Source organism: Diadema setosum, chromosome 10 (genome assembly GCF_964275005.1).
Source record: "Diadema setosum chromosome 10, eeDiaSeto1, whole genome shotgun sequence".
NCBI lineage: Eukaryota > Metazoa > Echinodermata > Echinoidea > Diadematoida > Diadematidae > Diadema > Diadema setosum.
This window is the reverse complement of record NC_092694.1, coordinates 35555159-35627247: the sequence shown is the minus strand read 5'-3', so window position 1 is coordinate 35627247 and position 72089 is coordinate 35555159. Positions and strand designations below refer to the sequence as shown.

Below are 72089 nucleotides of genomic sequence, written 5' to 3'. Positions count from 1 at the left end.
ATCTAATTGACGGATGAAGTTAAGATGCATAATGCCATTTGTAACGTTCTTGAAGGTACAAGAAGATAACGTAATGTGTGAGGATCCTTTTCTACAGAGGAATGATGACGCAGCTAGAACAAAGTCTTGTTGTACTCTTACAATATAAGTTTAGTCCGTATAAGTAAAACAAAAATAAAAATGGGAACAAACATTTAAAATCATTCCTTTCTGTGTCCAAATAATCCTATGTTTCTCATGTCTTTTCGTTTTCATTTCCTCCCAAACAAGCAAGTTCACTTGGACGACAACAACAAAAGTATAGGGGTGTAACGCTACAACAGTTCAACAAGAAGATATTCATGAGCATGTGATGGTGATTTACATGACACTAATTAATTATCGTTCGTCAGAGCAAATAGTCCATCTTCATCGCGGTTAAAGGCATTATTTACCATTTGCAGATGAAACAAAAATTCAGCTTTAGTGCTTCAAAATCGTTCTAAAATGTGAATTATTCCACAGAGATTTTCTCTCATCGGTCACTCATCGGAAGCAAATTGTATTGCTTCCAGCCACCCACCGAAGTGTATCGGATCGATGTCAGACGAATCAGACTTGTGGTGGTCGACTATTAGCTTAGTGTGAGACATGCCGGGTGGTGATCCGATGAGGCAAGGTTGTCCGCTGAGGATCACCCGCGACATGTCTGACAATCACCTGCTAGTCGACCAACCAAGTCGGATTCATCGGACTGCTATCCGATACACTTCGGTGGGTGGCCGGAAGCAACAATCTTTGCTTCCGATGAATGACCGATGAGAAAGAAATCTCTGTGGAATGGGGGTATTAGAGACAGAGACAACCAATGTAAGAATGTTAATCAGTATAATCAAACAATAGTTAAAATAAAATTCTTTCTAGAATAAACCGTCTACAGTTAAGGTTTAGTGAGAAATATAGTGATATCTCCTTATCATTGCATTATAAAGCTTGCTTTTTAGTGGACCTCTCAATTCTTTTTTTTTTCAACTGAAACCTAACCTTGCATTATTTTTGCAAGTATGCATGCATTATATATATATATATATATATATATATATATATATATATATAACTTTATTTGTATTATTTGATATCATTTGCAAAGTTGTATGTATGCGTTTGTGATATAATTCCTAATTTATACTGTGTTGTGTTCTGTCGGAAACAGGAGAAGAATGAAAATAAATGAATTGAATTTAATTGAATTGAATTTTAGGGTTTATTGCATTTTTCTTTTGTATCGTAGGATGCTTTGTGATACAACTGACCTACACATATGCATGAAATAAATTATGATAACTAGAGCATTTTTTTTTCCTTTTTAAAGCACTGCTCCCAATGGTAAACAATACCTTTAAACTGTGAGATGGGGATATCATCAACATCCAGTGCTCCTTCTGTGTACCTATAAGAAATAGTTGTTGGACTGTGAATATCACACGGCATTAAAGAATGTATTTCAGGCAATTAAACAATCCTACCGTGACTTTATCACATACTCTTGAACTTAATCCAATACAATGGAGCCTATTTCACGCTGCTGAAATGAAGGAAATTCAAGACCCGACTTCCTGCTCTCGGACGTTGAAAGAAAACAGAGCAAAGCAAACAGAAACAAAGAAACAAAAACAAAAAAACACGCAAATTTGTGTCTTGTGTGTCTCTGTGTTTTGCTTGCGTTTGAATTACACACTTATCACGGTTATGTCCCACACATAGAGATATAATACTATCTCTTGCACACTTTCGACGGTCAGAGTATCATGTTTCATTACATATTTATTTTGTGATGGACGGTCTCTCAAATTATCATTATAGCCGATTTATAATTATGTATACACAACTGTAGCGACGTACGCAGTCGTGAATGATAAAATATTCAACGTTGCAGCTTTTGGCCCATTTTACGGTTTGTTCCACCTTTTAGTAGAGTGTTCATACACGTTGGGTTTAGCAAAACACGTATATACACAGACGACAGATGGCAGTACGCAATGGCGGACGAATAAATCAACCTGCCAACCAACATTAATCAGCCAAATCACTAAACACATCCGCATAAAATTATAACAGATGAGTTGCCATTCCCCAAATCATGTGCTGAGTAATATTTTCATCATAATTATGAGCAGCAAGTCAATCCTAAAAGAGATAAAGTCTACTACAAAAATACCATTATCCCACGCTGTAAAATCTAAGTTTGACAAAGCAAGAAAATAATGAAAACAGCAACACCAGAGTCTACTACGTGATGCACGATATCAACGTCATATACTGGAGTTTCTACCTTCTTACCAGAATAAATTACTTAAAGACTCAGGGTCAGTTTCAATCGTGATATCCTGTGGTATGGACAACAGATATCAATAAATTACAGGAACACGTCAGTTTCCGGAAGTGCCTATACAATGATCTTATCGTTATGTCAAGGATACAGCATGGGATAGGCAGGAAATGAATTACCGTGTGCCGCAAGAAAGCTGGTCAGGAGTTAAAGGGAATTGTTGAAAACATCGCGAGGAGAGAAGAAGTGATCGCGACGGCTCGCATAATCAGGGGACAGCGTTATGTCAGACAGACATTAACTCTTCATGTGCCATGGTTGAAACCCCCCTTGTGCCACATTATTCTGAGAAACTATCGGTTTCATGCTTTGAGAAAACATACTGTTTTTCACGTCTATGTAACTTCCATAGATTTCTGTTGATCTGGACAAATAGTGAGTAAAGATATAGAGAAAATGCCAAGCTTTGCTTTGATGTGTTATTGTATGACAAATCTATGGCTGTTTTTCTTTCACATGACCAGTAGCTACATTACTGCCAAGGCATGACTTTTGCACACAATACAGTGACAAAAACTTAGAAATTACTCTCAAATCCAGTAGAAAACACCTCTTGATAATCAATCATTACATAAAATGCAAGCTATATGTGTGAGGAACGGAAGCGCGAGAAACGCTTTCAGTACCGCGGCATTTGGCGATTTAGCGATCGGATTGGGCGGATTGGTGCGTTTGAGCAGAATATGCCAAGCTGGCACGCCGTCGGCTGAGTCGGACGTGCGAACGTGGCACAATGTTAAATTTACGACGTTTAATACGACGATCGCATTGGTCGTTCCCTTCTCTCCCCGGGTTATGATGGAAAACAAGCTTTAGATTACGCGGAGACTTAACTTATCCAAAGCAAAATGGCGCCCCCATAGGAACAGCGCATCCCTCCGTTGTGAATTGAACAGAAGTAAAAATAGCCCAGAACGAGTAGTGAAAACTCAAATGATGTGAGCTATAAATATATCAGATTTGATAAGCAATTTTGTGCATGCGCAAAACATGGCTTTTTTTTTCATGTTGTTTTTTTTTTTCCTCTATACGCTTGCGTTGCAAAAATCTAAAGCTACCTATTGAGAGGTTCTTGAAAGGGAATGGGAAAAAGACCAGAAGATGGTTTGTCCAGCTATTGGTAATCTCCGAGAAGGCACGTTGTACGAAGGAAAAAATAGAAATTCAAGAGGATGGCATTTGTGACAAAACAAAAACAAACAAGTAGATTTGGATACATTTTATTCACGATGTGAATGGTATCTTAGGTTTGTATAGTCCCGAAAGAGTTAACATGTAGGAGGACCTCAACGGTGAAAGCAGGACATTCACACGTACCCCAGGGCTTTCTGTGCCAGGGATTTTGGACAGTGCTGTGTATTTTAGGCTGTGGGGTTTTTGGTGCCAATCGGCACTCAAAGTACACAAAGTGTAAGGAAGAGAAAGGTTCTTAAGAAAAAGCATTCAAATATACACATAATAACAATTCAGTAATCTGTCTGAACTTACATTTACATTTCCGTTGATATTCAGTGCTATCATTGTTCGTTTGTTGCTGTTTTTATCTGTAGTACTCTCTGGTCTTGCTCGCATTTGACATCAATCAACCATGAACCTGATCATTATACATTATACAAACACCACAAAGTGCCGTATTCTAAGAATGCATGATCATCAGCATGGCCAATGTCAGTTCACGTGGAGTTACTGTTCCCTATGTTCGTGCTAATTATATTTCGACGTAACAGTGTTGGTAGCGCACGAAACACTTCCGGCTAGTTCAGTTCTTCGGCCATTTTGTTGCTTCCGTGATGCCTGGCACACTATATTCTAAATGAAGAAACCTTTCAAGAAATTCAACACGTTTCCTCCCAAGCAAGGACTAAAGATGGCGCCGTCGAACTTCGATGACAGTGCCCAGAATTGTCAAAACAATCGCCGTTCTCAAAGATCAAACGTCAGTGTGAACTCTACAATTCAAGGTCGAACAAAAAGAAGAAAAAACAAATCAAACCAACCTTAAGTCTTAAGTTCATCAACTGCTTTAATCACTGCATGTACGAATATCGGTAATTCTCATATAAGTCTGGCTGCGGAAAGTACGATGGGATGCGATTGGGCAAGTTTGAGTAGCGGTCGTTATCGTGTCCGCCTCGTGGCAGTTTCCTCGGGCAAAGTATGGCGGGGTCATCTGCGTCCCCGACCCCGGAAGTGATTAATGACTCGTAGTGGTTATCAGTGAGGTCGCTGGTGAGGAGGTCGGAGTAAACAAGGTGAATCTTTTTGTCTTCCTGCTCGTAGGTGGGGTTAGTGGCCAGCTCTGGCGATTGGTGAAGCGGACTGTCCTCGATGGCTCGCATTCTGGATCTGTCAAGATTGGTGTAATAGGAGACAATAATTACTACTGTAAAGCGAGGAATGTTCGCGTGCATGTTAATTTCGCGAATGCACGCGAGATTTCTTGTCTACACTATTATGCATTGAACGCCAGTAATTCGTAAAAATTTCTTGCCACGAAAAAGGCCGTCGGCTCCAATACGCGAAAATTTCGTGCCGCGAATATATCATGTTTTACAGTATCATTATCAGTGTAATAAGATTAAAAAAATACTACATCGGTGGTAATTGTGACTGTATGACCAAAGTGATGATAATAGTATTACAACTCATGAGTATCAATTTGAATGATGTTGGTATGGAATTAACATCAGCGTTTTGGTAATTTGATATCTTTATCAATAAATTTATTATTATCAACGCTGCTATTATATTTGTTGAAATAGTAGCGAAACAAACAGTTATTTTTTTTTTTTAATGTATCACCAGCGTATGTGTGTGTTAAACTCCACACGTATTTTTTTTTTTTCATTCTACACTTTTGTGGTGAATCTAGATATCATAGATATAGGTTGGTTTGGCATGTGCGTCACTAATACAATAATCATCTGTATGTGTAAGTATGCATTGCATATGTCAACATTATGGTTTGTATGTTTACATTTACGATGGGTCTTACTATTTTAAGCTTTCCCTTCTCTTTCCGTTGGTTTCCCCGATGAATGCCTTCCTCCTCCACCCCTCTTCACTCTAAAAACATCCGGGTCAGAACTGACCCGGAAAGGGTTCGTTGGGGTCACACTCCGTTGCGGGTCGGAAATGACAAGGAATGGGGTCAGATATGACCCCATTCAGAGTCATGAATTGGTTCAGGGTGACCCCTTTTCTGGTCTTCATGACCAAATTCCAAGTCATTTTTTTACCCGGAACGGTGTGTGACCCCAACGGACCCTTTCCGGTATGTTTTTAGAGTGTCCCCTTTCCAATTGGAGCTTCAATGATATTGTACCATGGAATACAGAACGAGTCAACGAGCAACATAATGTCCAATGCAGCTAGTCGACACGGCACTTCTTACCTTAATTTGAAATTCCAGACCAGAACAAAGGAGATGACGAGGATACCAACGAAGAATAGGCTTCCCATTATGACTGCAAGGTACTTCATTTCTTCACCTGTCACCGAAGCAAAAGCGCGAATTCGGAAACACAAACGTGAGATCCTAACATGAAGGAATGCCAATTACAGTTTCAGCAAGAATTGAGGCGAGGGATAAAACAAAGTGTCGTGTAGAACCATGTGTACAATATGGTTCCATGACATTTGCTCCTGTGACAATTGCTCCCATGGAATATCTGCACACTAATCCAAACACAATTTTCATCCACAAGTATAAGCAAAACCGTAGCCCTAATCCTCACATCAAACCAAACATTAAACCCTATCACAACGCTAATACTAACCCCAAGCCCATGGAGAAAATAAGACCGGAGCAATTGTAGCAGGAGAGAATTAATGTTGTGTCACAAAATTTACAGTTCAGCTGCCCTTCCCCATACCCCCATCCCCACCCCCTCTCGTCTCCACAGGCACTGATCCCAATACGTTTCTAACTGATGAGACGAAATGATAATCCCCGACATACATTGATGGTCATTCTGTTTGGTTTCTCCTCATTTCAATATCACTGTAACGTCACTACAAACATAATGTTCAATAAATATGAGATCAATTCATTCCGTACACATGGCTTCACCCGAGACACAGCGACACCGATAATATTTCCTTTATGTATTATGAAAGACATGAAAAGCATTATTACAATTCACAATCATTTTCGTATTTTCCCCTTTCTACTACACTATATACTTACTTGAATGGGCGTCAAAATTTGTCTCGTTCATTCGTTCAGTGAAGACGTGGGGAGATTTTGTTGTGTGTACTTTGGTTCTCTTTAAAACTGTCGCTGAGGGCGTTGTGGCTGTTGCATTCGATGATACAGTTTTCACGAATTTCAGTGAAGATGTCGACGATAATTCCGTGGACTTGCCCGGCGTCGTCGTTGTCGTCGTCCTTCTCGTTGTCTGTGATGATGCTGGTGTTGTGATGCTCGGTGATGATGCCTCGCCGGTAGGCATCGTCGTATTTACTGCATACGATAATATCATATAATATTAAGGACAAACGATCAGTAAGCGGCTAAAGAGTGTATATTTCATCTCTCTGTTTTATTCATATATCATTATGTGAAGAAAAAAACACACCACAAGATGTTGACATTAGGAAGGCGCATAGTAATGCACTGTGAATGATTTGCTTCACGAATTTTACACAGAAAATTTTGGTAGGATTTGGGAGGAGACATATGAAATTTTACGATGTCATCAGGGCCCTGCTGCATAAAAAGATGCAATCAAAATATTAGAAAATCGACAGTGAGTCGGGTATCGGCCGATCAAAATTGAATATTTGAAGATTGATGTTTGATTTTCCAACTTAAATTAATGTATATATATATATATATATATATATATATATATATATATATATATATATAATATTATTGTTACTACTACTACTACTACTACTACTGCTATCATAATTAATCTTATTAATCTTATTTCCAGCTTTTATGCAACAGGACCCACAACATATTGTTGTTGTTGTTTTAAAGAACGAAAGAAGAGAGAGAGAAAAATGGGGCCCTATACAAATAATTTGCCCCACACACTGCACTTAACATAAAACAAACATTATAAATCATAGAGAGATATAAACAAGAATATTAAATATATACCAAGTCTCCACGACGGAGCTCATATTGGCTCCACAAAGGAGCTCATTAAGTCTCCACGAGGGAGCTCATATTGTCTCCATAAAGGAGCTCATTACGTCTCCACGAAGGAGCTCATATTATGATATTGATAAATACCTCTATATTCTTCAAACAAACTCAAATAACTACACAATACACGCGCGCGTGTACCGCACACTAACTGATCCACGTGCACACACTCAAACACATAATATTATACATACACCTCCAACCACGCACACACATACCAATGTCATGGTTCAACCCAAAGTAATATACAGTATTTAAATAGAGCACACACACAATGATAGGTTTTACAAAATAGATAAGATTACTATAGCTGTTATCCACCACCTTCAAACAACATATTGGTTATTATCTATTTGCATTGCCGGTGAAAATGCAGGGGGAGAAAATAATATAGGCACAGACAGATCACAAAATATTACTCATACTTGCCAGATTTAATTAAAGAATCATACAAGCCCTAACAACCTGATGTCTTAAGACGCTGTATGATGCATGTAGTTTGTTTGTTAAGAATAGAGTAAATGCGAATCGATTGTTATGTTTCGAATTGCATACTAGTATTGGTCTGTTGTCCACCACCTTCAAACAAACAAACGAAAGAGAAACAAGCAAACAACGTATGATCTCCCATTCTTCCAATAAAAGGAAGAATGTATCAGATTTACAACTTGAAAAACAAAAGAAAAGAAAGTGAAATGAAAGATGCCTCACTTTTGTATACAGCAACTTTTCCGATCCCTCCGCATCGCTCGTTCGCGTAACCTGAACACGGATGTTGGCAGCCTGAATCCCAGTGCTGACCGTAACGCGCATACTGCGAACCTTCGCGTCCGCAATAGCACTCCTCCCCGTATTCCAAGCCGGCGTAGGAGTACCCCCTCTCTCGGCAGTAGTTGAGACATACTACGACGGACATGTTCGTGCTGCTGATGTAGACAGCATCGGGCAAGGCACGTGCGTACGTCTGGTCTCCATAGCAACCAAGATAACCGAGTTCTAAGTCAAATGATGGAAATGACAAGAAATGCTAAGCCTTCAAACTCTGGTTGCAATACATATGAATACACATTCAAAACCAAAGCGAAGGACCTTCAACAAAAGACGCTATATATTCCTTAGAGGTGACGGTATAGAGATCACTCTCTTACTTCCTCCTGCTTACATAAAAGGTTATAAAATCAAGAATAAGTTGTTTTCTCATATGAATAACATTTGGATATAACTTACCACTTCATCAAAGTTTATACACTGTGAAAAAACACATTATGATGATTCGAACAAACCTTTTTGTGAAAAAAAAATGAATTATTTCACTTTGCAACATTCATTCGGACGCTACAATTTTGGCAGGGCTTGTTATGCTAAGTATATAAAAAATGGAATCAAGGCAAACCAGTAGGTTAAAAAACAGTTAAAAGTCGACTTGCCGGAAATTATAAAAAAAAAAAAAAAAAAAAACAAACAAAAAACAAAAAACAAACAAACAAACAAACAAACAAACAAACAAACAAACAAACAAACGCCGTTATTTCTGACACATTCCTGATATTTGAAAGTGTGGGAAACTGCTTCAAATTGAGACCTGTTGGTTAAAGCACATTCTGACCACAGTTATAGATCACTGCACTATATTACGCCAATGGGTGTGTCACCTTTTGTTTTTACCATAACTTATCAATTTTCGGCTTAGAGAATTTGCTCATTGTCTGATTAGTTCCCTTTTTACCTTGTTATGGCACTTTCATATATGCCAGCGTTATAATCAACCAGTCTGCATGTAGCTATTCCTTCTATCCTATTCTTTGTACTATATAGGTACGGCTCTTCTATCATGTGGGACTAAGGTGTCATTTGTTACTTTTCCTTTCAAATCGGGTCGGTATAAATTGAAGAATAAAACGAATTAAGTCCATTTTTTTGGTCAATTTTGAGATATTCGGGATTTAAACTTGCTGGAAAATAATACGAAATATGGGATATTTTTATTTGTAATACCAAAGATATTCTTGTTATGCAACAAATGAGGTATTATTGGAAAGATTTTACTTTGCTCCATCTGATACTGGACTTATTTTAACATATTTTCTTCAAAAAGGCGCTTGACGTGCTGCGTGAGCAAATTCATGAATGATAAACTGTTTAAGCCTGCCTTCCTTCGAATAAAAAGCAAGTTTATGAGATATCAAACCCCTAAGCGCATTTTTTTTTTTCGATGAACACTGCAAACACGTAGCAAATACAAACAAACAAAACAAGAGAGACAAAGAGAGAGATTAGATAAAATTCATAAACGAGATGAGCCATTTTAACCACGGAAGCGAAAGCAAGCCTGCCGGAACACACCTGCTGGGCTGCAAATAGCGCGGGATCTAGGAAATGACAACATTATGACGTCACAGTTAAAGGTAAATCCGCTTCATATGCGAGGGTACTGACTTTTTGGGCCCCGTAATGACAAAACTGTAGACATATAACAGTGCACTGGGTAAATTCGCATCGTTTGAACACACACACACATACACATACACAATGGAACTTTAAGATCGTGGATAATGTAATTATGGTCCGTAATGTGATTATACGTGATGTGTTCTACACGCATCAATATTTAGCACACAGACAAAACGTGTCGGGCACTGTAACCCACAAGAGGTTAAGGAGGCTGATCTACAAGTCATTTTGCGTTTCTCATCTTTATGTCGTAGCAGATGATGTCATGCTTCCGTTTCTGTCTGATGAGATAATTGGGCGCACATTTTTATCTCTTTTCTTGGTTTCTCAGTTCCCTTATAGTTTAAGACACACACTACGCGCTAGCATGGGCCCGGGTATATCAGGATGCCAGCCCCTTGAATTACAGATTGCTTGTGCGGGCGTTTTGTGTGTCTGAAATGAAATTGGTCTCAAGAAATTAATCGTAGAGCAAGAGCAATGGTAGCTGTCTAATTACTCATAATGCATTTCAACCTCGTATATAATTATATATACAAAGAGACATGAGTAATAGGCGTTACACCTAATGGCGGAAGGAGCTCATTCTTACAACTGATATTATCAGAATTACTAGAATGCAAATATTTTCTAGCAGGCGTTCACTTGGACCTGAGACTCAACAACCCAAAGAATGAAGTAATTTGAGTGATGGACGCAAAATTGCATAATACAGAGTAAAAGTTCAATCTGCTTTGGGCACACTCATACTTAAAAAAGTTTGTCAGGGTTGTCAGGGAACACTGCTGTGAAACCTCGGAGTCCTCTTGCCCGCAGATTTGCGGCTCTAACATGTCTTTCATTTTTTCTCCCTTTTAGCTTACAAGTTTGTCAAAGTTGTAACTTGAGGATCACGGGCGATCGCTAATGGCCCGTTAACGATCGCCCCGTCACTGTACAGGCATGCTAACCTGGAAACATTAAACTGCACATTACTTGAATATTACTGGGATGAGACCATTATGAAGCAAATAATTTTCACACAACAATAGACATATAATGTACTCTTAAATGAATCCCACAAGGATTGGAACAATCATCTCCCAGCATTCCCACTGATTCCCACTGATCAGTTACTAGCCATCCCCTTTAAAGTGAAGTCATAATAAATATTAGTCTCGAGTCGTGACTACGCAGCGGTAGGATACAATCAAGCATGAAACATTATGAATTCATCTATTTAGAGTTAGATCTTTTTTCCCCTCCACCTCTTTCTTCTTTCTTTTTTTTTCATTTTTTTTTCTTGATCATTAAAGGACAAGTTCACCTTCATAAACATAAGGATTGAGAGAATGCAGCAATATTAGTAGAACACATTAGTGAAAGTTTGAGGAAAATTGGACAATCGATACAAAAGTTATGAATTTTTAAAAGTTTTGTGTTGGAACCGCTGGATGAGGAGACTAGTAAGGCTCGTGATGTCATAAATTTGGCGTAAATATTCCTCGAGGAATGATAAACGCCAAATAAATTCAAATAACAACAACAACAAGTCATATGAGTACAACAGTATAAAGAAAATGTAAAGAAAATTCAACATATTTTCACTTTTTTTTCGCATAATAAAAGAGCACTTGACTTTCCTCTTTCTAAAGGCAATGGGGGATAATATTACCCATAACGCAATCAGTAACGAGTCAAGGGAATGTGTACTTTTTTCAAAATATGAAATTTTGTGAAATTCTTTTTATATTTTCCTTATATTGTTGTACGCATGTGACATCATACACGGCAGTAGTCTTCTCATCCAGCGGTGACTGCACAAAAACTTCAAAAATTCATAACTTTTGAACGGATTGTCCGATTTTCCTCAAACTCTCAATGATGTGTTCTACAAATATTGCTACATTCTCTCAATCCTTATGTTAATGAAGGTGAACTTGTCCTAATTAAGCGCTATTCCTTCCTGGTTGCAGCACAAGTGTCAATTCATTGCCGTTCAAAATTTCCTGCTTTCAATGATATTAGGCAAACCGATCGGCACAATCTATCTAGGAAGCGGAAGGTTCTGATCTCTGTGGATTAAGATTTTCCAAAGGTTCCGAAAGAAGGCCGATGGAGATGAAGGGGGGGGGGGGGGGGGGGGGCTTCTAATACATTGTATCCTCTATGGGAAGATCCATGATCAAAATGTGATTCATACGCTATGTGGTCATTCGCTTGAAATCTTAAGCACATTAATTCTTGCGATTTTAGTTTTGGAGATGCACTGTACGTGCATAATTAGAAGTTAATTATGGTCTTCTACCCTCATCGTATAAACTAGAATGAGGCCCTTGCAAGCCTGGTCAATTAAATATGTTTCGGTATTCCTCGGTAAATGACTGCAAAATCAGGATTAAAAACAAAATCACAAAAACGATTTAAGTCACTATTGACATTCTGATATCACATGGAAAACATCAGCAAAAAATGTCAAAGCCTATTTAAGGAAAGAGAGAGGAAAAAGAAAGAGAGAAAATGCTATTCCGTGAAACACTTATCTCAATCATTCTTAAACCTAGAAAAAAAATGTTAAAACACCCTTACTTTTTTTCTGTAAAACGTTACAGGAAATGAATAGAACAATGTAGCAGGTGCGTACACACGAACATTCGGAATTCCTACCATTTTTCCCCCTTTTCGGATTAACGAACCTTGGGGATAACGAACTGTAACTCTTCAGATAAGCATATTATCATAATTCAATTAACAACCAAAAAGAAAACAGAGTAAACTGACAACAGCAGTAAGAAAGACTGATCCGTTGATGACGACTTTGTCGTGATCACTTCTCGTTGTATGTTTGAAAATCTGACACAAATTCACTAACATGACTATATAGGACTTTCCTAAAGGCCCATTTAGAGAATGGTAAACATTCTTGATTTAAACTAGTTAAGAAAGCAGGACACAAAGCCAAATCCGGTGATGACGAACTGATGCTTTCCTTCTACAGTCTAGATCTCCAAAGCTTCTTTCCGAATACATACCTTCTGTTCTAAACTCGTCAGGCGCATAATCCTCGAAAGATTTGGTATGGGGCTTCGTCGAGGAAGACAGATTCCTTTTCAAAGCATTAATTTCCTTTCAAATACCCTTCCTCAGACGTGGAAGAGGAACAGAATTAACCATGTGATTGTGCAACTATCCTGTTTATGTACACATGAGGCCAAAGTTTAGCAGTTATATTAGTATAATAAAATGTGCGCCTGCGCGTATATTTTCCACTCTCTGTTGGAATGTTGAACGGTGGACTTAGTTCTTTGTGGATATTATTTTATTCCTAAATAATTTCATTAAAAAAGATGTTATTACCAGCGATGTCGTGATAGTTTTTCTTTCTTTTTTCAATATAAACAAAATCCAATATTTCAACACTTTCTTAACAATCGTTTCATTCCTACAAACCCCTTCATGACATGATTGCTCTAACTCTGTTCATTATGATTAGATTAGAGGGGATTTTCACATTCAAGGCAAGGCAACCGATTCGCGCAGTTTCGGTACAAGTACCGCTGTACATTGACAGAATTTCTGTTTTCTCTCTGTATATCTCTCTCTACCCCCCCCCCATCTCTCTCTCTCTTTACAACCTCAAAAGCCACAGGAAGGTAAAGACATCACCTAGAAGGAAAAGGAGAAGAGGAAAAACCGTGGAACATGAGTTCTTGACTTCGGTATGTGTAACATAAGGGTTGGAATATCATCGTCACTTCCGTCCTCTTATAAATTTTCTACAAATATGTTGTAACGAGCGATTTTCGGAGAATACACTGAAAGATAACGATTCTATGTATTCTCATCCTTATCTTTTCACCTTGAGGACAAAAAAAAAATATATATATATGAACACTCTTTATTATTCCCGTCATAATTTTCGAAGTTTATTTTTTGCTAATGAATTGTAATTTCGCCATCTGGGAATCTTTTTGCGGTTTGTCAGTCTCGCGAAGTATTCCCACGCTCATTCTACTATTCTTCCATACCATTTCCCATTGATGCAAACTGATGAAATTGGTCTGACCTCCAAGTCTCTATAATATACAGAATAGAGAATGTATACTATATTATAATAGGAAAAAACATTATTTGAAATTAGCTTTTTTGCACCCTTCTAGAACACATTGTTCCACAGTCTGAAAAACAATGTGAAACACAGTGTACAAACACTGTGAACACAATGTGAAATTTCATCACACTGCTAAATTCTAGCGTTTTAATATCGTGAACATGATAATCATTATGAATCAACAAATCACAGTGTAAAACAGAACATCAGCATGTGAATTCTCTGTGAAAAAAAAAAACAAAAAAAAAACAACAACCAAACAAACAAACATGCATACAAGCAAGCAAAGAAAAAAAAAAACAGTGTGAAATTAAATTTGAGCGTTTGCACATAGCGGACTATGTGAACACATTGCGAAAAGACTGTGAGATATTGTGTTTTTCCAGCAGGAGATTTGACAACAAAATCTTCGCATTCCTTTTCAAGAGCTTGATTACGCTGAAGAAAGTGTGTTGTATAGAAGAAGTTATCATTAGTATTGTTATTCTTATTGTCATTACTTGCATCTTAGCTGACTCCTGCCTGATTGCTTTCCTCATTTTGTAATTATGCTTGTTCTCCTGATTGTATCTGTCAGTATAAACGACTTGAAAGAGGCCAAAAATTGTACTTGTTGGTTTGTTTAAGTGAGCCTGATATAGATTATTCTAGGGCAATAAAGCTTAGGAGAGTTGACAAGGGTTTTCTTTCGTTGAAATGCGTTTCGAGCGACCGGATGTTAAACCTTTTGTGTGTGTATTTCTTTGTGTTTGTTTGTTTCTTTGTCTGTTTGTTTTCGAGTATGTGTATGTGTGTGTGTGAGGGATAGAAAGATAAAAAAAGGAAGCTCCCCCCCTCACACACAACTTGCAAGAACCGTAGTTCCAAATAGTAATAATAATAATGATAATAATAATAATAATAATAATAATAATAATAGTAATAGTAATAATAATGATGAGGAGGATAATAATAAAAATAATAATGGTAACAATAATAGTAATGATAACAATGATGATATTGATAATGATACTACTACTATTACCATTGCTACTACTGCTACTACTACTAATGATAATAATACATTCATATCAACCATCTCACCTTGACAGACAGCCCCTGCGGTGTATCCTTCCCGGCACACAAGCGACGTCGATCTCGAACACGCATTCAAGCTTGGCTCGGCTGCGAAGTCAAAGACGTATACGAGACAACACGTTATTCAGCATCCCAGATTATAGACGCTGCCCTGCTATTTTACTATGACACATGCCACAAGACGCATTCATTCATGACAGTGTGTAAACCTATGGGATTAGCAATCTTTGTGTCATGTAAAAAAAGGGGAAAAACACACACACACACACCTTCTTCGCAAGTTTACTGTAACCTAATTCTTCCTTCTCGACTTCACCTCATATAGAATAAAAGAAAAAACAAACAAACAACAGGGAATATGGAAATAGGTTACAATACTCTGAGATGAGACTAAAAGAGTGACATTGCCGCTAATGCAACTCCCTTAAGCTTGACAAGTGTACACAGTCCTTACGTAAATGTTATAGTCACAGTATGTTTTTATCACATTATTTTGATGTTTACATAGTCTGCACGTAATTACCGAAGTAATAAAAGAGAAACGGTAATACAGAACTGACTGGCCCAAACCGACATTTATGTTAGAGATTGCGTAACGGATGTGACCTTAAAGTCGTTGTTGAAGCTTTAAAAAGTTTTTGTATCAAAGTAAAAGTTCACCGAATCTCAGGTAAAATTATGTAATGGCAACAACTACAGGGACACCAATAATGACTAAATAGCGTGAACAATCACCTGAATTTATGAACTCTGTGTTTAATCCCAAATCTCGACAGTATCCAGCAAAGGGAGGCTTTGCTATATCAGGTACTAATAGCCACACATTTCATGACCAGAAACATTTGCTTTGGGTGTCTGTGGTCTTGCATGTAATAGCAGTCGACAGGTAGGGCCTGCGGTCGCACACTCTTAGTGGCAATTTATTGATGGTTTTGACAAGCTCTGTAATCCACAATGTTACTCCTCTCTCGAAAGGGAACACAGTAAAATCTCATAGGTGTCATAAATAATTCGTCTTTCCCCTTTATTTTGGTACAATGTCCCAAAATCCAATGTTATTGACTGTATTTCCACGCAATTAGAAAACAAACAAACACACACACACACACACACCCTCACACAAAACAAAACGAAACAAAATCCCAAAGCTGCGCCTAATATTTTCCACTTGAGAATGATACCAAGAGCTGTAACCACGAGGTTCTGATTTAGTTCCTTCAATACCCGGATATACATTCTTCCTCATAAGGCGATTTCTTCTCAAAATTGTCCACATTGAACACATAATGATGAATACCGAAATGAAGACGGAATATATTACAGCGGTTATCACACAGCGTACCCTGTGGGGGCGCGTGGGTGTAATGGATAGAATAGTTCTTCATTCTTGCACATGACATTGAATCCTTCCTAGTGCACGCCAGTGCTTCCTCTGGAGATGTATAACTTTCAACGCCACCAATAATTCGCTGATAAATAATGGGTACTCGACAGAGCTCTTTTATTTTTTTTTTTAATATCTTATTAGCAATTCCACACAGTGTCCATGTTGACTTTAAACCGATACAGTAAATTCAGTCATTAAGAATGGCAGACGCTTTCGCAAAATCTGACATGATATAGGCAAGCTATGGAATTTAACAAAATGTAAACTTGTTGTTGTTGTTGTTGTTGTTGTTGTTGTTTTTTGATAGTGATGCAAAACCAGGCACGGGAATGTATAGAGGTGATGATGCTTTCAATTTACAACTCTAACCTTGATTTTTTATTCTCACAAAAGATAGTAACAAATCATGTTTTTAGATTCCTTTCTCCTTCGTGTCATTATTGGTGCAAAATTGCCCCATAAACCAACTTATTTTGATGCTCGTTTGCTGATGATGGTCGCTACTAATATCACTGTTATGGCAAAACATGCAAAACTATTAAAAAGATATCCCTTTTTGTAACTACCAGGTAAAAAGTCCAATCGCAATGAACCTCCAACATTTTTATTCATTCAATTTATCAATCTTTATCATAACTACCATGAACATGACGGGAAATTTACATAGACGTCGTGGTCTTCTACGAAGCGTATAAAACTTCAGGGTTTTAAATTCTGCAGAATATACCAAAAATATATGCATAAAGGCTCTGTGTCTGGAAATGTATATATGGACGCAATTAAGTGCAATTAATTTGCAGCAATGTATACGTTTTTGACTGCCGCATTACATACTAGAGGACACAGTATAAATCCGTTGTGCTCAGATAAGCTACTTACCGCCCCTGCAGAAGAGCAGTGTCCTTGATATTGGTCCCGTACCCCGCCCGAACTCCGATCTCTTGAGCGCCGCGTGGGCCCCGGGGAATCCCAGCTGACGACACGTGACGATGACGTCAATAATGTCCCAGTAAGTGCCGCAAACTGTCGACCAATCAGAAGAGCCGTTGTGCCGGATCTCCACGCGGCCTTCGTTGGGCGCCGAGCCATTGACCAATCGCACGTCTGCAGAGAAATTTCACATCATAACGTTATGAAAAAACAACAACAAACATTTCACACGATTGGTGCTTTCACTTTAGAGAACAATACTTCAACTGCCCTTGTCATGTAACATCAACAATGGACAAACAAAATTTAGGAAAGATATTATTCTACGAAAAGTCAAGGGCGCAAGTGCTAAAAATGAAAACGAAAGAAAAAGCGCAACAACGTAACATGAAAACTCATCACTGGAAATATCATTCCCAAATGAGATACCCTTCTAGGTCATTTTACTATAACAACAAACAGGACATCAATGAATTTGCCAATGATGTGAACGATTACCGATTATTTTGTCATATGCAAAGGGACAATGGGGGATTTGTTTATTAATAGACAGTTACTGTCAATTCAATTCAATGCAAATCAAACTTAGTTTCCAATATCACATGTTCTTTCAAATACAACAATTACTACAAATTGCTGCAGTACCAGAATTTGGTACTACAACAATTTTGTATATTTGAAAAAATGTAATACATATACATACACTTCAGAGCTGAAGAGAAAAATTAGCAAGTGCTTAGATAATCTATATTGATTGAGTTGCTCAAAATTATTGTGTTATTGGAAAAGAGAGGCCTGCGCGTAAGAAGTCAACATCGTAGAGATGTGGGGCACTTTAGGGACGTAAAAATGCAAAGAGGTTGCGCATGATACGGCACCCACCCACACACACGCACACACACACGCTCGCAAACATGGGCACACAAACGATCGAGAAGATAAAGACGTATACAAAACAAAATAGCAAGAGACATCGGGCAAGGTATTGGGAAGGGACAGTTCAAGGGAGAAGGAGGGATTTTTGGAGAGGAAGCAGAGGTCCGCAGCACATATCCAGAACATCTGTCTGTCTGTCTGTCTGTCTGTATCTGTATGTATCTGTAAGCGTGAACATTATGCCAGGGAGTTTTCTTTGATCGCTCCCCCTCCTCCACCTCCCCCCCCCCCCCCCCACGAAGAACATCGAAAAGAAGTGTATTGCCGAGGAATTACCGGTGAAGAATTCATAATTTTCGTGTGTCATCACTGATGACAGGCACCAACATCCGCTTTCCAGCAGTTTCTATGGCAACTGATCCATTACGTTTCCAGAGTGATAAAAGCAGAAGGTCAGTGCATCCCAGACAACTTCCTCCCACTGAAACTTACTGGGGAATTAAAAAAATACAAACAACAACAGCAAAAAACCGGGAAATGTATGTTAATTGTCTTGCGAAATTTCTGCACGTAAATTTGCCACGCGTCAACAATGTGTCCGAAAGGGGGAACATCTTGGGCCAGAATGAAAATAACCCGTGTGTGCCATTTTTAGCGTTTCCTTGGGACAACAACAATGCCGATAGCTTGTCTTGACACCTCTGCATGATTACTGTATATGGAGAGATATGGGGAGAAGAACAAGCTGAAGACTGGTGTCTCGTTACTAACCCAAAGGGGTTAGCTAGCTAGCTGCCATGGCTATTTCAAACACCCCTATCAGTCGCCTCTGAAGGACGGGTGAAGGGAGGGACGCTAATCCGTCTCTTCCGTGAAGATGTGATTGGAAAGAGATGAACTTAACACCTCACATTGGGCCTGAGACACAGTGAAAGAATAATAGGGGAAGGTTACTATTTTTCTTTCTTACTTTTCTTCTTCGTTCTAGTTAATTTACATGTTTTTTTTTTCTTTCTTAGTGGGAAGTGCTCTTTTTTAATTTTCCCTTCTCTTTGTCACTTCATTGTTTTACCATTCAAGTGGTGATTTTTGCAAGATTGATGAAATGAAAATCGTATCATCTCTCTCTCCCCGCATATATAAGTATAGAAATACATGAATAAATAATCATATATACAGTATCTATCTATCTATCTATCTATATATATATATATATATATATATATATATATATGAAAAGTTTGTTTGCAAAAACCGATAAGTCCATATTTGCGAAATGGAAATATTTGCGATTAAAGGTCAAGAGAAAATAAAGAGAATAATAAGAAAGTTTTTGCTTCTTTTGACCATAACTTCAAAAATGTACCTTTATATGTAGTGACCAATTTTTGTACTTTATGACAGAGACCGTACTTCAAAATTTTCAAAAAATGGACTTATCGGTTTTTGCAAACACACCCTTCATATATATATATATATATCTATATACACATACATATATTGAAAACTTTGAGCATTCGCTTTCACTATTTATTATTTGTTTCTGGTCAGTTTCCCCTTTGTTTGTTTTCATTAGACACACACAGTATAAATACATAATAACAACTTTTTAATACGGCCTACTTTGGCAACGGAACCCCTCTGGTACATCCGGCCAATAGCCGCTATAATTAATTGCATCGCTTTCAGCGAGGCCTCGGAAATAGGGCAACAACGCTCGTCCAGTCACAAATGAATGTAAAGTAGTTGTAACCCTCTTGACTCAAACTGTATTTTAGTCCTTACTCTGGACGCGCTCCAAAATATAATCGTTTTCACATTATTGAACAGAATCCTTAGATCAACATTACAGGCGAGATGAGTCACACAGTTTAAGCAGAGGTATTTTGATAACAATTAACACACGCAAATAGGCTACATACTGAAACCTCGACGAGCCCCATCCATAGGCGTCTATATTTCGTAGTCAAATTAAAAACCAAAAACATTTCATCCTCGTATACTACATGAATCTTTTGCAAATGTTTGAACAATATTATTTCATAACATGTATACTTTGTACTTTGTTTTGATTTTCGTTGATTGGAAATAATGATTGAATTGAATTTGAATTGAATTGAATTGAATTGAAGATGAATGATTTAACTATAACTATTTATCCTTCTTGTTTCGGACAAAGATTAAGATTACCCAAACCAAGAACTGAACAATTGAAGCAATTGTTTAGGAATAGATATGCCACAGAGTAGAATGACCTTCCTATGGAGATAAAGTCGCTCCCTATCAGTGCTGATCTGTTCAAATGTAAAATAGGTATACTATAAGGTCACTGACCACTGATTCAAAGTCTGTGGTCAATGATAAATAGTTCTTTCCTTTCAATTGTTACAGGTTATTTAAGCTCTGTGTTGCTATATTATCCTCCTTTTTTCCCCTCGTTTCTTTTTTTTTTTCCGTTTTGAATTTTGCGAATACCAGTTGTAATGTGCGATTATTCTTTCATTCTGTATGCTAAATTCACCATTTTATAAATAAATGTTGTGATTTTGACGGTATGGTCCCTATTGAAGACCTGCGATGTCACGTTGGCATAGCTGAATAAGGGCTATCCATCCTTCGTCTTTTATATGGAAAATACAATCAATCAATCAATCAATAAATCAATCAATCAACCAACCAATCAACCAATCAATTACATATCAATAGTGGTCAATAGTTTGTAAAATTCTTTATGTAAGGATGACACTACAATATTTTTTGTTCACCTTTTAAACTTAGAATCACGAAAAATTCTGATTTACTTCCTGAAATCAAACTTCAACAGCACGTCTCAACGCAATTACAGATTTAATCACTGTTGTTGCTGTTCTTCTCCGTGAGTGAAGTAGCATTTTCGATCTATATCAATCATTTTTCACATCCCTGGAATCGCAGTGAATAACAAGGAACCAGCGTTAAACGGTTAAAGTCTGAACGTCCAAGCATGGAGTTCCTGCTGTAGCTCCGTGGGCCGAGTAAGATAGGAAAACTAAATGTTCATTATAAAGTTTAGATGCGCATTCCATAGGTATCGTTTTGCCCAGAAGTTGAATAGTTGAAAAGCAGTTTAGTCAGTTCATATATCATTATGGCCTTTGAGATGAAGCATATCATTAGGGGAGCATACATTTCTCTAACGTGAATCTGTATTTACTAAACAGTGGTATTGCAGGGCACACACGAGCATTACAAAATGCCAGAGAGTATAATTATACCGTCACTATTTCTATGGAGAATTGATGTATCTGGCGAACCAGAATGGCGTGCATTCTAAGCTTATCTTCCAAAATTCGGAAGAATAATAAAACCAACAGAAATTGACATACAGCTCCTTTTTCAGTGACTGAGTGGCTATTGAAAAATGCACCGAACGGATGTGGTATAGTGTATTAATGGAAACTAAGGAGGATTATTACGAGCTTGCCTTTGATTAGCTCGCCCTTTAAAATGCCCCGACACTTGTCGTGCTTTGCTCTTGATCTCACCTTTGAGGCAGGGGAGCTGGTGTTGGGAAGGGTTCCTGTCAAAAGACTCAAAAGATACCGTTAGCTACTGCCGCGGCAGGCAGAGAGTTAGTCATCTCCGAGCCGTCCGCTGTCTCCCGCCTCGCATCCCGCTCTAATCCCTGGCGAAGGCAGGTCAGCCGGTGAATCATAAGGAACAATACTGACATGCCAAGCTCTTTAAAGGGATGATTGTTGCCTTCTTTCTTTCTAGGCTAAAGATTTTTGTGATTATTATCATCATTACCTCTCTAAAGTCAGACGATAGATATTTTGAAGGAAAAGCGGCTTGAATACATCGTAGGACTACTTGACTTGTAAGCCTTTGTGTCCGTTGTCTCAAAATTTACCTCTCGTACCGAATGAGTTAATCTGACGTGCTCTTCTAGTCTGAAGATTGCCACTTACAAGCGTTAGGGAATTGTCTTGTTGAATTTCCTGAAAAGTTCAGCATACAATAGTATTCTGGTAGGATGCTACGTGCAGGACAACAAACTTTGGGTTAAACTGTAACCAGGAGTTTAACCAATGATGAACTATAGGATTGGTTTGAGATTGTACACTATGAGTATGGGTCGTTTTGACATCAATAGTTACGGGCGATAGTAAGATTAATTGGCGATTGTGAACCGGCTGTAATGTACTGAAGAAGCTCAAAATTGAATAATATGCACTTTTCTTTTCTTTTTTCGCTGAGGGCCCAGGTCCTGATTTAGACTTGAAGTTTGGAGACTTAATGGCAAAGGTAAGAAGGGCACGGCAGCGCACGTCGGCTGCTAAATAATCGACATCCTGCGGCGCTTAACAATTATATAATGCGGTTATATCAAGAGAGCACAGTGTATGACTGACATAGAGGATCCCGAACATGGTTCCTGCGTCTCTATTGGCTTCAATGAATTCAATATCTCTCCTATGGTTAAACGCTCCCTCTTTTGAAAAAGAAATATAGGATGATGGTAAGGGATGAAGAGAAGAGCTCACGGTTCCAAAATCCGTGCTGCGCGTCTATGGAAGGGGTACGAAAAACTGTAGAGAACAGGTGGGGGAAGTGCAAATGAATATCGCATGTTTGTGGGTGTGTCCCTTTTTTTTCAGTACTATTGATGGGAAGAGCTCAGAGTACAAACGTTGTGGTGCACAAGAAAGGAGGTGTTTGTGCTACACACCGTCCAACGACATCTTGTAAAATGGTTTAGAGTTGTAGCTTCGTGGGTAAACTATGTGTACTCTAATGTTGTGCACGTCAGTTGCTCGAGTTGAATGGCTGCGACATTGTTTTTGACAACGCTGGTACCTTATTTCATTTTGTGTGCCTCACTAAGTTTCCTCTTTTTGAACTATCTTTTCCGGTGGACTGAAATCGAGAACTTGTCGCTGAAAAAGGCGTTGACCTTGACTCCCTGGATATATTAACAATCCAGGCAAGGGACCCAGAGGACAAAAACGGTTGCCATGTCTGACGTAACCTTTTGTCCCCATTTCACAATGTACAAGATTTGAAGACGCCAGTGATCTTTATTGATCTTCTTTTGATACCTCCTCAGCACCGAGTTTCATTCACTCAACTTGACCGTGCATAGTCTCTATTGTCATGATTGTCAGGCACTTCATAAACAGTACACGATCAACTTCACTCACATACGTTATTAGGGAGCTACGTAGTGTGTCCTCTATCCCATTTGGGGTCCTTATGTGGTAGCTCACTGGTAACGTGGGCAGAAGAACATGGGCATGCTTCTTCTACATACATGAAGCAAATAATGCTTATCCTCGCGCCGGCCTTGATAGTTGCACATAATTAGAATGACATTGACAAGCATGGGAACTGTATTGCGACAAACATAAAAGTTGCCAAATTTACGACATGCGCGAGGCCAATTATATCTTCAACAATGTCTCCACCGGTCCGTCGTCTGCTAGGCTGCATGCTGAACGTTGAGAAAGTGACCTGTCAAAATGGGCTGATAACAGCGTGGCAGTTCAAGGAATGGGAAAGTTTTGGTCGAGATGGGGAATCACATTTTTAACTTTTTAACAGATAATTGGAAGTCACCTAGATAAAAAAATTGATATTAAAGAGCATATAATTCTGAGAGGAATTCAAAGTTTACTATTATGATAAAAATTGTGTTTGAAATAGGTGCGATAGCAATAAACAAAGTAAAACAAAGTGGTTCTATTTATACAAAGTAGGTCCAAGTTTTTATCAGGACATCTTTGTTTGTGGGTATTTCAGCCATTTCAAAACCAATTTTCATCAAGTAGGCCCAAACTTGGAATTCCTCTCGTTTACTGGTCTTTCATATTATCATTTCATAAAAGGTTTCTCATTATTTCAGAAACGTGTTGGAAACATGAATTAAGAACCACCTCAACCAAAAGTATAGCATCCCTTTAAAGTTTCAAAAAGTATCTAACAACATTCTAACTCCATACGTGCAGATGTGTGCCTTACAAATTTGCTGAATGCTGAACATCACGACCCTCCAAATTCTGTGACTGTTGGAATACTGCTTCACATTATGCAATGTAGATATTCCTGTGTAATTGAGGACATTGATATTTTTTCTGCAGTAGATATTGAACACGAACGTGTTCGAATAGAAGCATGGTAAATAGACATAGCAGATAGGTCCAAATTCAGATTGTTCGCGAACGGAAATGGGTTACGTTGCAGGATTCCCTGGCTTCGTTTTAAAACAGAACCCATACGCGACACCACGGACTGACCATATGATATACACAGAACACACGTACCTTGCACCTGTGCATGCCAACACGATCTTAACTACTCTCTTTCACACCCTCTATCTTCCATCCCAACATCAACATTAACCATGTTAACCAATTTGAGATATCATAGCACGGTGATAGCCTAGACTTTGTTCTTTATGCAGTATAGGCTCCGGTAATTAAGCGGAGGGTAACAGTGTAATAATGCCCACGTCACAGTACTCACCTATGGCCTCGGCCAGAACTGATAATACACTGAGTATTCCAATCTGAAACAGCATCCCGGGAATTCGTGTAATGTGCACCAACAGTTGCATAGACAAAGAGAACCAGAGAACCAAACCATAGGCAAAGAAATTTAACGAGTTGCGCATGGAAATCGCCAACTTAGCGTAACATATCCATTCCAAAGCTGTTGCAGATCACACTTATCGCATCACTCCCCCGTCCTCACGTGCACGGAGCTGTGACGAGCGGGTGAGAGTGAGTCTCCGCAGCCGGGGTATTAGGGGGGATAGTTGATACCGCCGAACCCCCTAATACAGAATCGCCACCTCCAAACAAAACTATCTCATAATCTCCACATTATGAATATAGCATGCACGCGGGTCGCTCTCATGTGGCCCACTCAAGAGAGGAGAGAGGGAGAGAGAGAGAGAGAGAGAGAGAGAAGGAGCGCTGGGAGAGAAAGCAATTATGGAAGACACACTCACGCTATTTAGGCCGAAATATCGCTCATGTTAGCCCGTTTAATGCCCTGCGATTTTTGTTATCGCTTATCTGAAGTTAGCACCGGTGCATTTCCGTAACAAGTCGTCCTTCGTCGAGGTCTGAAAAAAAAAGGTCGAGGTTTCAGCACTTCTGAACTTCTCTAACACGCGGACATGGGGGGGGGGGGTGGTGGATAATACACTCGATTATGAGAAGCGGTCCACACAGTTTTTTTTTTTTTTTTTCGTTATTATTAATGTGTGGCTTTTTTAAACTGCATGATGTCCAGTCTGTTTTCCGTTTTCTTATCTTCTCTTCTTCTTTTTTTTCCGGGAAAGGGTTCCCTTTGCGTATCAAATACGAATACGACAGTCAATCGTACTAGGTACTGAGTGTATATACATACATATATATATATATATATATATATATATATATATATATATATATATATATATATATATATAATTATGATCTCCCGGCAGTTTGGATTTTCTTTTGCTTTTCATATTCTTGTCTTAGCATATATAAATCCCGATAATAAATAAATAATATATCAATAAAAAAGGGATAGACATAAATCAACAGACAGATGAATAAAATAATGAACCACAGCAATAATGATTACATTATATTCTTATCTAAAGACAGTGTGTATAATCTTTCCAAAGATACAAAGTGTAGATAATAAAGTGTCGTTGATAATAAAACATTACAGGAATAAGCAATTGTGCAATAACTTATACGCATCATATTTATACATAGTAGTTTTTTTTTTCAGTAAATAAGAGAAATAATAATTCAACGCAGAAGACCGCCATCGCGAGCGGTTAAGCTGGAAATGGATTGGGCTTCATAGTGATGGTAGACCGATAAAAGCCAACTGCTTTGGGGGAAAAAAATGTCTTCGCATTTTTATTTTCAGATTATCATGGTAAAAAAAGGAGAAATATATAAATATATATGTGACCGTGCACCTCAAAACGAACATAAAGTCGCACACACTGATTTTGCGTGAGGACTGAAAACAAGTGAAATGGGTCAACCTAGCCGAACTTGACTTTTTCACATTTTCTGAAAGAGCGGGTCTTCTTTTACATTATGCTAAAATTTGGTATTATAAAACGGGCAGAAAAGTGTATTTTTTTAGCAGTTTATCTCGAACATTTTTGGTAGAATAGTGTGATTAGGTATGTCTTTAGAATCCCTTTTTCATTTCTGAAAAACCTTGTCCACACTCTTCACTTTCAACTCTCATAACTTTTGAAAGGATAGTGCTACTGCTTTGAAAGTTGGGATTGATTATGGACAAAATGTGTTAATGAGGCATGCCTAATTTCAGTTTAATCTGATAATCCCTTCATTGTTGTTACCCTGGTGGTTTACTGCCTGTTTTTTGTCCTATTCATCGCACAGCCAGTACGGTTAGGTAAAGATTAAGCGCTTGAATAGACACTGTACTTCAGTGCTTCTTTTCTCAGTTCACGCTTTTCCTGAGTTTGTGCTTTCTTTCCAATATTTAGATAGGTTAGGAGAGTCCATTTGATTTGAGTTATACATCATTTTAAAGCTTAAAGTCTGCTCTTTCAGAATATGGTCTTAACTAAAAATTCATGTCTGGCGACTTTTTTGTTTGTTTTGAGGTGCAGGGTCATATATATATATATATATATATATATATATATATATATATGTGTGTGTACGTGCATATACCATCGTTGTACATATACAGATAGTAGTATACCAACGAAGCGTGATCGGTTTCACCATTATTGTTATCATCAGAACCAATGATTTCATTTCTATCAATATCAGGTAGGCACTATCACGGAGCCCTTTGCAAAGAACTATCAAATCCTGGAATTCTATTTGTGGTACAGCTGGTTTGCCGGGAGCGGAAAGGGCCTATACCTCTTCAGGAGGAAGGTGCGAACACGGTCGAGCGGATATTGGCCTAATTGGCTCCCCGTCACAACAAAATTGATCTGATCTTGGCAGTCGACGGGTTAAGACATAGGGATGACGTAGCAAGCTGACCCGACCCGAAACTCCCATATTGCATGAAGGTCGTATCGGATTTAAACAGTGATTAACGCTAAGGATTTATTGATACGAGCGTTGAACTTTACTTTGTGTGGATAACGGTCAACAGGTGGACACGATGAAAACGAAACAACAAAATCTAGAGAAAAAAAAGCAGGAAACGAAGGAGGTGGTTAAAGGGATGATGTAGTATTATCTGAGATATAGATTGAGCTTTTCATTTTTTTTTTTGGGGGGGGGATATATACTTTTATAATCATTTTAAACCATTTTATGAAATATTGAAGAGCATACCACACATTTTAAGAGGAATTCAAAGTTTATTTGATGATAGTCGATTTTGAAATGGCTGAGATATAAAAGCAAAACAAAGCAATCGCAATAGATGATGAGTTCCACCTTTCACTAGGATCGCTTTGTTTTGGATATCTAAACTATTTCAAAAGCAATTTTCATCAAATACACTCTCAATTCTTCCTACAAATTATATGCTCTTTCAGATTCCATAAGAAGTTTCTCGTAATTTGAAAAATTATTATAAAAAAATGGACACCGGAAGCCCTATATCAACTGAAACTGTACCATCCCTTTAAAGCAGTATACACTAGGGGTCAGGATAGTGCGCGCAACCTTTGATAAGAACACACAACACACACTCAGACTCAGACAGACAGACAGACAGACAGACACAGACACAGACACAGACACACAGAAACTTTACATGACCGAAGACGCAAAACATTTTGTTTTTCTTTTCCAAGTTTATTCTACAGGCAAGTTTTTTGTTTACAAAGCTTCAATTTCATATTTTTTTGGGGTGTAATTTCTCAAAAATGAATAGAAAGTAGATTGTGAATCATGTATTAATCTTTGTATAATGGAATTACATTGCATTGAATCATTGAATCATATAAACAGTGTTTGAAAATTTATACATCAGGCCGATGGTCATATTTAGATTAAAAAATTATTCTTAGAAATAAGCACATAAATGATTATGTACATACACTTTATACAAAAAAATCGCAGATATATAAATATAACAATAATAACATACACTGTATAATATTAGTATCATAAAATGATACAGAAATAATGGATAATGTATCTAAATTTGCCACATAGTGGTTACGTTATAAGTTAGGGCACACGTGACGTGGATTAGTACACTCAACAACGAGTGATATTAATAGGTTACATTTATACAGTAGATTATATTTCTTACGAGAAAAATATAAAAAAAGCTACACTTCCATTTTCTGTAGGTATATTCCATGAAAAATAAAACAAACTGTCTGCATGAAAAGGCATCCTAAAAAGAAATGTTAACATTGTACAACATATATGAACACTGATGAATAGTGAATACAAAGAAGACAAAATACATAATTACACCAAATAAGATTCCTTCAAGTCGCATAGAAATCATGATAACTGAAAAGGAAAATTCAGGCATATTTTCAGAAAATATGATAAAAACGTGAAAAAAAAATGGGGATGTTACCTTCTGATTTTCTTGAAGTTTTGCTATATCAAACTATTGTTTTTAGAAATGATTTTATGGATTTCCAAGATTAATAAAAAACAGCATTACCATGTTCGAGTAATATGTAAAAAGACTGATTTTTTCTTTCTTGTAATCCTTGCTATAATGCAACGATGTTTTTTTCTTGATAACAATTGAATACTATAAAATATAAACTGCATAACACGTATAAATCCCCCATAGAAAGCAAAATCATAAACAATGCAAACTGCCACATAAATCCACGAATCGATAACTATGAGCCACAAAGGTCGGATGAAAAATTTGTTCCCATTATTATTTCGATAATTAAGAATTCGCATTTAAACCTTTAAAAACAAAATCGAATCTAATAATAATGATAGTATCAATACATAAAGCGTTATATTCTTCGATTTTTTTTTCATCAATTGCAGTTGCAGTATAAGAGCATCGTTAGAAAATATCGTTATTATAATAATTATATGACAACTGTACGGTGGACGAATCTCTGAATATCTGAAATTAGCACTGATAATTCCATTTTTATTTATTATTTACCACAAAGAGGCTGACAAATATGAGCATGAGAACCAAAATATTTGTCCCCTTTTATCAAACAAATATATATCAAAACTACGCATCTATTCCACTGAATTGCGATGAGATATTCCCACCCCTCTCTCTATTTCTCTCTCTCTTGACACGTGTGTATTTCAGAAAAAAAAAAACTTCAGCAGAATACTGCAGTCACCTTTCAGAGATATCTCAAAAATTTTTGCATTATGTTATCTTTTCATATCCCTTGAAATTTTAAATCAATAAGGCAGGTACAGGTAAAGAAAAAAGTCATAACCCTTGAAATTTTAAATCAAAGCAATAATGCAGATATTAAAAATGGCAGGATTAACTTACAACGAAGAGAGAAAAAGACTTTTCTAGACACGTCTCATGCGCATACATGCGCACGACACGGGGACTTGAAGGGTCTTCTGCTCGTACCGGAAGTGACCATCCACACACTGTGTCTTCTGAAGGACTTTCATGTTGTACATCACAGGTTGACATCGAAGGTTGGGATCCACTTCGTGTGTGTAAGGATCAAGACATGCCGAACACTGGCACTGAGCCACAGTGATCGCCATTGGAATACGGTCGGCATCAAAACATTCCACGTAGGTCCATGGACACGAGCCGTCTTGATTCGTAATCTCCGGACTTCCAGCGTTTAGTTTCGCTCCTACGGGACAGTCCTGCGGGCTGGAGACCCCATCAAACGGACAGTTTGACTTATCGGCCAAGCCCATGTCACTGGTTGAGAGGTTGAAACTCTGTACAGCAAATGCCTGGGCCTTGGGGTAGAAGAGATTGGCGTTCATCTTCCTGCGGTGTGAATCTGCAGCGTCCAGGGGTAGACACGTCTGAGCGGCAGTCTTGACTTGTGAAGAGTTGACCATTTGCAAGATCTTAGCCACCAGGGCGACTTTGATACATAGACCCTTTAAATAGAAAAAAGACAGTGAGCTCCAGTAAACTTCAAGATTTAAATGTACAGTAGGGGCCTAATGATTCATTACTCCGTCACAGTAAACACACACACACACACAAAAAAAAAAATGCATTGAACAAAACACTCGTTGACAGTATATCAAATGACAACTTACTTACCAACAGTCGGAAAGACTAATTTTAGAGCATGAAACTTAATGAAGGTTAGAAATGTATATATATATATATATATATATATATATATATAATGTATTTATATAATGTACGTGCTGTTAATAAAGTTTGATGTGAAAGTAAAGGACACTGTTTTCTCGAAGTGTGAAGCTTTCAACCTACACACCGATATAAATCAATTTACTGATTATTAAAATCAACAAGGAATAAATGAATGGTAAAAAACAACAAATTTACCTTATCCTTAAGATTTTTTTTTGAAAGATAACGATTTGAATTTGTATACTTACTTTCATATTGTAAAGTGGTGACATCCAAGTATATCGTCAAGGTGTGAAAATGTATCCTGTGTTTTGCCCCTTTTCCTTAAGTTGTGATTTTCAACCCTACAGAAAGCGCTGAAACTCTACTCTGATGACGATGATACTCCTTAGGTAGTATATATATCATTCATTTACCGGACGTATCATCACTCCTAAACCAAGGACAGCCTGGGAATATCAGACATCTAAACAATCGATCAATTGTATTAGATCACGAGCTGAAATTTCTGTTTGTTTATGGTCTGCTTTTGGTCAATGGTATCCACTACTCGCTCAGAGAGATTCATGGACTGCCGAGTTCCAAAGTTCGATTCCAAAGTAGCATTTCTAAAATTATCTGATTAAGGGTTTCCCCGTACGTTCGACCATCAGTGGCATCCCATGTGTTCTCATGCTGCACTAGATACACAAGACGGAGTATCGGGACAAGCCCAAGTACCGAACAAAGAACAAAATGTATCCTGTTATGCTAACAGCTCAATTGATAATAAGAGAGATACTTATGGACGAATTTAGGAAGTTGTCATCAATCACTTGAACATCTCCTCTAGTATCATTGCGCCCTTGGAAAGAAATTTAACCGAATGTAAATACGAAATGTGACGTGCATCACAAAACCAACAAAAAGTCGCACGCACTTATTTTGTGTTAGGACTGAACTATAGGTGAAATGAGTCAACCAAGCTAATCTTGAGTTTTCCGTATTTCCTGAAAGAGCAAGTCTTCTAAAATTTGTGACCCTGCATCACAAAACCAACAAAAAGTCACCAGACATGGATTTTAAGAGCAGATTCTGAAAGAGCAGACTTTGTATAACTGATGTATAACTCGATTCAAATGGACTCTTCTAACCAATGAAAATGTTGGAAAGAAACCACACACTCTCGACTGGAAAAGCGTGTACTGAGAAAAGACGCTCTGAAGTACACGGTATTATTCAAGTGCTTAATCTCTGCCAAACCGTGCTAGCTGTGCGATGAATGGGACAAAAATCAACAACAAACAAACAGACCACAATGTAAACCACCAGAGTAACAACAATGAAGAGATTATCAGATTAAGGTGAAATTGAGCATGCTGTATTAACACACTCTGTCCATGATTAATGCCAACTTTAAAAGCAGTATCGTTATCCTGTGAAAAGTTAGTAGAGTTGAAAGTGAAGTGTGCTCAAAAGATTTTCAAGAAATGAAAAGGAGCCTCTTTTACATAAAGAAATAATTGATCTCACTACTTTACTAAGAAAGTTGTAGAAAACTGCTTGAAACACTCTCTTTCCCATTCATTTTATGATCCCAAAACTTAGGAATAATGTAGAAGAAGGATACTTAGTTCTTTCAGAAAATATGAAAAACCCAAGATTGACTTGGTGTTGGTTGACACGTTTCACCTTTTTTGAGTCCTCACGTAAAACCAAGGGGTGCGACTTTTTGTTGGTTTTGTGATGCACGATCACAAATTATATGCACAAAACCCAAAAGCAATAGAAGCAATCCATTTTGAATTTTGGGTGCCGATTGGGTCCCCAAAATATAAATTTCATGGCCCGACACCAAATTTTAGTGGTACCGGGTCACCGAGCCAACCCTAGTATCGAACCCTGTGTAGATTACATAAAAAAAAAAAAAAAAAAATGTACACTGCAAACGCAATCCTTTTCCAAATTTCCGTTTTATGAAATTTGGATTGGCCATGTGTTTTCCGTGTTCCGGTCTCTATTTGAATTTGTCCCTCTTTCTTCTAATGCTGCTTTTTATTCAACCTAAAGACATTACTTAGTTGAAATTCTCTCTGTGAAAGTGACTGTGGTACACATAAAACAGTCAGCCACCGGAAATATATGTCACTATCGCTATGATGACATAAAGTAAACACGCAGCTCGCCTGAACATTTGTGAGATCTTTCATATTATTCTCAATGTAGTAACAACTTAATACGCCAAATGTTTGACAAACTATTACCGTCGATTACAAAAAACAAAAAACAAAAAATGTGTAAGCAGCAAGGTAAACTTAACACCCTCAGGCCCGAATTCACGAAGGTGGTACAAAATTAATGAAACCATGGTTTAAACCATGGACAAAAACCATGGAGCGCCAAGCGTCGCATGGAATATTTCGTTACGAAATCAGTCATTTCGTCGATGAAATGATTATTTTGTAACGAAATGACAACATTTTGTAACTAAATGAACATTTCGTCCAAGAAATGATAATTTCGTTAACGAAACGGTCATTTTGTCGACGAAATGACCAATTTCGTAACGAAATATTCCGTGCGACACTTGGCGCTCCATGGTTTTTGTCCATGGTTTAAACCATGGTTTCTTTTGTACCACCTTCGTGAATTCGGGCCTCAGAGTTTTTTTTTTTTTTTTTTTTTTTTTACTTTTCAACCAAGTTTTCGTCCCTTCCCGTTCCTTCTTTTCTTTATCCCTATATTTCAACCAAGTTTTCGTCCCTTCCCGTTCCTTCTTTTCTTTATCCCTATATTTCACCACCACAGCTGCGTGAATTACTTTTCTTGTGCAAGAGTTGAGCAATTTGTGGTTTATTGAGAAAGTATAATTAGAGTCTCCATATTAAATCTAGCATAACCTTATTGGGCATCCTTGTACATGTGATATTAAATTTCACAATGTGTGTTACGATATAGTGACTCTTAATTGTGTGACATTTCTAACACTTCTTCATGTGCAAGTTGACATTAGAATAATGCCACATTCTTATTCAAATGTCATCTTTACTTCGCAGTGGCAATTCATCTAATCAAAGATAATACCATAATCCACAGGCTATTATTTGAGATCTTTTCTGCGTTTGAGCAGACTATGCGAGGTTGGCACGCGGTCGACTGAGTCGGACGTGCGAACGTGGCACATAACGAGTTAATGTACACTGAACCGACCTCTTGTTTTTGTTAAGACATTGATATACCACAATGTTCTAGACGTTTCTTGCGGAGGGTCAGACCAGATAAAGATCAGCGGAAGACTGTAAGATACGAACTTTTACATCTCTCTCTCTCTTTTTTCTCCAACACAAATCGAGACTAACAAAAGGAAGATACATCGCTCGCCTGGAATTCATCCTTATCAGATCAATGAAAGATTGTCTTTATTATGATTAATATTACAACCGGAAAGGGAAAAACGATTACGTAGATAACATGGAATTACTACACGTTTACAGTATAGAACGACGAGTTACGACGTCAATTTTGCACTGTCGTTGAGAATTCAGTCACATCCTGAAAAACAGAAATAATATTGGACTTCTTGCAAAGGCAAAATTGTCGTGAGAATTAGGGGGTCTACCTAATTATTTTACCATGATGAACATAGTTATGCAAATGTGTTTATCTCCACTTATTTCTTTCCAATTGTTAAAACATTTGGTAATGACATAGGTCGAGGGTGAAGGTAACAAGGGAATCCCCCCAAACGGGTTCTAAAAACAACAACAACAACACTGAAGAAGGGAAGGGATATTTCGTGAAAATCCAGTGAAATAAACAACAACGACAACAAAATGGTGCTCTTCTCTTAATTAGCCTATTATCCTCGCATTCACAAGGCTAGCTAAACAAGGGAGGTGCTAACCTTAAAATGTGAGCGCTGCTGGAAGGAAATGTCCTTCTGGACCAAAATAGTAGTTTCATATTTGAATAGGCGTGCGCTCCGTGGCATAAACCCAGCGTGCTCCAGCAAACAAACTATAACGCTGAGGAAGACACGGCTCCGGGTAGCGGGGCAAGGAAGTGGAAAGCATGAAGACACGTTCCGAATTTGCAAACATGACGTAATATAGGTCCGGCAAGTCGAGGGTTTATATAGCTGCGATCAATTCGATGGGTCCTATCAACCACCATCCCTTCCAGCCCACATCAAGCCCCAAGTGCTCTTTCTTCTAGCCACCTTCAGAAACAGACACTTAGCATTACTAATTCTCAACCGGTCTTAAAGCACAGAACACGGTGGCGATCGAATACAAGCGGGACAGCATACGAAACGTCAATATGAATGTAAGTAGTGTGAAGCTCGTTTATAAGAAATAGGCGTACATATTGAGAAAAATTATCGTGGGTCATCACATGATGAAGTACAACCGATTTGATCCAGTGAAGCAATGCATAGTAGTATGTCTGTAGGCCTTTCAGTGGTTAAAACCAATATTTTTTTTTTTCCTAAGAATTAGAATGACATGTCTAGAAGCATGAAAAAGTCAGCCAACATAAACTGCTCTTCCAAGTTTAAAACAGAAGTATTGATTTGTTTCCCCCTTTTTTTTTGCCTGCAGAGTGCATACTTTCTAGCATCATTAATTGCGACAATCTTCGGAGTTGTCATGTCTTCGCCAGTCCCGACATCCTCACAGACATGTCTGCCCACGGACGCTGCTGACGTCCACCGTCGAGAAGTGAGTGCCGAATTATTCTATCCTAACTCTGCAGCATTCGCCGTACAAAGTTTCAACCTGTCGACCAGCGATATGGGCTTGGCCGATACGTCAAGCTGTCCGTTTGATGGCGTCTCCAGCCCTCAGGACTGCCCCGTAGGAGCGAAACCAAACGCTGGAAGTCCGGAGATTATCAACCAAGACGGCTCGTGTCCATGGACCTACGTGGAATGCTTCGATGCCGACCGTATTCCAATGGCGATCACAATGGCCCAGTGTCAGTGTTCTGCATGTCTGGATCCTTACACAAACGAAGTGGATCCCAACCTTCGATGTCAACCTGTGATGTACAACATGAAAGTCCTGCAGAAGACCCAGTGTGTGGATGGTCACTTCCGGTACGAGCAGAGGACCCTTCAAGTCCCCGTGTCCTGTGCCTGTATGCGTATGAGACGAGCATAATAGATGCCAGCTGTTGGTGAAATATCCATGTCTTGAGTTTTTGCTGCAATGTATTCAGTATTGACTATTCAAATATTTCTACTGTATTCTTGTAAGATGTGCTAAACTCCAGTATTACCTTACACTTTGTCCTCATGAAAGATAAGATTATTCACTACCATAGTAGGTAGGTCTACAAGAGGCATATATCTAGCTCTACTAAAACCGAGTTGTTTTTATAATATTTCTTATCTTAAGATGATTTCTTATCTTATTTTTGATAACTAATGTAATTAGGATTTGTCGAAAATAAGCAAGTAGTCGTTTAGTATGAAAAGCGCTTATCGACTTTGATATGATTTGATAGCAAATTGAAGGAGAAAAGTCTGAACACATTGATTTCTGCGTTATAGCGGGAAGGTAGAAATTCAGAAAATCTGAAAGGAGTGACGATTACATTCGAAAAGGAAAAGATAGAATTTAATTCAACTCAAATTACAGCCGCTGCAGTAGTAAGATGAATATAAGTTCATAATTTCTTTATCATCAAGACGAATTGTAGGAATTATTCTGTGATTGTTTTGTTCAAGATGATTTGTGATCTGAAATTGCAATATATCTCCCGTGTAATTGTATTCTTCTTAAACTTGTTAGGGGAATACTGTTAGAGGCTAAAGACCCAATTCTGCTACCGTATACATATCATGGATCAATCAGTTCTCTCTCTCTCTCCCTCTCTCTCTCTCTCTCTCTCTTTAAGCACATTATGTACACATTTATATCTAATCATCATTCCAGTTCTGACATTTTCCAACCTGCATTTACTATGTCGTGAGGACGTGATCTCTGTGTGTGTTTGTTACTTTTCGAGTTCTATGTTTATTGTAATTCGCGAAGCCTGTAAAAGAAATGTAGGCTCTATTACTCAATGTTGAGTAAGGAAAAAAAAAGTCAAGTCTGACGTCATGCATTACAAGTATCCACTATGTGGCAATATGTTGTTACCTTCTGGAAGAAAAGCTGTATTCCTATCAAAGTGTGCAGTTATACATATTTATATGCTTATTTATACATATCATAGCCAACCTATTTATTCGTTAATTTATGTATTGTATTTATTAGCATCTGTACAATAAACTGACAGTAATGCTTGTGTTTAACTGTTATGTATGCTATAATGACTCATAATATAGATGTGGTTTCGAAAGAGTAATGTGGCTTTTTGTCGCATTTTCAGTCTGATGCATTATACTTCTGTCTGTCTGTAATATCAAACCGTTAAAAAACACACACTTAACCAAGATAAAGACAATATAAGGAGTGTTTAGACACGGTTAGATGTTTAATTTCCGTTTCCTGATAGGGTGGGAAGCTGCACTTCTCAAGTATAAAATTATTCTGCGTACATGCTGTGTATGCATGTACCCAACTACAAAGGCACTTATTTATTGAATACAATAAAAACATGAAATATTACGTATCGTGTCTGAACACATCATTGACTTCCCAAAGAGTTTTGCAAATAGTTAAATGACATAATAATATATGTATATATATATAAATAAATAAATAAAATATATTTATTTATATATATTGTGGCAATTACAGACTGATGTGCGGCGTCTGTTCGCCGACTTGCGTAGTTACCCGGCGCTTAACCACAAGTGACCGGTATCATTTTTCTGTTTTCACATTTGTATGTGTGCGTAAGAGTTTGAGTGTGGCTATGTAGATCTGATGTGGATGTGCTTGCTTGATCGTGTGGTTGCAATGGTGTGCATTTAGTGTATGTATGTATGTGTGTGTGTGTGTGGTTATGTCATTTCAGTGAATATGCGTAGGGTTTATGATGTCTGTCTGTAATATCAAACCGTTAAAAACACACACTTAACCAAGATAATGACAATATAAGGAGTGTTTAGACATGGTTAGATGTTTAATTTCCGTTTTCTGATAGGGTGGGAAGCTGCACTTCTCAAGTGTAAAATTATTCTGCGTACATGCTGTGTATGCATCATGTACCTAACTACAAAGGCACTTATTTATTGAATACAATAAAAACATGAAATATTACGTATCGTGTCTGAACACATCATTGACTTCCCAAAGAGTTTTGCAAATAGTTAAATGACATAATGATATATATATATATATATATATATATGCATATATATATATATATATATATATATATATATGCATGCATTTATATTGTATCAATTACAGATTGACGTGCGGCATCTGTTCGCAGACTTGCGTAGTAACCCGGCGCTTAACCACGAGTGACCGGTATCATTTTTCTGTTTTCATATTTGTGCGTGTGCGTAAGAGTTTGAGTGTGGCTATGTAGATCTGATGTGGATGTGCTTGCTTCATCGTGTGCATGCAATGGTGTGCATTTAGTGTATGTATGTATATGTGTGTGTGTGTGTGGTTATGTCATTTCAGTGAATATGTGTAGGGTTTATGATGTGTGTTCAGTGCGAAGAGAAGTGAGTCAGCATTTTCTTATCTCTCAGATTGAGCAGATACATCCATCATTCAACAGAATATTGATGTAACTATGTAGGCCTACTTAGAATAAAAAGGACACACACAAGACACAACAAAACAAAACAAAAAAGAAAAAATCATACCTATTAAGAAGAAATCGTGAAAGAAACATTAAAATGACTTAGAATATCGTGTTTTCATAAAAAAAAAAAAAAATGAAATCTGCGGTTTGAGCTGGATGACTATTTAAAGACTATTTTTAAATCTCACTTGACAAAAGTTTCGAAAAGTTGGTCCGACGTATGGACGTTTTTAATTTGGGTTGTGATTTCATTTCAAGACTTACAGGTATACTCAGTGGCGTATCTAGGGGGGGGGGGGGGGGCAAGGAGGGCACGTGCCCCGGGCGCCACTCCTTGGGGGCGCAAAAAAAAAAGAAAAAAAAAACGAAGAAGAAGAAGAAAAAGAAAAGGAAAAATAAACGAAGAAGAAGAAGAAAAAAAGAAAAGGAGAAGAAGAAGAAGAAAAAAAAAAAAAAAAAAAAAAAAAAAAAAACTCGCCCGGAACCCGGAAGGGGGGGGGGGGGGGAGGGAGAATGGTGGGGGGGGGGGGGGCAGAAAAACAAATCAAACAAGATAAAAACAAAACATGATGATGACGCGGACAAAATGACAATGTTTATTGTGTTCACACAAAAATTCCATGGTCTGTGATCTGAAATACAAAAATTTTCGGCTCGCTCGCTGCGCTCACTCGCCAATATGTATATAAAAAAGAAGATAAGAACAAAACGTGATGATGACAAAATGACAGTGTCATTGTGTTCACACATGTCATTTTATATTTAGCAGGCAAAATGTTTCACGGAGCAGCGGCTGCAATTTCTTTCGTTCTGAAGCGATCGCCAATTGGATCAAAAGAAGGTGCCAACGGTATCGAACATACGGGGGGGGGGGGGGGGGCGCCAAAAAAAAAAACCCGAATCAAACAAGATAACAACAAAACGTAATGATGACGTGGAAATATACACATTTCGGCTCACTCGCTCGTACATATTTAGAGTATTTTTTCAAGTCCTCAGTTTGTTGGTATAAATCGTTTTCTATAAGGCCGTCACTATATCTTGATTAGAATTGTAAGATTTAATAAGCAAAAAATGACAAGAGTTTTCATGATTTGTAAGCTGAAATACAAAAATTTTAGGCTCGCTCGATGCGCTCGCTCGCCAAAATTTGTATAAAAAAAAGAGAAGAAGATAAGAACAAAACGTGACGATGACGCGGACAAAATGATAATGTCTATTGTGTTCTCTCATGTCATTTTATATTTAGCAGGAAAAATGTTACACGGAGCAGCGACTGCAATTTCATTCGTTCTGAAGCGATCGCCGATTGGATCAAAAGAGGACGCCAACGGTTTCGAACATATGGGGGAGGGGGGCGCAAAAAAAAAAGATAAGACAAAAAAACGTAATGATGACGCAGAAATATACAAATTTCGGCTCACTCGCTTGTACTAATTTAGAGTATTTTTTCAAGTCCTCAGTTTGTTGGTGTAAATCGTTATCTATAAGGTCGTCGCTATAATTGTGATATTTCATAAGCAAAAAATGACAAGAATTCCATGTTTTGTAAGCTGAAATACAAAAATTTTCGGCTCGCTCGCTGCGCTCGCTCGCCAAAATTTATATAAAAAAGATAAGAACAATACATGATGATGACGAGGACATACACAAATTTCAGTTCACTCGCACGCACTAATTTAGAGTATTTTTTAAAGTCCACAGTTTTTTGGTATAAATCGTTATCTATAAGGCCGTCACTATATCTTGATTAGATTTGTAAGATTTGGTAAGCAAAAAATGACAAGAATTCCATGTTTTGTCAGCTGAAATACATAAAATTTTCGGCTCGCTCGCTGCGCTCGCTCGCCAAAATCTATCAAAATTCATTACATTTAAATCACCCTCAAAAGATTCCTTTTTAAGTGCTTGAAAAAGTATCATGTGGACTTTGTTTAAAGTCTACTGGGATGGTGTTGGGGTTGAACACTTTTTCAGAAATTAGGGGCGCAATTTTCGTGCTTGCCCCGGGCGCCGTTTTCCCTAGATACGCCACTGGGTATACTGTTTGCAAATGCCATTTACCGGAAAATGAGAATGGAAGAATTGAATAGGGCTACTACATGTAACTTCCGATGTTTCCCATGGTTTGACATATTCGCCATTTGTAACTCCGTGTTCCAAACACACAAGTATGAAATATTGCTGACTGTCTTCTTCTTTAGGGGACGTATCAGAAATGATCGTAATAGTAATAATAATAATAATAATAATAACAATAATAACAATAATAATAATAATAATAATAATAATAATAATAATAATAATAATAATAATAATAATGATAATAATAATAATACATTACATTTGTAATGCGCTTAATACAGTGTTTCTAAGCGAAGCTTGACGTCCAGTGTGTACTGTGATTTTTTGTGTCAAGGTGTTATCGTTCTAATGCAGGGGGATAAATTTAAGAAACTGCTACGTTTTGCAAATGAACTGTGTACCCTGAGTTTCTCAGTTTCCATCAGTGTCCTTATATTTAGACTCCTAACAGCAGGCGCCACAGGTAGATTTTTGCTCTACTGAATTTTGTCTAGATTTCTGCTTAACTACTCAACTTTGTACCTTACATTTCTTAGTGTCCATCGATGTCCTTTTAACTCTTCTTTCGGGAGGGGGGGGGGGGGGGTGTTAAAAACTCCTATTAAACCATAGGCGTCACAGCTAGCTCAACCGATACAACTTGAGAGAAGACGTTTTAAAACTTTTGTTAATCGCTAATCAAATAGGAATGTATGCAAGTTATGGACACCTGACATTGCCTGACAGTAACGAGTAACTACAATGAAAGGACCTTGTCGACGAGCAACTGAAACATTGAAGAGAGAACAGCGTGTGTGATTAGACAACAAAAGGTTTTGAGGTTTTGTGGTTCTTCCACATAAAAAGTTTCTTTAGGATCTTCAGTACCTAAGGAGAAGTGATATGTTGGACGAAGCATTGGAGAATGACAGAATCTGAATTGCTGAGTTTTGAATGAAGAGTTGACGGTGTAAGTGGATTTGTTTAATTTAAAAACAAAGTGATATGCAGTGCATCGCACATTTACAATCTGGATATTTTGGGACCTTGACATTTTATTGCAAACGGTGTAAAAAACAAATGCATACGTGAGAGAGATCTCGAATCTAAGCCTTCTCTCGTCCTGGAATTGTAGGATGTCATCATTCACACGGAGGTGCGATAGAACAAGGTCCGCCGGATTTTCGTATTTCCGCCAAGTTCACTAGACTGTCATTTTCTCTTCCCCTGGCAAGATCAAAATAATGTAGACTGATCAAAAAAGTTATCAATAGTAATCAATAGTTATTTTTGGAGTTAATGATCCAAATGAGCTATTGTTCCATCAGATGTTCAGAAGTGATATCCATCTTTCTCTTCGTTAATTGTCTTTTCTATGAACAACTATTTCTCCACCGTGATCATCCACCTGCCGAATGAAATTAATTTGTAAAAACTTTGACGCTCATTTTCACTCCAATCAGGTCATATGCTTTACCGATCAGCAGGGATCCTGACCAATAATCCTCTAAATTGAGTCTTCATACTGTTTTGGTTGTTTGGTGGGATTACTTTTAAAGATGTGCATAAAAGGGGAGCTTCCAAGTTAACATTATGAAACCTGTGGTTGTTTTGATGGAGATTTGTTGTATCCAATAAACTTTGTTACGTCGAATAAACCAAAACTGAATAAATTGCGTAGAAAACCGCTAACAAATATACATAACAAAATGAATTTCATATGACTTTTATGTCATCTTCTAGATTATCAATGCTGATAAACCCTAAACAGGCAAGGAGAAGAAACAACACCGAAACAAGACAAACTAAAGTGCAAGCACATAGGGTTACTTCTCAGATAGAAAGGGATATATTTATAACTTCGGAATAAAGCAACAACTATATTATGCGTGTAACAATGACATCACGCACTTCGGAGAATTCCGCATAGTTTGGATTTCACAGATGGGAACTTACATTTCCGTCTACTCAAAGAGTGCTAAACAAATAACAGAGGAAGATTCAGTCTACCACAACATCCGTCATGTTATGACACTGCGGAATGCATATGAAAATACAGGTCATCAGCACACACATATGCATACAGGACAACTTGGTGGAAGGTAAAAATGGTACTGGCAAGATATGAATGGTAAAATTGTCAGGGTACAAAATTTCAAGAGCAAAAATATCAATTTAAAAAGAAGTGCATTTCTTACAAAATTATATCAGGGATGAAATTCTACCTTATTCGCAAAGGAAGTCGATATGAGTGTTGTTGCATTACATCAAAAGGTTTTGATTCAATCATACAGCTTGACAATTAACACGTCTGAGAGAGAGAAACAATGCCGTGTCAGCTATATCTGAAGAGTTTGTTCGCCAGAACCGATAAGTCCATTTTTGAAGATTTTGATATACGGTCTTTATCATAAAGTACAAAATAATACCTTTTAAATGATATATTGGTCACTACATGTAAAGGTACACTTTTGAAGTTATGGCCAAAAGAAGCAAAACTTTTCTTATGAATCTCTTTATTTTTCTTAACCTTTTGGCAAATATGGACTTATCGGTTTTTGCGAACAAACTCTTCATCTGTTCATCTTAAGAGTTTGCAAGTCGGATATTTCATGCTCAATATATTGCGCAATGCAATCAGCATAGGATAAAGGTCTTTCCCATCAGAATTTAAAGGAAAGTCTCATGAAATTACGTCAGATATTTATTCCTTTACATGGAGACAGGGACAATCGTGTTCTACGACTAGATACAGTAAGAGGAATAATCATTTAATTCGGGACTGTCTCCGAATAGACATGTAAAAAGTTAGACGGCTGCCTTTTAAAAGCATCCAGAAATCTTAAAACCTTTATAAGGAAAATTTCATTGTTCGATATTTGTGCGTGGTCCATTTATAGAATATCAGATGAACAAAATGATGTATTCATTCAATATTTATAAGCAAATTACATGGTATGTATTATGAATGCTTTTGTTATGAAGATCAACCGTAGTTTGAATGAAGTTTGGTATATGGCGTAATATTATGTATTTGAATGATATCTCAACTGGGCTATTTGTTGTTGACAAAAGGTTTAATAGGTATGATAAAGAAAAAAAAAACACACGAAAGGGTTTGTTTTATTTGATTATTCTAAATGAAAGATCTGCGATATAAAAATGTGGTTTTACCAATCACATAAAAGCATCTGTTGTTTTGTTGATACCAACTATTACTGTTGGGCAAAAACCCAAGGATAATTTGTCAGCGCAGCATTTTTATTGCATTTTTCACGAAAGAGAAAAATGAAAGTTTATTGTATTTTGAAAAGAGCCCAAACTATAATGTAATTTGGGAGGAAGTATTACAAAAACTACACAGACAAAGGAAAGCAGATTAAAGCATTTTTTTTTTTTATTCAAAAATATTCTACAGTTTAAACAAAAACTGTTTGTTTGGCAATGTAATGACACAAACTTATGTAATGTTTGTGATTGTAAGAAAGACATCCAGCATCCTATCATTTACTGTAAGATGAATCGTTTTTTTTTGTTTTTTTTTATTTAAGAAGTAGGTAACATGTGTTTGTAGAGTTGATGGTTTTTTTATTATCAATGAAGCTGGGAAAAATGAAAATGGGTGATATGGTTAATCTGGCATTTTTTAGTATTGATAAAGTGATGATTCTCAGAAAATGTAACAGGGAAGGACAAAAGGAACAACTATAATTGATTTTGTGTTTGTTTGATGTTTTTTTTTTTGTGTGTGTGGAGAATTAATGTTTTAATAGATACTGGAAAACGTGGGAAGAAAGAGTATAGTTTCCTTCCTTTATTAACTACATTTGTATAGACAATTTGTTTTGAAAGACCAATTGTATCACATTTTTTGGGAAACATTATGTTGAAACAAGGAAAAGTAGAAATTACGCGGTGCGTAATATATGTCCCCGCCGGAAGTAGCATTTAGTAACAAAATGTACAATATAGGTAAAAAGATGAAGGTCAAAGGTCAAAGAAGTCAAAGGTCAAAATTCTATGTAGAAGTTTTGAAGCCCTCACCTAGTGCCATCACATAAAGCAAAAGGAATCGAAATCGGGTTAGAAATGGCGAAGGAGTAGCATTTTGTAGCCAATGTACAATATAGGTAAAAAAACTCAAGGTCAAAGGTCAAAGAAGTCAAAGGTCAAAATTCTGTGTAGAAGTTTTGAAGCCCTCACCTAGTGCCATCACATAAAGCAAAGGGAATCGAAATCGGGTTAGAAATGGCGAAGGAGTAGCATTTGGTAAGAAAATGTACAATACAGGTCAAAAATCAAGGTCAAAGGTCAAAGAAGTCAAAGGTCAAAATTCTGTGTAGAAGTTTTGAAGCCCTCACCTAGTGCCATCACTTAAAGCAAACGGAATTGTAATCGGGTTACAAATGGCGAAGGAGTAGCATTTTGTAGGCAATGTACAATATAGGTCAAAATCAAGGTCAAAGGTCAAAGAAGTCAAAGGTCAAAATTCTGTGTAGAAGTTTTGAAGCCCTCACCTAGTGCCATCATATAAAGCAAACGGAATCAAAATCGGGTTAGAAATGGCGAAGGAGTAGCATTTTGAAGCAAAATGTACAATATAGGTCAAAGGTCAAGGTCAAAGGTCACAACTGAAATTTTGTATAGAAGTTTCAAAGCTCCCATGTAGCGCTATCATATAAAGCAAACAGAATCAAAATCGGGTTAGAAATGGCGAAGGAGTAGCATTTTGAACATTTTGATCACACACGGACGCACACACGGACACACGGACACACGGACGGACGGACACACGGACGGACGGACACACGGACACACACACGTACGGAGCCCGTTTCATAGTCCCCTGCTCGAACTCGTTCGGCGGGGACAATAAGTGCCCGTATGAGGGACGAGGGGAAAAAAAAAGAGAAACGAGTAAAATATCTCAATAGATTTCCTTGTTCGTTTTGTGCTCTCTCCAACTCCTGCACTCTCATTAAAAAAAAAAAAAAAAAAAAAAAAAAAAAAACGGCTGTATGTGACATCGAGCTGGTCCTGCAGGGCCTTTTTCGTGGTCCATGTCTCGGATCTATATTAAAGCATGCTTTCAAAATAAGCTCTTTAAAAAAAAAAGCAGGCTTGGTGTCCTTGAAATCTTTGACTGATATGCAGTCTGTTACATGTATTTCAAGTTGGCGCTCAGGGAGTCATGAAGAAGTTTATGAAGTCTTATGAAGAAGTTTATGAAGTGTTTATGAAGTCTTTCCATGGTATAATAAACCAGATCATGGACTTATTGATGCCCATTCTTTCCCACCTAATATTACAATAACATTGGCGTAAGATGTGCACCAAAATAGACAACTTTCTTATGATTAAAAACAATTTGAGGCTTCAGGTGAGGGTTTCTTCAGTTTGTTTCCCCATGTAAATTAAATTTGTTAAGATCGCAACTGCTGATCTGTAAATTAACAACTGGTCCCAATGGTTCCTTTATTCCGACATGCTTGTTAATTTACAGATCAGCAGTTGCGATCTTAACAAATGTAATTTGCAAAGGGAGACAAACTGAAGAAACTCTCACCTGAACCTTCACCCCTCTGAATAATCGAGGCTTATTAAAAAATGATGAGAATTTCAAGCAATAGAAAAAAAAAAATATTTTCACAATTACCGGTACACACTTTTGTAGTGACTTTATACTACAAAAGATCAATAAATTATTTTTCTTCAACAAGATATCAAACAAAATATTATTATTATTATTTTTTGGTTGTTGAAAAGTGGAAAGGGTAAATATCGATGAGGGCGGATTTTTTTCTTTTTCTTTACATTGGAAAATGACTTGCATTTAATGAATAATTGTTCCATCGAAGCGACTTTCTGTTGATCATAACATCAGAAGACTTTTGTTGGAAATTTAAGGAAGATATTTCGATGTATTTACGTCATTTGACGTTTAAGTTTATATGCATGTTCTAAAAAGAAAAATAGGGACAGAGTGAAGTAGACGTGTTGCTGTTAAATATGAAACAATATTATATATGATGCTTTGGTTGAAGATGGCAGATAACACTTTGCCCTTCCCTGTTGGAAAGAACACAGTGTCCCAAAGTGCTGTGTGTTCACACTGTGTTCATATAGTCGACTATGAGTAAGCGCTCGAATTTAACAGTCTGAATATTATTTCACACTGTAGTGAGGTTTTCACAGGGTATTCATTATCATTGTTTTGTTCCACACTGTGAACTAATGATTCATACCTTTGAATTGATAATTCACGATGTGTTCACACTGTTGATATGCTCCAATTTATCAGAGTGAAGAGATTTCACACTGTGTTTACAACGTTTTCATACTGTGTTTCACATTGTGTTTTACATTGTGGGACACTGTGTTCTTACCAGCAGGGTTGATTTGCAGTGTTTTGAATCCAATTGCGAACAACTTTCAGGTCTCAAATATATGTGTGTAAAGCATTGCAGGAGTGGCGATACCGAAGAAGGGGAAGGGGCAGACTCTACCTTAAATTTCCTTTTCTAAGGACAGTGTCCCACAATGGTTATGACGACATCTTGTCGACATTTTAGATGCTATTTATCATTCACTATACTTTTCACCTCAAAAAGTAAGATTCTGATATTCCCTTGTTTTCTTGACATAAGATATCCGTCTTTGTATAAACCATATTGGCCTTGCTAATTCCGTTTGTACGGCTTTGGTTTTTCCCACTGCAAAACAGAAAATATTCCCGCTGGTTAATTTTCCGGGACTCTTAATTTTCCTTTTTCATCAGTACCCTTATCTGTGTGTTTGAGCTTCTCTCATAGATATTGTTTCAGAAACATAAACCCTGTCGCGTGACAGATCATTAAGAGTTACAAACTATTTAAATTATGTCAGGGTTTCTCTCTATCTAAAACATTTCATCAGAGATATGTGTCATCAAATAATGACTTCAGAAGTTTTATTTAGTATTCTTGCCATGAGTATTTTTGTTTGATAGTACTTTGGTCAGTTCCAAGGTAAGGAGTAGATCATTAGAAAAATATCCAAATTGTTATCTCTTTTTAAGTGGAACAGTAAGTGTATTTAAGAAGGCTATTTCTGGCTCTATAATTTTATGTACAAAATGTAATTATAGCGCCATCTCCAGGGAATTCCCTTGTTAATGGAGAGGTTTCATATTTGAACAGGTTGTACAGACGACAGGCCTTATTTTAAACAACACAAATAATAGTCTCTGGATGTCTATGATAGCGGAAAGGAAGTGGGAGGTTTTATGAAGAGACCTTCCGTGTTCATACAGGTGACATAATCTCTATCCGGTAAACCGATGGTATAAAACTGGTCAGTGTGTCGTTTTCTCCATCATCTTAAGCCTGTATGCCAGGGCATCCAGAGAATATCACCGAGCATTTCTTGCCAGAGAAGATACCTCAACGTCAACTTACTGAGAAGGCTCGTAAACGTCTTAATTGGAAGGACACGGTATAAGAAACAAAAGGACTTCAACTTCGAGCTCAGAATGAATGTAAGTCCTACACGCACTTTGGAATTCATGAATATGCTTGTCATCTTTTAATATTGTGCGGTCGCATCTGGCTTTAACAGCTGATATTGTTGCAACTACAATTCCCCATGGTATCTCAGTTGGCTGCCTGCGCTCATTTAGCAAACACTCGAAAATTGTGTCGCGATGAACTCTATAATATATACTCATAATATATTATAATATTATTATATAATATATAATCGTGAATTTGATTTTACAAAAACGAAATAGAACGCCCATAAATGAAGTTGATCGCTCGGATTCTGAATTTGAATGCCCGAATATTTCAGCGTGCGTGCGCTGTGTGAATTTGAATGCACGTTATATGAATTTGAATGACCAAAATATGAAATTGACCGGGAAAACCTATACATTAACATGAATTACCTGACACATACAAAATGAATTGTATCTAATATATTACATTAGATACAATTTATTTTGTATGTGTCAGGTAATTCATGTTAATGTATTGGTTTTCCCGGTCAATTTCATATTTTGGTCATTCAAAGTCATATAACGTGCATTCAAATTCACACAGCGCACGCACGCTGAAATATTCGGGCATTCAAATTCAGAATCCGAGCGATCAACTTCATTTATGGGCGTTCTATTTCGTTTTTGTGAAATCAAATTCACGATTGGGCGTTCAATTTCTAAATGCGAGCATTGCATTTCCTACTCGTGCATTCAAATTCACGCGATAGTCATGTGATAGTTCCGATGAGCTTGTTTGGAGCGTTCAATTTCATTTTCAGGCGATCTAGTTCCTACTTCGTGCGATCAATTTAACGAGGAAAATGGAGTAGACTTTTTTTTTTTAAAGAAAGGAGAAATGACATACACAACCAATGGATGCTTGCATATAGTGTTATTATTATTGTTTAATGGTTCTATACATTGTTATCTGTTCATGTATTCTTTGTTTTTTATCTTAAAAAAAAAAAAAAACTTAATTGTAAGGTCCAATCAGCAGTGCGTCCAAACAACACAACGACAATCTAATCATATTTCTTGATGATACTGCATGTATGGTGACAGCGCCCAAACACTAACCACATAATGATAATGTTTTAAAGACAAACTGACAAGCAATGACCTCACATAGTCCCGCAAAAGTAAACCAATAAGATAGCAATAAACAACAAATAAGACGTATACAATGTTCATGTTATGTAGGCCTATTCGAAATAGTTTTTTTTTTCAGGTGTCAACCAACTTTCCGTATCATACTCGTCTGTAGGCATATACAGTGCCTAATGTTTGTTTGTTTGTTTGTTTCATTTTCCATCTAAGAAGATGGCTGCAATAGCTGGTCTTCTATGGGGTCTAGTTGGATATCAGGTGGGACCACTTCACCGGGTTAAACACTCTGCTCTTTGCGATAAATAAATGAAGTTGGATCTTTTGCGTGCATGAATTGTGACTCTGTCACACATGTGACGTGACTCTGTCACACATGTGACCTCCATTTTACGTCCTATCAGAGGGACATGTGCCTGTATATTCCTTTTAGTGAAGCCCGAGTTCATATTTTGTCAATGAACAGGTGGACCTGTACTGCAAAATAAGTAATATTCATCATAAATCCCGAGTGGATTCAGAGCTAAATGAACAAGACACATATACACGGCCCTAAACTAACTAAATTCCGACCTTCTCTTAAATTCAATGCAGCTTTTTGGAACATGGTTGCCTATTCACGAATTTGAATGGCCGACGAGATTCCGTCGCCAGCTTGACATGAATTTGAATGCTCATTGCTGAAATGCGTGCTCCGACAGTGAATTCGAATGCTCCAATAGTGAATTTGAATGCTTCGACAGTGAGTTGAATGCTCCGCTAGTGAATATGAATGCTTCGACAGTGATTTGAATGCTCCGATAGTGAATTTGAATGCTTCGAGAGTGATTTGAATGCTCCGATAGTGAATTTGAATGTTTTGACAGTGATTTGAATGCTCCGATAGCGAATTTGAATGCTTCGACAGTGAATTGAATGCTCCGATAGTGAATTTGGATTCTTCAATAGTGAATTTGAATGCTCCGACAGTGAATATGAATGCTCCGACAGAGAATTTGAATGCTCCGATAGTGAATTTGAATGCTTCAACAGTGAATTTGAATGCTCCGATAGTGAATTTGAATGCTTCGACAGTGATTTGAATGCTCCGATAGTGAATTTGAATGCTCCGACAGTGAATTTGAATGCTTCGACAGTGATTTGAATGCTCCGATAGTGAATTTGAATGCTCCGAGAATGAATTTGAATGCTCCGACAATGAATTTAAATGCTCCGATAGTGAATTTAAATGCTACGATAGTGAATTTGAATGCTCCGACAGTGATTTGAATGCTCCGATAGTGAATTTGAATGCTCCGATAGTGAATTTGAATGCTCCGACAATGAATATGAATTCTCCGATTGTGAATTCGAATGATTTTGAATGTGATTGCTGATTCAGTGCTGCGAGAGTGGAATGCGTAAATTCGAATGCTCGGAATTGGAACTTGAATGACACAAGTATGAAATTGACCGGGAAAACCTATATCTTTGTTTGTTTGTTTGTTTGTTTGTTTGTTTGTTTTTGCAGAAGCCGTGTGTAATTAGTCTACGACAAGAAACAGAAGGACAAGATTTATCACAATTACATATTCCATTTAAATGATTTCCCATTTACATTAAGACTCCGTTAATAGTTGAAATGCGAGTAGTATTTAAAGGGATCGCATAGTAATTGTTGAGACCTAATTTCAGGTTTCTAACATTTTTTGGTGAGATAATGAGAAACCTCTTATGAAATATGAAACAGCATGTATTCCATGAGGAATTCAACGTTTATTTGATGAAAATTGATTTGAAATGGCTGGGATGTCCAAAGCAAAGCGATTCTAATAAGTGTGGGACCCATACTTTATTACGATCGCTTTGTTTTTCTTTTTGGATGTTTCAGTCATTCAAAACCCGATTTTCATTAAATAAACTTTGAATTCCTCTTAAAATTGTATGCTCTGTACTATTTATTAAGTGTTTTCTTGGTATCTTGCAAAAAGTTCAAAGCCCAATTCTCATCTCCACCAATACTGTACAATCCCTTTAAGTTGATACCCAGTTATTTACTGCATTGAAATAAGCAATTATTTTGACATAATCATTCATCGATAATATGGATGAATGAGGATATCATCATATCATATTATGGACGTCATTACATCATTATAACTATATTGTGGACGTATGGACGTATCATTTTCCAATCTCTTATCATTTTGCCTCATCAGACCCTACTTCTACTTACGTCGATGGCAGCAGCCATCTTCCAGACCGTTACATCGTCACCAGTCCCGAGCACCTCTCGGACATGTCTGCCAATAGACGCAGCTGATTCCCATCGACGAGAACTGAACTCCAATCTTTTCTATCCTAAAGCGGCAGCATTCGCCGTACAAAGTTTCAACCTCTCAACCAGTGATATGGGCTTGGCCGATACGTCAAGCTGTCCGTTTGATGGCGTCTCCAGCCCGCAGGACTGCCCCGTAGGAGCGAAACCAAATGCTGGAAGTCCGGAGATTATCAACCAAGACGGCTCGTGTCCATGGACCTACGTGGAATGCTTTGACCCCAACCGTATTCCAATGTCGATCACTATGGCCCAGTGTCAGTGTTCTGCATGTCTGGACCCTTACACAAACGAAGTGGATCCCAACCTTCGATGTGAACCTGTGATGTACAACATGAAAGTCCTGCAGAAGACCCAGTGTGTGGATGGTCACTTCCGGTACGAGCAGAAGACCCTTCAAGTCCCCGTGTCATGTGCCTGTATGCGTATGAGACGAGCATAATAGATGCCAGCTGTTGGTGAAGTATCCATGTCTTGAGTTCTTGCTGCAATGTATTCAGTATTGACTATTCAAATATTTGTACCAATTGGTACTTATTCTTGTAAGATGTGCTAAACTCCAGTCTTGCCTTTACACCTTGTCCTCTACAAAAGCCATCTAGCTCTTACTGAAAACTGAAACTGAACTGTTGTTAAGATATTTCTTATTTTAAGATTATTTCTTCTTATTTTTGAACTGATTGACTTGGGCATTTTTGAAAATTGGCAAGTAGTTTTTGTATAAATGACGCTTATAGATTTTCTCTGTTCATTTGTGACGATGATTTGATAGCAAATCGATGAAAATATTGATTTATACGTTATAGCGGAAAACTTGACAGTCAGAAAATATGGAAGGAGTGACGATTGCATTCGAAAGGAAAAGGTATAATTTGATTTGATTTAATTCAAATTACAGCGGCTGCCGTTGTTATATAGATGATTCGAAGTTCATGATATTTTTTTCTTTTTCATTAAGACGAGAGGTAGAAATTATTCTGCAGATTGTTTTGTTCAAGATGATTTGTGATCTTAAATCGCAATGTATCTCCTGTGTAGTGGTATTCTTCTTAGAGGACAAGTTCACCTTCATATACACGTGGATTAAAAATGCAGCAATATCATTAAATCACATTAGTGAAAGTTTGGGGAAAATCGGACAATCCGTTCAAAAGTTATTCATTTTTAAATTATCTGTGCAGTCACTGCTGGATGAGAAGACTACTACGGTGTAGGATGCCACATGCGTATAACGATATAAGGAAAATATAAAGACAATTTCCCATTAAAAAAAAAAAATAATAAAGTGCACATTTCCTCAACCTGTCACTGATGTATGTTAAGGGTATATTATTCCCCCTGCCTTCTGAAAGAGGCAAGTAAAGCGTTCTAATATCATGCGAAAAAGTGAAAATATGTTTAATTTTCTTTCTATTTTCTTCTGTTTTCTTCTGTGACATCACAAGCTATAGTAGTCTTCTCACCAGGTAGTGACTGAGCAAAAACTAAAAAAATTCATAACTTTTGAACGGGATGACCAATTTTCCTCAAACTCTCACTGATGCGTTCTACTAATATCGCGGCATTCACTCAATCCACATGTCTAGGAAGGTGGACTTGTCCTTTAAACTTGTCAGGGGAATACTGTACTACCGTATACATATGGATCAATCAGTTCTCTCCATTTTTAAACACATAGTGTACAAATATCTAATCATCATTACAGTTTCTCAGAGTTTTCAACATGCGTTTCTATAATATGTTATGAGGACGTGATCTCTCTGTGTGTTTGTTACTTCTGAGTTCTATGTATATTGTAATTCGCGAAGCCTATAAAAGAAATGTAGGCTGTATTACTCAATGTGGAGTACGGAAAAAAAAAGTCAAGTTTGACGTCATGCATTAGAAGTATCCACTATGTGGCATAATGTTGTTACCTTCTGGAAGAAAAGCTGTATTCCTATTAAAATGTACAATTATATATTTTCATATACTTATTAATACGTATTATAATCCACCTATTTATTTGTTAATTTATGCATTGTATTTATTAGCCTCTGTACAATAACTGAATATATTTTCTTGTATTTAACATTGTTTAACTGTTATGTATACTGTAATGACTCATAAAGTAGATGGAGTTTTGAAAGAGTAATGTGGCTTTTTGTCGCATTTCATGTCAGATGCATACTTCTGTAATATCAAACCGTTAAAAAACACTTAACCAAGATAATGACAGTAAGGAGTGTTTATACATGGTTAGATGTTTAATTTCCGTTTCCTCATGGGGTGGGAAGCTGCACTTCTCAAGTATATTGTGCATACATGCTGTGCATGCATGTACCTACTACAAAGGGCACTTATTTATTGAACACAATAAAAAGCATAAAAGATAATGTATCGTGTCTGAACACATTAATGACTTAACAAAGAGTTTTTAAATTCCTAAATGATATGATGATATATATATTTATATGCATACAACATACATACATACATACATTTATATTTCATCGGATATAGATCGACCGGCGTCCGTTCGCCGACTTGCTTAGTAACCCGGCGCTTAACCACAAGTGACCGGTATCAATTTTTCTGTTTCCACATTTGTACGTGTGCGTACGAGTTTGAGTGTGGCTATGTAGATCTGATGTGGATGTGCTTGATCGTTTGGTTGCAAGGGTGTGCATTTAGTTGTATGTATGTATGTGTGTGTGTGTGTGTGTGTGGTTATATCATTTCAGTGAACATGTGTAGGATTTAGGGTGTGTCCTCAGACTGTGAGAAAAGAAGTGAGTCAACATTTTCTTATCTGTCAGACCGAGTAGATACATACATCATTCAACATAATTTTGATGTAATCATGTAGGCCTACTTGAAATAACACACACACAAACACACACACACACCCAAACGACATACACATGTAACGCAAGTAACACAAAAAAACGTAACGTGCGTATACACAGCCAGAGCCAGAAACACGCACGCATCACAAAAAAAAGGAAGAACATTTCTACTCGTCAAGAAGAAATCATGAAAGAAACATTAAAATGACGTAATAGAATATCGTGTTTTCATTAAAAAAAAAAAATGAGCGGTTTGAGGTGAATGATTATTTACAAACTATTTCTAGATACCACTTGAAAGTTTAGAAAAGTTGGTCCTACGTAGGGACGGAGTTTTTGATTTGGGTTGTGATTTCATTTCAAGATTTACAGGTATTATATTGTTTATCTATGCCATTTACCCGAAAATGGGAATTAAAGAATTGAAATAGGGCTACTTCCAAAGTGAAGAATGCATTCGATATAAGATCTGAATTATTTGAAATAAACTGCTACGTCTTACAAATGAACGGTACCTTGCCCTTATATTTAATCATTAATTCAATAGACTTCTAACAGGAGGCGCCATAGGTGGATTTTTGGTCTACTGATTTTTTTTTTCAAGATTTCTTCACACATGCTCAACTTTGTACCTTACGTTTCTTAGTTTTCATTGATGTCCTTATACTCTTCTTTCGGGAGGGGGCGGGGGATATATTAAAGACTCCTAATTGGAGGCGCCACAGGCAGATTTCTGTTGAGCTGAAACAATTTGAGAGAAGACGTTTCATAACTTTTGTCCCTCGCTACTCAAATAGGCCTGTGCAAATTATGGACACCTGAGAGTTACAGGTAACTATATTGAGAGGACATTGTCGACGAGCAGTTGGAATATCGAAGAGAACGTGAGCCATGCCCTTAATATGGAACAAACACAGTGTTACCACACTGTGTTCACATAGTTAACTATGTGTAAAATGTGTGAATATAGTGTGTTCACAGTTTTCCCACGGTGTGAAATTACAAACTATGTGGTTCACCCCATAAAACTCACGTTGCCATACACAGTTACCACAGCTTACAACATAATGGTCACAGTGTATAATATGCTGCAGTATGTGGGCATGGTGTGTTCATAGAGTTGTCATAGTATGAATTTTCAGACTACAACTGTATGTGGTTAAAGGGTGAGTACAGTTCTGGTCGAGGTAAGGATTTAGCTTTTAACGTTTTGCGAGATATTCAGAAACCACTCTATGAGATGTCAGAGAGCATGCAGTTCTAAAGGGTATCAAAAGTTTATTCGATGAAAATCGGTTTTGAAATGGCTGAGATATCCAAAAACAAGGTGAAACAAAGAGATCGTAAAAATGTTGTGGCATGTCGCCTTTTATTATTAGCACTTTTTGGGATATCTCAGCCATTTGAAAACCAATTTTCATCAAATAAACGTTGAATCCTTCTTACAATTACATGCTCTTCCATATTTCATAAGAGGCTTTTCATTATCTCACTTAGGAATGTTCAAAACGTGAATCCCCACCTCAACCAGTACTGTAAAGTCCCTTTAACCACATACTTATCATATGGTGACATGCAGTTAACACATACTAGTCACAGTGTGTCACATATTGCAGTCTATGGGAATAGTGCCTCCACAAAGATGTCACAGTGTGAAACGATGGACTATGTGGTGTATCTCCTACTAGCCACATAGAAGTATACAGTTACCACAGCTACCACACAATAGCCACAATGTGTTATATATTATCAGTTTGTGGGAAAGATGTGTTCACGTAAGAGCACAGTGTGTATTTAAAACTATGTGACTTACCACTTGCTAAATCTGATAGAAATCACAGTTACCACAGCTTACCATTGGCCAAAGTGTGTCACATACTGTAATATGTGAAATTTTGTGTGCCCACAGAGTTGCCACAGTGTGGAATTCTAGTCTATGTGGTTCTTACCCAAAAGTCACAAACTAATCACAGTATCGCATGACTATCACAAGACAATACACTCACAGGATTAACACACAGCAGTAGGTCCTACTGGAATAAGCTAACAAACAAACATATCACACACATATTCCAAAATTTAATTGATAAATGAGTATTGCTTTGAATCATAACAATTGATTGAAACAGTATTTAACCTGGCATGTGCTCCTGCAGTATTACAAATTAAGTCGGAGTGCTGAGGTACAGTATGTGATACTTCATATGGTATTTCTGTGGTATTCCTATGGTATTCCTGCGGTACTCTTGTGGTAACCCTGTGGTACAAATTTTTACACAGGTTATGCAATCAGAATTTTAGAAAATACATAAAAGACCTTTAATTTCAGAGTATTTATGATGGGACTTACTTTGAACTTTATCATAGATTGTCTAATAATGCTATAATATTCCCAATGTCACGATCCCCCTGGATATCGAAATCTTTGTTGAGGTCTATCAATAGGAAAAATAAGCTTTTTTATATATTCAAGTCTCACAAAACTGATGCTGCTAAAAGCAAATATACTAGTTATCGTAATGTTCTTACTTCTGTGTTGCGTGAGGCAAAAAAGAAATATTTTTCTTCACTGTTTCTTCTCCATGAGAAGGACATTAAATCCACGTGGAAAGTCATTAATGATGTTCTTCAGAAGAAACGAAATAAATCGGATATCCATAAGATTTGTTTAAATGACATCGAGTTAAGAGATGATAATGAAATCTCTGAAGCGTTTAACTCATATTTTGTGAAGGTTGGATCTAATTTAGCTGATGTTATTCCGGAAACGGACATACCGTTTTCTACGTATTTAAGTCATCGCAATAATCAATCTTTGTTTTTTATGCCTGTATTAGAATCCGAAATTGTTGACATTGTAAATAATCTTAAAGCCAAAAAAAGTACTGGTTATGATGGAATTTCTAATTATCTCCTGAAATATGTTGTACATGAGATTGTTGTACCCCTCGCCCATATATTTAATTTGTCATTACTGAACGGTGTAGTGCCTACTAGGATGAAAATCACTAAAGTTATCCCGATATATAAAAAGGGCCGAGAGGACGAACTGGGAAATTATCGACCAATATCGTTATTAACTTCTTTTTCTAAATTACTTGAAAAGATTGTGTACACACGTGTATTCCGATTCTTAAACGACTGTAATGTAATAGATGATAATCAATTTGGATTTCGTAAAAAGCATTCCACAATTCATGCTATTTTACTCATGCTAGAGAAAATTATCAAAGCGATCGATGTCAAGTGTCACACAGTAGGTATCTTTCTCGACTACTCCAAGGCCTTTGACACAATCAACCATGAAATATTATTGTACAAATTACATCACTATGGGATTTGTGGAAGGGCCTTGGAGTGGTTTAGAAGTTACCTTACTGGAAGAACTCAATTTGTTAGTTTGAATGGCCATGTGTCCAGCTCACAGCCTATAACTTGTGGGGTACCGCAAGGATCCCTTTTAGGTCCTTTATTGTTTATTCTTTATATGAATGACTTTCGCAGTTCGTCCTCTCTGCTCTATTTTCTACTTTTTGCCGATGACACCAGCATTTTTTATTCAAATCGAAACCCTCATGTTTTACTGAATACCATTAATACTGAATTAAAATCAGTATCTAAGTGGATTAAGGCTAATAAATTGTCATTGAATTTGACCAAGACAAAATTTATGTTTTTTAGCAATATAATCAATATTTTACCGGGTAAGTTGGTTGTTAACGACGTGGAATTGAACCAGGTGGAATATATACAATTCCTTGGTGTTTATATTGATTGTAAGTTGACATGGAAAGTTCATGTTGATTCATTGCGTAAATTACTATCCAAAAATGTAGGTGTTATGTATAAGTTAAAACAGTATTTTCCTAAACATGTTCTCCATTCATTGTATTCTACTCTATTTTTGCCTTATATAGGTTATGGAATCCTGGCATGGGGAAACTGCTATACAACTAGACTCAATTCTTTATTACTGATACAGAAAAGAGCTATACGGATACTTAACTTCGCCACATTTTTGGAACACACTAATGTCTTATTCTTTTCCAGTAGAACACTTAAAATCCAGGATTTATATCATTTCAATATCGGGTCATTTATGTATCAGTTAAATTCAGGTGGTCTCCCTGATGTGTTTTCTTCGATGTTCGTCAAAAATACTGAAGTTCATTCTTACCCTACTAGACAAAAAGATTCTTTTCATCTTTCTCCTGTACGGACCGTATATGCTTTAAAAACAATAACCACTACAGGACCTAAATTTTGGAATGAGTTGGATAGAGAAATAATCCAATCCCAGTCTCTCTATTCATTTAAGCATAAACTTAAACTAGTTTTTCTGAATTCATATCTATAGCTATTCTTCAATCCTCCTCGACATTCTCTGATCATGCTTCACATTACTGACATTATCGATTATGTAACATGTGCCTCGCTCGTGATTTCTGTATTATCTCCTGAACTTCCTTTGTACACATTTGGTATCTCTGCTATTGTACACTGCATCTGACTTGTACCTCGCTCGGGTGATCACGCAACTCTCAAGAAGTCTTGTGCCGCGGACATTGTTTTCTTTGTTTTTTTCTTTTTCTTTTTACTTTTTGGCGATTATATTTCTCCAATTCACAAATTGTCATTCCTTTAATTACATATACCAAGTAAGAAATAATCTCACATCCGCATCTGGGAATCTACACCCTACAAGCAATGCTTCTATGTAGATTCCTCATATTTCACATGTTTTATTGTCTTATAAGCTGTACTTGACAATTCATCCAGGCTTTTGTATTGTGATGTTTATGTTTTATGTATTTCTTGAAATGTGGAATATGGAACAATAAAAAACAAACAAACAAAAACAAAACAAAATTTTAGAAAATACATAAAAGACCTTTAATTTCAGAGTATTTATGATGGGACTTACTTTGAACTTTATCATAGATTGTCTAATAATGCTATAATATTCCCAATGTCATAAATTTTGTTATGAAAGTGTACTTATTGCATATGTTGATAGTAAAGTATTGTTTGGTTAGTAATCATGCCTTAATGCATTACGAATAGATGGTCTATAATATTCTATGACAATTAACATTTGCATTAATTGTGGAGAGGCCATTTTGTGTGATGGACTTGGGTCGTTCTTTGAATCATATACATGATATTCTGCTATAGAGATGAGAGGACGAGAGAGGGCGCTATAATATGAATGTAAGAATGACCCAAGTCCTTCATTCTTACATTCCTATAAGATTTAACTCATTTATTTCAGGCACTTCCGGGGGTAATTAGGATTTATCATTTATACACAAGATGAGTCCATGCATATGCTACAATTTCCCATGTCAAACTGAATTTGGCCAAAATTTGGACTTGGGTCGTTCTTATTCAGATCTTCAATAAAAGGAAGATATGCCGGTGCATTTACCTCATTTGATGTTTAAGTTTATATGCATGTTCTAGGAAGAGAAAAAGAGACAGAGTGGAGTAGACATGTTGCTATTAAATATGACAAGATATTATCCTTTCGATGTCTTGGTTGAAGATGGCAGATAACACCTTCTCCTTCCCTACTGAAAATAATGCAGTGTCCCGTAGTGCGTTTACACTGTGTTCACAAAGTCTACTGTGAGAAAACGCTCGAATGTAACAGTCTGGAGATTATTTCACACTGTGATGTGGTTTGTCACAGGGTATTCATTATCAATGTTTTGTTCCACACCGTGAATTAATGATTCGTACCTATGAAATGATGATTCACAATGTGTTCACACTATTGATATGCTCGAATTTATCAGTGTGAAGAGATTTCACACTGTGTTTACAACGTTTTCACACTGTGTTTCACATATTGTTTTACATTGTGGGACACTGTGTTCTTTCCAGCAGAGTTATTTGCAGTGTTTTGAATGCAATTGCGAACACCTTTCAGGTCTCAACGGGTCTAATGTGTGTACAGCGTAGCAAGGGTGGGGGAACCGGAAAGAGGGAGAGAGCCAGACTCTACCTTGCATGTTCTTTTAAGGGGGAGAGGGTTATGTCGACTTCTTCACATCCTAGTTGCCATTCATCATTCACTATACTTTTCTCCTCAAAAAGTCAGATTCTCATATTTCCTTGCTTTCTTGATATATCAATAAGTTATCAATAAGATATCCGTCTTTGTGTAAACCATACTGGCCTTGCTTCCGGTTGTACGGCTTTGGTTTTCCTACTGCAAAACAGAAAATATTCCCGCTGGTAAATTTTCTGGGACTCTTAATTTCCCTTTTGGCCTTGCTTAGGTTTATACGGCTTAGGTTGTTTTCCCTCTTCAAAAAGTAAATATTCCCCCTGATAAATTTTCTGCTATGCTTAATTTCCCTTTTACATCCGTATCTTTAACTGTGTGTTTAAGTTTCTCTCATAAATATTGTTTCAGAAACATAAACTCTGTAGAGTGACATATCCTTTGGAGTTACAAACTATTTAATTTACGTCAGGGTTTCTCTCTATCTAAAACATTTCTTCAGAGATCTGTGTCACCAAATAATGACTTTATTATTTTTTCAATAAGTGCTTTAGTCAGTGCCAAGAACTTAAGGGATTAGATCATTTGAAAAAAAATATCAAATTTTTTATTCTATTTAAATGAAACAATGAGTGTATTTTTAAAAGGCTATTTTTGGATCTTTATGTACATAATGTAATTAAAGCGCCATCTCCAGGGAATTCCCTTGTCCATGGAGAGGTTTCATATTTGAACAGGGTGTAGGCCTTTGTTTAAACAACACAAATAACAGTCTCTGGATGTCTATGATAGCGGGAAGGAACTAGGAAGTATAATGACACGTTCCGTGTCCGTACAGGTGACATAATCTCCATCCGGTAAGCTGATGGTATAAAAATCGTCAGTGTGGAGTTTTCTCCATCATCTTAAGCCTGTATACTAGGGCATCCAGTGAATATCACCGAGCATTTCTTGCCTGGAAGACACCTCGACGTCAACTTGCTGCGTGGAGAGGACTCGTGTAAAACGGCTCAATTGGAAAGGCACGTTACACTCCAAGAAACAAGAGGACTTCAACACCACGCTCAAAATGAATGTAAGTCCTACCACAACTTTAGTTTGACATTCAAGAAGAGTCGTGCCATTATGATTATCTTACCATCACACCTAACATTGACAGTTGGTATCGTTGCAACTACAATTCCGCATGGTATTTCAGTTGACAGCCTGCGCTCGTTTTTCATCTAGCAAACACTCGAAAATTGTGTCGTGATGAAACTTTTGTAGCAGATTCAGTTTATTTTTTATTTGTCGATTAATTCAGGTTAATGTATTTTTGCAAAAGCCGCGTGTAATTAGTCTACGACAAGAAACAGGACGACAAGATTTATCATAATTACGTATTCCATTTGAATAATTTCCCATTTCCGTTGAAACTCCGTTTCTAGTTGAAATGCGAATAGTATTCAAGGTTGTTTTTTTTCCACTTATTATATTTTCTGCATTGGCATAAGCAATTAGTTTGATATAATTTCATCCATATGGACGTATGGACGTATCATTTACCAATCTCTTATCATTTTGCCTCATCAGACCCTACTTCTACTTACGTCGATGGCAGCAGCCATCTTCCAGACGGTTACATCTTCACCAGTCCCGAGCACCTCTCAGACATGTCTGCCAATAGACGCAGCTGACTCCCATCGACGAGAACTGAACTCCAATCTTTTCTATCCTCAAGCGGCAGCATTCGCCGTACAAAGTTTCAACCTGTCGACCAGTGATATGGGCTTGGCCCACACGTCAAGCTGTCCGTTTGATGGCGTCTCCAGCCCGCAGAACTGCCCCGTAGGAGTGAAACCAAACGCTGGAAGTCCGGAGATCATGAACCAAGACGGCTCGTGTCCATGGACATACGTGGAATGCTTCAATGCCGACCGGATTCCAATGGCGATCACTATGGCCCAATGTCAGTGTTCTGCATGTCTGGATCCTTACACACACGAAGTGGATCCCAACCTTCGATGTCAACCTGTGATGTACAACATGAAAGTCCTGCAGAAGACCCAGTGTGTGGATGGTCACTTCAGGTACGAGCAGAAGACCCTGCAAGTCCCCGTGTCATGTGCCTGTATGCGTATGAGACGAGCATAATAGATGCCAGCTGCTGGTGAAATATCCATGTCTTGAGTTCTTGCTGCAATGTATTCAGTATTGACTATTCAAATATTTTTACTTATTCTTGTAAAATGTGTTAAACTCCAGTCTTGCCTTACACCTTGTCGTCTACAAGAGCCATCTAGCTCTTGCTAAAACTGAATTGTTGTTAAGATATTTCTTATCTTAAGATTATTTATTATCTTATTTTTGATGGATAATTTTTATTTATACGTTATAGCGGAAAAGTGGAAATTCAGAAAATCTTGAATTAGTGACGATTACATTCGAAAAGAAAAAGGTAGAATTTATTTTGATTTAATAACAATTACAGCCGTTGCCGTAGTTAGATGATTCGAAGTTCAGGATTTTTTTTTTTTTTTTTTTTTTTTTAACAAGGCGAGAGGTAGAACTATTCTGTAAATTGTTTAAGATGATTTGTGATGTAAAATTGCAATGTATCTCCTGTGTAACAGTATTCGTCTTAAAGGACAAGTCCACCTTCATATACAAGTGGATTAAGTAAATACAGCAATATCATTAGAACACATTAGTGAACGTTTGGGGAAAATCGTACAATTCGTTCAAAAGTTATGCATTCTTAAATTATGTGTGCAGTCACTGCTGGATGAGAAAGAAGACTACTACGGTTTATGATGTCACAAGCATACAACGATATAGGCAAAATATAACGAGAATTTCACAACATTTAATTTTTGGAATAAAGTGCACATTTCCTCAACCTGTCACTGATGTATGTTAAGGGTAATATTATTTCCACCAGCCTTCTGAAAGAGGTAAGTCAAGCGTTCTAATATCATGTGAAAAAGTGAAAATATGTTGAATTTTCTTTATGTTTTCTTTATATCGTTATAAACATGTGACATCACAGCTATAGTAATCTTCTCATTAAGCAGTGACTGAGCAAAAAAATATATTTTAAACACATAATGTACAAATTTAAATCTAATCATCGTTCCAGTTTCTCACAGATTCCAACCTGCATTTCTATAATATGTCATGAGGACGTGATCTCTGTGTGTGTTTGTTACTTTTTGAGTTCTATGTTTATTGTAATTCGCGAAGCCTGTAAAAGAAATGTACAATTTGTAGTCTGTATTACTCAATGTTTGAGTACGGAAAAAAAAGGTCAAGTTTGACGTCATGCATTACAAGTATCCACTATGTGGCAATATGTTGTTACCTTCTGGAAGAAAAGCTGTATTCCTATTGAAGTGTACAGTTATACATATCTATGTACTTATTTATACATATTATATCCCACCTATTTATTCGTAAATTTATGCATTGTATTTATAAGCCTCTGTACAATAAACTGACTGTAATGTTTTGTATTTAACTGTTATGTATACTATAATGAATCATAAGGTAGATGGGGTTTCGAAGGAGTAATGTGTGTTTTTTTTTTTTGTCGCATTTTAAGTCAGATACATACTTCTGTAATATCAAACCATTAAACAAACACTTTATCTTAGATAATTACAGTAAAAAGTGTTTAGACATGGTTAGATGTTTGATTTCCGTTTCTCATAGGGTGGAAACTGCACTTCTCAAGTATATTGTGCACACATGCTGTGCATGCATGTACCTACTACAAAGGGCACTTATCTATTGAACACAATAAAAAGCATAAAAGATAATGTATCGTGTCTGAACACATTAATGACTTAACAAAGAGTTTTTAAATTCCTAAATGATATGATGATATATATATTTATATGCATACAACATACATACATACATACATTTATATTTCATCGGATATAGATCGACCGGCGTCCGTTCTCCGACTTGCTTAGTAACCCGGCGCTTAACCACAAGTGACCGGTATCAATTTTTCTGTTTCCACATTTGTACGTGTGCGTACGAGTTTGAGTGTGGCTATGTAGATCTGATGTGGATGTGCTTGATCGTTTGGTTGCAAGGGTGTGTATTTAGTTGTATGTATGTATGTATGTGTGTTTGTGTGTGTGTGTTGTTATATCATTTCAGTGAACATGTGTAGGATTTAGGGTGTGTCCTCAGACTGTGAGAAAAGAAGTGAGTCAACATTTTCTTATCTCTCAGACCGAGTAGATACATACATCATTCAACATAATTCTGATGGAATCATGTAGGCCTACTTGAAATAACACACACACAAACACACACACACACACTCAAACGACATACACATGTAATGCAAGTAACACACACACAAACAAAAACGTAACGTGCATATACACAGCCAGAGCCAGAAATACGCACGCATCACAAAAAAAAGAAGAAAATTTCTACTCGTTAAGAAGAAATCGTGATGACGTAATAGATAACCGTGTTTTCATAAAAAAAGATGAGCGGTTTGAGGTGAATGATTATTTAAAAACTATTTCTACATGTTCTAGATATCACTTGACAAAAGTTTAGAAAAGTTGGTCCTACAATACAATACAATACAAACAGATCATTTATATAGCGCCCTTACACAGTCAATGACTGGTTTCACAGCACTTTACAACATTCAGTTACAGATTGGCATCAAAAAGGAAAATCTTAAGATTCTTCTTGAAGACATCAAGGGATGGGGAAATGCGGACGCACCGAGGTAGATCATTCCACAATCGTGGTGCAGCCGTCACAAAAGCATTGTCCCCCGCTCTACTGATTGTTTTGGGTACATGGAGTAAGGTGCTATCTTAGGGACGGAGTTTTTAATTTGGGTTGTGATTTCATTTCAAGATTTACAGGTATTATAATTGTTTATCTATGCCATTTACCCGAAAATGAGAATTAAAGAATTCAAATAGGGCTATTTCCGAAGTGAAGAATGCATTCGATCCAAGATTTGAAATATTTGTAATTCGGTGTTCCAAACACACAAGTATGAAATAATGTGGACTTGAATCTTCTCCCTTGGGGGATTTATCAGAAATGATCGTAACAGCTTGACGTCCAGTGTGTACTGTGATTTCTTCTGCCAAGGTGTTTTCGTTCTAATGCAGGGGGATAATAATAAGAAACTGCTACGTCTTACAAATGAACTGTGTACCTTGCCCTTACATTTAAACATTAGTTCAATAGACTCCTAACAGGAGGCGTCACTGGTAGATTTTTGCTCTATTGATTTTTTTTTTTCAAGATTTCTTCACAACTGCTCAACTTTGTATCTTACAATGTACGTTTCTTAGTTTTCATTGATGTCCTTATACTCTTCTTTCGGGAGGGGGCGGGGGTTATATTAAAGACTCCTAATTGGAGGAGCCACAGGCAGATTTCTGCTGAGCTGAAACAATTTGAGAGAAGACTTTTCATAACTTTTGTCACTCGCTACTCAAATAGGCCTGTGCAAATTATGGACACCTGACAGTGATGGGTAACTAGATTGAGAGGACCTTGTCGACGAGCAGTTGGAATATCGAAGAGAACGTGAGCCATGCCCTTATGGAACAAACACAGTGTTACCACACTGTGTTCACACAGTTAACTATGTGTAAAATGTGTGAATATAGTGTGTTCACAGTTTTCCCACAGTGTGAAATTACAAACTATGTGGTTTACCACATACAACTCACGTAGCCATACACAGTTACCAAAGCTTACCACATAATGGTCACAGTGTGTGATATGCTGCCGTATGTGGGCATGGTGTGTTCATAGAGTTGTCATAGTATGAATTTTCAGAGTATGTGGTTAACCACATACTTATCATATGGTGACATGCAGTTAACACATAATAGTCACAGTGTGTCACATATTGCAGTCTATGGGAATAGTGCCTCCACAAAGCTGTCACAGTGTGAAACGATGGACTATGTTGTGTATCTCCTACTAGCCACATAGAAGTATACAGTTACCACAGCTGCCACAAAATAGCCACAGTGTATGACATATTATCAGTTTGTGGGTAAGATGTGTTCACGTAAGAGCACAGTGTGTAGAACTATGTGACTTACTACATGCATGCTAAATCTGATAGAAATCACAGTTACCACAGCTTACCATTGGCCAAAGTGTGTCACATACTGTAATATGTGAAATTTTGTGTGCCCACAGAGTTGCCACAGTGTGGAATTCTAGTCTATATGGTTCTTTCCCAAAAGTCACAAACTAATCACAGTATCGCAGGACTATCACAAGACAATACAATGTACCACACAGCAGTACCTCAGAGGAGTAACACACAACAGCAGGTCCTACTGGAATAAACTAAGAAACAAACATACCACACACATATTCCAAAATTTAATTGATAAATGAGTATTGCTGTTAATCGTAACAATTGATTTACACAGTATTTAACCTGGCATATGCTCCTGCAGTGAATTACCCATTAAGTTGGAGTGCTGAGGTACAGTATGTGATACTTCATGTGGTATTTCTGTGGTATTCCTTTGGTATTCCTGTGGTACTCTTGTTGTAACCCTGTGGCACAAATTTCTACACAGGTTATTAATGTTCATTAAATACCTAATAAAATGCGTGCAAATTGTTTTGCAAAAGAAATGTAAAATACATGTCATGATTATCAATGTAAATATGTTTTCAGTGTCGTTCCGGTTTTTATCTTGAAACTCCCCCAAATATCACATTTTGGAGGACCTCGTTGCAGTTTTTGCGAAAAAAAGTCACGTGACGAACATCCCTGAACCGATTGATGACGTATAAACACGGAGTTGTGCTCAGTTAGCAGACGCCGCTCAGCACTAGCACTTGGATTACTAGCTTAGTACACGCGCGTACACGTTAGCTAGCCCGGCCAGGCCCGGGCCCGAGATGTGCACTCCCGGTCGACCCACTGATTGTCGACATGTACGCATTAGTACCACGTACATTATCACTAAGTTAGCTTGCACAAATACCTGGCACCTCGAGCATAAAATCTTCCCCTATGGGTAAACTTCGACATTGATGATGGTGATGATGAAGACTGCAGCTCTGACGATAGCGGAGGAGGCACTTGAGTTGAAGGGGAAAATGGGGAGGGAGAGGCAGCCGATGAACCAGAACGTTATCGTGGGGCTGCACCTTTTAACCGATATGAACCAGCTGCATGCAATTCTCATACTGCCAATGCAAGAGCGAATGAACATGGCACCAAGTCCGAGAATAGACCTCACGGAAACGATCGCCTGAGAAATACAGAGTGGTATGTGTGGTATGCCCCCATAGTTTAACGTTAGAAAGGATGTCCTGTATTCTACATGATTGACACTGTAAGTCGTAATTGTTTGTCTAGTAAGTAGTAGAAGAACAGACCCAGCTCGCTCACAAAGTGAGCGGCTACTCCGGCCTCCGCAAGCGGGAGCGTCCCGTCCGTGGCCTGGCCTGTCGGCCTGCGCTAACAAGTTAAACTAGTAATAGTATTCTAGTAGTAGTAGTAGTTTACTAGTACTACTACTAGTAGTTACTTTGTACGGGGGCAGTACTAGTACCACTAGGTCTAGTAGACTAGTAAGTAGTAATAGTAGCAGAATCTTTGGTAGTAGTACAGAGGCTACACTCTATACATTAATAGAGTATGTTACAGGGTGGGTCGTGGCTAAAAAAACAAAAACAAAAAAACAACAACAAAACAACACACACACACACACACACACACACACACACACAAAAGGCCTAACCAGTTTCCAATGGTCAGTTTCTGCAATAATTGTTATCAGTAATTTAGATGCGCCATTTTCTGAGAAAAACGATACCAAGAATGATCGTCAATTTTGGTCGAGTAGTTTTTGTTTTATGATACAAATCTATGTAAGCTTAGCCTTGTCCGAGTGCGAGGTTTCCTTTTCTCGCCACAGTCTTCATGGTCTTACAGTGAAAATAATGGATATTTAAGCGTACCACAGTTGTAATCTGTATTATTTATTAAATCCGATACAATTCATTAAATATTCTTTTGTCCAAAGGCTTAGCCAATGACTATGTAGTCAAAGAAAATAGAATTACAAGTTACAACCGTGGTACGCTTGAATGACCATTATTTCCACTGTAAGACTGTGGCGAGAAATTACAAAGGAAACTTTGAACTCGGACAACGCTAAGCTTACATAGATTTGTATCATAAAACAAAAACTACTCGACCAGGTTACTAGACTAGGTGTAGTGCCCAACTCTCTGTCTTGTGTTAACTGGGTGTTAGTGTTACTACTACTAAAAGTACAACTAGATTATCAAGAGTAGAAATTCTTTAAAAGTGTTAGTGTCGAATACTTCTTGTTTAAGTTATATAGCAAGTTTACCCGACTCCGCTCTCTCTTGAGGAAGGCACGGCCACTGCGTTGGCGTGTGATAATAACGCGTCTGTAACCGTGTCCGTTGTTGACTTGACAGCATTGGGTCTGTAGTGGTACTCTCTCTCACGCTGCCACTGCTAGTGGCATTTTTAGCGCTACCAACAGTAGATTTAGTGGTTCCACTACTACTACTACTACTACTACTACTACTACTACTACTACTACTACATATGGAAAACTTTCGCACGATTTCGCGCATTTAGGGTTGACAGACCAGAGTGCACGTAGTCGCCGAGAGCCAACTGCCGAGTGCACTCGAGCATATTATGGGAAGGAGCGGACTCGTCCATTGTACGGGAATCGGGAGAACCGTGCGTGTGCTTATTGGAGGGACAGAATACGTCTTTCAAGACAATAGCAGATCTGTACTAACATTTGTTTTTTCGGACTAGTTTAATAGTTGGACATGTATGCATTACGAATAATGTAAAAAGAACGGCATTTCCATTTCACCACACAAGTTGATCATTCACGAGCACACACACCAACGCGTACAGTATCTACATAATGGGTTCACACACCCCTGTTGATTTAATGGGACTGAACCATGGTCTGTTCAAGCACGGCTTGTTGCAACCTCAAGTCATCTCTGCAGAGCAAAATACGCATGATGATCCTTGAATTTGGCAATATTTAGCTCTGAAAGAAGTGGTAATACACTCTGCCGGATTGTCAGAATATTAATAAAGACTAATCTGTTATAATGTGGACGAAAGACGATTCAAAAGGCATGATATCCAGCGAAAATTGTGAATAACTTGAACTCTCCCGCCTTCGTTTCACAGCACAAACACAACCGTTTGTTTACGCACACTCGTCTGTTTCCGTAAGCATTAGGGGAATTGTGTACAATGGACAGCACAAGAGCTCGCACGCTTTAGCAAAGTCACAAGCAGTTTTGTAAAACATTCTTTGATTTGACAAGAAAAGTGCCCTAATTTCTCTCTGACCAATCAAAGCAAGTTATACATCACTGAAGAGCCCAAACATTCTACTTCATTTTGAAGTGCGAGGGTAAACAATTCCACCAAGCTTCCGTGGTACAGCCTGTGATTTATATGGGCATGTCCGAAAATTATGGCTTATTTTGGGTACTCCGCCATAGACAAACTCAAGATTTGGTGATTTGAAGCAGAATTTCAGAGGAAAAGTGCCCTAATTTCCCCAAACCTATTTTTGGGGGAAATACACGGAGTAGAAAGAGGGTACATTCTAGTTTCATTTGGAGTGCGAGGGTTTTGAATTCATAGCCATGTTTTTTGTGCAGAGCTATTTTTGTCCCAAAGGAGGGGGATATGACGCGTCTTTTCACGTGTTATAAGCACCGGTGCTCTCGCTCCGGAGCAAATGCGCGCAAGTTTTCCATATGTAGTAGTAGTAGTAGTAGTAGTAGTAGTAGTAGTAGTAGAAGTAGTAGTACTTGACCAGTATTTGTAACACCGACACTTGTTTGTGATCCACCTTTCCCTGACGGTGCCTTTAGACTGGGGAATGCGTCGGCTTTCAGCCTGTAGTTGGTCTTGAACCCCAGTCTAGCTTTCAATAGAGAAGTTTGTTCTCGATATCAAGAAAGTGGGCACTGCAAATACGGCTGCTGTTGGTGAGCTGGAAATCGGAGCGTGTGTTCCTGACGAACTTAACCCACTCACGAGATACGACCTGACTTCCAAACTTAAAAAAAAAAAAATAATGTTTGAGTTCGCTTTAGAATTTCTGGTACATCCCCCAACCACGCAGGAACTAGGCATTGTGAAAATTATTATAGAACCTCATCCAGGACAAACAAAAACAAAGAAAAAAAGTTAATTCCTTGAAGGCTTGATATGATAAGTAGTACGCTCCGATGTCCAGCCTGAACTGCAACTGAGTGCAGCGCAGCGCTATGCGCTCGCTAGCTCGCTTCCCCGCCAGCGCTAGCCGGCCGGTGCTGCAGCAGTCGCTGCGCTGCGCTATTGCTAGCTTGCTGACATGGCTAGGCTGGTCGGACAATCGATATCGACGACTCCGATCTTTGCCGTCATCACAATTTAGAAGTGATAGTGCGCCGCATGCGGCGAAAGTATAGAAAGTTTTCCAAAACCGAGGAAATTGCATCCATTATGTTAAATATAGAACAAAATTCAGAACAGTAAAAAACCCCGCACGACCACAGAATTACTATGAATATAACATTTAATATTATTACATCATTAACAACAACAAAAAAAAATTCTAAACCATTTTATTTGGTCTTTAAAAGCAATGGAAATTTTAGAAAATACATAAAAACCTTTAATTTCAGAGTATTGATGGGACTTACTTTGAACTTTATCATAGATTTTCTAATAATGTTATAATATTCCCAATGTCATAAATGTTGTTATGAACGTGTAATTGCATATGTTGATAGTAAAGTATTGTCTAGTTAGTAACCATGCCTTAATGCATTACGAATAGATGGTCTATATATATATATATATATATATATATACATATATATATATATATACATATACATACATATATACACTGATACACTGATACACCCGATGACAAACTAAGAATAGGATGACTATTCTAGATCTATTTAGGACTAGAATGGTAGTAGGAGGTATGAGTTGTTTGAGGTTATAATATATTAGAAGAAGGACAAGTTATATAGGTTGGGACATGTTTGTCCTGAAATTCATCACTCGCCTATTAGGTCAATTCTGGTACATTTCATTATGGCTATTGATTGTCCCAGATTATCTTTCTTCGGACTGCGGATGATAACACAGAGTGAAAGACTGTGGTAGATAACACAGTGTGAGAGACTGTGGTAGATAACACAGTATGGGATGCCTCAGCTTGACATACTGTGTTACCTACCACAGTATCCACCCTGTGATTTTCCACAGTGTGATAATAACACAGCATTACAACAATAATGTCCCGATTTAACAGGTAACCATAGTGTGACATATACCACATTGTGTTTCGCACTGTAAATCACAATGTGTTTTACTATATGGCAACACTATAACTATTCCTTAAGGGATGGATACAGTGTACATAATTAGACAACAAACAGCGGACAAAAGGTTTTGAATACGATCTTTCACATGAAAAGCTTCATAAGGAGTGACCTAAGGAAAAGCAATATGTTGGATGTATCATTTGAGAATCAAAAAAGTAATCAATAGTTATTTTTGGAGATAATGATCCAAATAAGCCAGTGTCCCATCAGATGTTCAGAAGTGATATCCTTCTTTCTCTTCGTTAATTGTCTTTTCTATGAACAACTATTTCTCCGCCGTGATCATCCACATGTCGAATAAATTTGTAAAAACTTTGACGCTTCCCTCCAGAAAGGTCAAGTTGCTTTGCTGATCAGCAATGATCCTGAACATTAATTATGTAAACTGAGTCTACATACTGTTGAGATATTATGGTGATATTACTTTTAAAGATGTGAATACAAAGGAAGCGGTCCTAAGTACAACACCGTAAAAATTGAGAAACCTGGTCATTGTTATGATTTAATTTCGTCACATCGAATAAACT

The 72089-nt window shown here is 37.4% G+C and overlaps 5 protein-coding genes across 5 annotated transcripts; 3 read left to right on the top strand and 2 right to left on the bottom strand.

The window, feature by feature from the left end:
* Positions 1 to 4395: 4395 nt before the first annotated feature.
* On the bottom strand, positions 4396 to 8445 carry LOC140233984 (uncharacterized). Its single transcript, XM_072314071.1, has 4 exons — positions 8241 to 8445; positions 6558 to 6833; positions 5763 to 5859; positions 4396 to 4714 (listed from the first exon to the last, which is right to left on the bottom strand). Exons 1-4 carry the CDS (start codon positions 8443 to 8445, stop codon positions 4396 to 4398), a joined length of 897 nt encoding a protein of 298 aa, XP_072170172.1.
* A 21369-nt stretch (positions 8446 to 29814) lies between these two features.
* Positions 29815 to 30333, bottom strand: LOC140233983 (interleukin 17-like protein). Its single transcript, XM_072314070.1, has one exon. The coding sequence runs from the start codon at positions 30331 to 30333 to the stop codon at positions 29815 to 29817; it is 519 nt and encodes a 172-aa protein (XP_072170171.1).
* Positions 30334 to 35229: 4896 nt separating this feature from the next.
* LOC140233982 (interleukin 17-like protein) lies at positions 35230 to 35742 on the top strand. The gene has a single exon (XM_072314069.1). The coding sequence runs from the start codon at positions 35230 to 35232 to the stop codon at positions 35740 to 35742; it is 513 nt and encodes a 170-aa protein (XP_072170170.1).
* Positions 35743 to 51199: 15457 nt separating this feature from the next.
* Positions 51200 to 51739, top strand: LOC140233981 (interleukin 17-like protein). Its single transcript, XM_072314067.1, has one exon. The coding sequence runs from the start codon at positions 51200 to 51202 to the stop codon at positions 51737 to 51739; it is 540 nt and encodes a 179-aa protein (XP_072170168.1).
* A 9989-nt stretch (positions 51740 to 61728) lies between these two features.
* On the top strand, positions 61729 to 62268 carry LOC140233980 (interleukin 17-like protein). Its single transcript, XM_072314066.1, has one exon. It carries the CDS (start codon positions 61729 to 61731, stop codon positions 62266 to 62268), a length of 540 nt encoding a protein of 179 aa, XP_072170167.1.
* The last annotated feature ends 9821 nt before the right edge of the window (positions 62269 to 72089 follow it).

What these genes read in the sequence shown, in the direction of transcription:
- LOC140233984 (XM_072314071.1), bottom strand. Translation starts at nt 8,445, where the DNA reads ATGTCCGTCGTAGTATGTCTCAACTACTGCCGAGAGAGGGGGTACTCC. An exon ending in AAAAGTTGCTGTATACAAAA is followed by an intron (nt 6,834 to 8,240) that starts GTGAGGCATCTT and finishes TATCGTATGCAG; the next exon opens with TAAATACGACGATGCCTACC. An exon ending in AAATTTTGACGCCCATTCAA is followed by an intron (nt 5,860 to 6,557) that starts GTAAGTATATAG and finishes CTTCGGTGACAG; the next exon opens with GTGAAGAAATGAAGTACCTT.
- LOC140233980 (XM_072314066.1), top strand. Translation starts at nt 61,729, where the DNA reads ATGGCAGCAGCCATCTTCCAGACGGTTACATCTTCACCAGTCCCGAGC.
- LOC140233983 (XM_072314070.1), bottom strand. Translation starts at nt 30,333, where the DNA reads ATGGTCAACTCTTCACAAGTCAAGACTGCCGCTCAGACGTGTCTACCC.
- LOC140233982 (XM_072314069.1), top strand. Translation starts at nt 35,230, where the DNA reads ATGTCTTCGCCAGTCCCGACATCCTCACAGACATGTCTGCCCACGGAC.
- LOC140233981 (XM_072314067.1), top strand. Translation starts at nt 51,200, where the DNA reads ATGGCAGCAGCCATCTTCCAGACCGTTACATCGTCACCAGTCCCGAGC.